This window comes from Panicum hallii, chromosome 9, assembly GCF_002211085.1.
Source record: "Panicum hallii strain FIL2 chromosome 9, PHallii_v3.1, whole genome shotgun sequence".
Taxonomy (NCBI): domain Eukaryota; kingdom Viridiplantae; phylum Streptophyta; class Magnoliopsida; order Poales; family Poaceae; genus Panicum; species Panicum hallii.
The window spans coordinates 53,209,255-53,281,343 of NC_038050.1; the positions used below are offsets into that span (position 1 = coordinate 53,209,255).

The 72,089-nt window shown below is 45.2% G+C and overlaps 1 protein-coding gene and 2 pseudogenes across 1 annotated transcript; 1 reads left to right on the forward strand and 2 right to left on the reverse strand.

Annotated features, from left to right (window-relative positions):
• Positions 1–14,385: 14,385 nt before the first annotated feature.
• On the reverse strand, positions 14,386–15,897 carry LOC112873133 (annotated as a pseudogene).
• A 4,537-nt stretch (positions 15,898–20,434) lies between these two features.
• On the reverse strand, positions 20,435–49,056 carry LOC112875647 (annotated as a pseudogene).
• A 1,763-nt stretch (positions 49,057–50,819) lies between these two features.
• LOC112874765 (serine carboxypeptidase-like 2) lies at positions 50,820–56,135 on the forward strand. The gene is made up of 6 exons (XM_025938279.1): positions 50,820–51,264; positions 51,398–51,543; positions 54,403–55,303; positions 55,418–55,531; positions 55,629–55,674; positions 55,767–56,135. Exons 1-6 carry the CDS (start codon positions 51,008–51,010, stop codon positions 55,851–55,853), a joined length of 1,551 nt encoding a protein of 516 aa, XP_025794064.1. The 5' UTR covers positions 50,820–51,007; the 3' UTR covers positions 55,854–56,135.
• Positions 56,136–72,089: the final 15,954 nt, after the last annotated feature.

A 72,089-nucleotide genomic window follows, 5' to 3' on the forward strand; every position in this document is an offset into this window, starting at 1 on the left:
CATTAAGCTAAAACTGTAAAAGCACAGTCAGTTATTCATCTTTTGGCCATCTGTTGATATCGGTAAAATATAATTATTCATGTTAGATAATAATATAAATAAGTATTCTATTATACTATATATTCTACAACCACAATTATTATTGGACTTGTTTGGAACTATCTTACGCAGCAGCGCATTCTATATGAGCGCGTCGAGAAGAGCTGCTTCTCGTGTTTGTTATTTGGAGCCCAACTTGCATCCTTATCTTTGTTCAGTGTGAAAAAATACATCTAGCGTGGCTTTTTACTGACGCCAATATTCACAGATATATTTATTATTTATTAATTTGATATGGTTTGGCTCGGGCACCTTAAGTTTGATTCCTGGCTCCGCCCCCTACTAACTATGGTAGGTGCTGGGTGAAAGCTTTGCCCGGCTTAATGCCGGTGCCGGCGGCGGTGATGTTTTAGGCATCATCTTCCTTCTTAAAGGCATCGTCCCAATACCTTCTATTTTAGGGGTTTGAGTGAAAACCTTTTTGATCTTCCAGTTTAGCAATGGAGGCGTCAGTTCGACGTTGTTCTCTTGGTGAAGGCATCGTTTCGGAGATCCCCTCGTACCACCATTCACGGCAATAGCACTTGGTGATGCTTGGGCTTTCAGGTGTCTTCTGTTCTCCATCACCCCTACACTTCATAATTGTAGCTGGGTAATGGTTGTTGGCTTCCATCGTGGCTCAGTGAATGTCCATCATTTGACGTCTCTACTCCGTCGGTGCTCTTCCTGTTGATGGTATCATCAAATCTTATGCCGGGTGGTGTTTCCACCTATATTGCCATTCCCCTCAAGACTTCCTCCCCTTGTACGGCGTTAGATGGCAGCAAGTGGAGCCTGGATATGTTGCGAAAGATGTTACAATCAGTTCTAAGGAAGATTATTGTGTCCTGTGAGTTTTGATTTGCATGCCTCCCGCCATCCTAAGCCTCCATTCCGCTGGCCTGACCCTCGGATGGAGGGTGACAACGGAACAGCATAGTTACAAGGAGTGATGTGGAGGTGCAATGGCCACAGCTTACCTGGCAAGCTTGTTGTTCAATAACGATCCTAATCAGACGATCCATGGTCGTTTCATCAGCTGGGACCATGGCTTATCTTTTGAAGTGTAATGTAGAGTGTTGTATCTTCCTTGTTACCGTTGTTTCCGGATTGTATCGCCTCCACTTTTTCCGGATTGTATCGCCTCCATTTTTTCCCTGCTGAAAATCTTGTAATGTTTTGGCCTGCTTAAGGCCCTTCAATGAATCTCAGATGGGATTCTCTCCCCCTGTGACCATAAAAAAAAAAGTCTCCTACACCTGTTGACGAGAGGACTCCGATCCGTAGATTCCGTCTCCCGTGGTGTCTATAGTGTCTAAGCACCACCTTGATTTGGTGATGCAGAAGGCGTCTTCGACCCATTTCTCCTAGATACAAGGAAGAGTCAATCATCATAGCGGCCTTCCCTACTACGCCGGCGAGCGGCGATGCGGTGATGGTTTTTGTCAGGCTGGGAAATACTGATCACCTCCAGATGATGGCTCAATGTTAAACAGCACTATCCATATCCAATATCATGAGCGACCATCGATGTTTAGCTACCCCCTTTTGTTTCTTTACGTTAATGTAACCTACCTCATTTCCAAGCCATCGATCTAGCATCCCTGTTGGCTTGTTGCCTCTGCGCACCGGGTAGTTATATCACACCTGATAAGTGTTCATCACTACGTGAAATAGGGTAAAATGTGATGGCCAAAGAACGTTCGCCCGTCACCGGATATGCATCACTAATAACTTGAAAATAAAAGTGAAGGGCAACACTCAAAACCCGTCACCTTTTCTGCATCACTTAGTGATCTGGGTATGTCCTTGCATAGCATGCGTTGCTAGCGCCCGGACGTCCAATCCATTGGACACAACATCAAGAATAATGTTTGCAATATAAAAAAAACGTGTACTGAAACATATCAAAACATCTGGATGCAAAGAGTAAAATTTTCACGCGCGCGCGACAACATAGCTCTATTTCATGAAATATCTATTCAATTTATGCAACATCAAACAAGACTGCTGCAACATCAAATCAAATTCATGCAGGCTACCTCCACCAAATCAACCTGCAGGGATGCCTCCATGACAACGTGAATCTCGACCTCAACATATCAACTATTGTAAGTTCCAAAAATTCTATCCCAACACCGTGGGAGCCTCGCCGCCCCCCGGATTTCCCGCCGCTAGCCCGGAGCTTGCTGCCGACCTGGAGCTCGACGCTGGCCTCGTGCGCCACTGCCCCGGAGCTCCCGCCGCCGCCCTCACGGGGCTCGCCGCCAGCCTCGTGTGCCGCCTGCGGGTTCGCCATATCGCGACCTTGGCGTCCCGAGGCGGTGCAGGGAGGAGGAGGACGAGCACAACCTGCGACCCGCAGCGAACCCTCATGGTCGCGGCGCCGCCCCACCTCTCCCTGAACGCGCACGCCCCGAGCTACAGCCTCCACAGCTGCCGGAGCCCGTCCGCCCCAGATCTGCCCACGCATGCTGGAGCTCATCGGGCACCATGTGGTGCTTGCCTTATGGAGGCTGGGGCTCCATCACCAGGGGTGGGGGTTGGGGGGATCGCCTGACCATCCACAGAGGTTGATTCTGAGGAAGAGTACTCGAGAAAGCAGGAGGAACCATGGAGACGAAGAATCAGGAGAATAGATAAGGCTAACGGGAAGGGATAAGAAGCTGCAGTTAAAAAATCAACAGGAGAGGGAGGTGTCGTGGGAGGCTGGAGATGGTCACGTGGCGCTCATGCGCGTCCCATATTTTCCATCGCATCGGACACCTGCAAGTAGCATTACCGTAGTAATTAACTAGAAAATAGGGCATGACATTGCCACGCCTCGTTGCTCGGCCCAGTGGCGTGTCTCCAGGTCGATGAGGTTCATTGTGCTTTAAGTAACGACTTTAGAGGATATATGCACATTATACAAAGTAACATAGATTGTCTAGTGATTGGCAAAATAAAGCGCATAAATGATTCATAAAAAGGTAACAAATGGCCTATGCTATGGATTGCCGGCAAGCATTATTTATCAGTCATGTTAAGAGTAATGCAAGAACAAACAAGACTATCGATTAGCACATTTTTTAAAGTCAGTTATACCTGTAATAATATAGCAGTGGATTGTATCGACAACGCATTCCAACAATTAAGTTACGACACCGTGTATTGTTAGCATAAATGAAAAATAATATTGATAGAAAAAATATATCGTAATGCGTAAAATGTGGTAAATATCCCTGTTCACTACCTAAACGATCAACCTACAGGAATGGTAAGAAAAGCATCACAATCACTGTAAGAAGGAACATGCAGTGCCTCTTTGGCATTTAATAATGAGACAATGCTTTGAGAGGCTTTCAGTTTAGAGAAGGAAAACATCAATCTTCCGAATTCGCTCAGTACAAAATATTACAAATTTAGAAAGAGGTTTTGAAAAATAAACTATTTTATCTTTCCAATTATGGATTTTCAGAATATTACAGAGGAAGGTCACTTCAACCCTCTCGGCACTGGATGTTCTGGTTCACTGAATCCATCAATTTCACACACATACACAAAAAAAAATTATATTTGTGTCCACCGGATCGTTACCCTGACATCAGATATTAGATCATGTTCTGCTTTAAGCAATTGTGCACTTGTGAAGCAGGTCATTGCTTTACCCGGATATGGAGGAAGTGAGGGAGTTAGCATCTCTCCTTTCAACTTTTGGCCTTGCTTCGGGGCTGGTGATGAATGTCAATGAGAGGGCTTGTTTTCCAATCAGATGTGAGGAGCTCGATGTGCCCTAGATAATGCAATATTTCAACTGTCCTATCAAGAGCTTTCCCTGCACGTATCTTGGATCGCCGCTGCATTTCAGGAAGTTGGGAAGGGTTGAGGTGCAACCGTTAGTTGAGAAGGTGGCGGCAAGATTGCCAACTTGGAAAGGCAGACTGCTGAACAAAGCTGGCAGGTTACGTTTGGTAAATGCAGTTCTAACTTCCATCCCGGTGCATTTCCGCTCTGTGTTTGCTTTGAAAAAATGGGCAATAAAAAAGATTGACAAGGTCCAGCGGAGTTTCTTGTGGAAAGGAGCTGCTGATGCGAATGGGGGCCACTGCCTGGTAAGATGGGCCAAAACAAGCCGCCCAAAAAAATTGGTGGGCTTGGCATTCTGGACCTAGAGTTGTTCAGTAGAGCGTTGCGTCTGAGGTGGCTTTGGATGGAATGAGCCGAACAGGATCAACCTTGGGTTGGTACAGAGGTGCCGTGTGATTCAGTTGATCATCAACTCTTCAGAGCGAGCACAGTGGTGACCATTGGTGATGGCAGAAAAGCTTCTTTTTGTAAGTCTTCCTGGCTGGAAAGTAGGGTGCCAATGGATATTGTGCCGGGCTGTATAAATTCGCTTGGAGAAAGAACAGGAAAGTAAGAGAACAGCTGCAGGACCAGTCCTGGACTAGGGGGTTGTGGCGCATGAGTACGGTTGAAGAGATGGCTGAGTTTGTGTTGCTTTAGGATCTGGAAGAACAGCGGCGACATGTAGCAAGGAACTGCAGCTCACCTTTGTCTAGATTGTGTTTTCGCGCAGGAGGTTTGCTTTCTAATGCAGGGTTGGTCAAATGGCTTAGGTTGTGTTCGTTTCTTAGGGTCTAAAATTTAGATCCGTTATATCAAAAAGAATCTTGTCATTTAGAAGTATTAAATAAAGTCTAATTATAAAACTAATTGCAGAACCCCAGGGCTAATTCGCGAGACGAATCTAATGAGGTATATTAGTCCATAATTAGCGGATGATTACTGTAGCATCACTGTGGCAAATTATGGATTAATTAGGCTCGTTAAATTTGTCTCGCGAATTAGCACCCATCTGTGCAAAAAGTTTTATAATTAGACTTTATTTAATACTTCTAAATGACAAGATTCTCTTTGATGTGACGGGTCTAAACTTTAGACCCTAGGAAACGAACACACCCTTAGTGACTAAGAAGCCTGTTAGAGGTGTCGACAGCAGCGACATGTAGCAGCCTTACTCATGTACATGGCGTGGAACATCTGGAAGAAACGAAATAGAAGAGTTTTTGAAGGCAAAACAATGACAGCTCCGTTGGTCTTCAACTGTATCCTGGAGGAGTTAGGCCTGCGGCAAGCAGCTTTGGGTGCGGCAAGCGCCACGTAGTTCCATGTTAGTTTTGTTTCTTATCAAGTTTGATTGTCTCTTGTTTTATGTAATTTCCTATTAGTGAACTGTAAAACTCTGCTTCCTCTTCTTAAATAATTTGGCAGTGCTCCTGCCGTTTTCTTCAAAAAAAAAAAGAAGCAGGTCATTGTGAAACTTTTGAATATCAGCAGAGGAGATAACTTTTGAGTATATGCTCACTGATTCCAACTTTAGGCAAGCACCCAAGTTTGGTTAACACGGAGCTCTGTTTCATGTCTACCTGAAATGCAATTCATGAAGACCAAAGCTTAGGGACACCTAAATGCATACAGGATAGGACAAGCAGAAATTCAGAACTGAATCCAAAAACAGCAAGATGGATTTTTCGGTAGCTATATGAAATTATGCCCCAAGCATATGCTCCTACAAGCATTGAACTAATTGCCCACGAAATGACTTACTCCGTATACAGTTATCTGAAGTTATGTCCCATGCATATCCTCGTGCTTGCATGCAGCAGGTTCCAACTTCTGTGTTGTGCTTGAGCGCGATCAGCCATAGAAACGGCTTCCATTAAAAATATACAAAATCTAAATAGCAGACTAGCGTGGTAACTCATATGAGATGAACCGGCCGGGCGGCCGAAAACCTTACGGTGGCGGTGAGCATGGCCATGCACAGTGCCACATCTCCATTGAGATCCATCTATAGCCACTCCAGCCTCTCTCCTTCCTGATCTGATCAGATGGATGAGCACCGCCATGTGGAGATCCATCTCCAGCCACAACTTCCTGGTTAGATTGATCATTGTCCTCCTATATATATGTGAATGGATGATGAAAGGACCGAGGGAGAAGATTGTGCAAGTATTTGTTGCGATGGATATGGCAACGTGAAGGGATAAAAGTCAGTTTGGATAACATGTGGGATGTGATTGGTAGATTGTTAGACTAATTTCTATTTTATAATAGTAGATATGGGTAATTGTGATATTAATATAAGGGGTTATTTTATTCTGATTTTTTATAATGGCATAGGAGGGTAATTTCTTAGAAATAGAGTCGATCCAATGGCTTGATGGCTAAATATTTTGCTTTCTTTAGAAAATTTCTAGGATTTGTTTTTTTTCTAGAGTGTCCATTTAGGATCCTAGGTAGCTTTACCTGGAGGTTTAAAAAAACCTCCAATTAGTAATAGTAAGATTTGCCCCCAATCATTGTCTTCTGCCTTCGCCCTAAGAGTAGCAGGTCAATGATCATGAGCTGAGCAAATATAATTCTTGCAACCAAAACTCCAAGTGGTACTTTCATTAAAACTCAACCAAGAGGACTATCTCAAAGTCAACTACACAAACATCAAGAGGAGTGAAACTCAAAACCATGATAGACATAATTGGTAGTTATACCGTATTCTAACGGAATGATGCACTGCCAGAAAACGGTGCATTCGCCGCTAGCATTAGTACCGGCTACATCTTGAGCTGGTACTAACACGTGCATTTAGTACCAGTCCGAAAAAATAGTGCCCCGGGAATACCGGTTAAGAACACCAACTGGTACTAAAATAGCTCCACCGGCAATAGCTAGATTCTTCCCTGGAGGCAATTTAGTAGCGGCTGGTGGTTCTAACCGGTACTTAAATTGCCTAGATGCACCTTAGTACCGGCTGGAGCCACCAGCTGATCCTAAATTGCCTCAGCTCGTACTGGCTGGAGGTTTCAGCCGGTACTAAATAGCCCGACACATTAAAACAGCCACCTCTTCTTTCTCCTCAAGCCCGAGCAGCTCATTTCTTCCTTCATCCTTCCTTGTTCATCCATGGCGCCATAGGGGAGGTGCTGCCCGATTTCTCCATTTTTCTTGGAGATTTCACCCATCCAAATGTTCCAAAGGTTAGCAACTCTATCGTCTCTTCATTCATTGTTGGTTTGCTAGTAGTTATGCTTTGTAGCTAGAGAAATTTACAAATTTTGGAATGAGGGAGAATAGAGAGATTTTGTATTTATACATGTATTAGAGTATATTTTTGATAGATTGCCACATCCTACATTTCAACCTTTATTTATGGCTAGTTTGCTATTTTTTCTGGGATTTTTAGAATGAGGGATAATGGGGAAGAATGGAAAGATTTTGTATTTATACATGTAGTGTAGATAAACTTTATTGGATAGATTGTAATTTCCTACTTCATTATGATAATATTTTGTTGCGTTTTTATGTGTGAAATTTTTTATGCCCTATAGTTAGAAATATTTATTTTTTTAAAGAATACATAGAATATGAGCATATTATAATAAATACATTTATTTAGAGTTTGGTCCTTCATAATAGTAATATCGTTTCATCGTATTAAGGAAGATGTGCATCTTTAATTTCATTATAGTTCCTTAAAAAAAATTGTGAAGCTCTGTCCCATTGACTTAAATTGCTCATCTAAAGTTGTCAGGGATAGATCCCCTGGGTACCGCAAGGAAGCTACCCATGAGAAAAAAGAAGTCTGATTTCTACTAGAATTCCACTGTAATCCTATTAGGACTCGTACCTTGTAATTCTACTAGGACTCCTACCTTGTAATCCTACTAGGAACCCCGTCCCCTGGGATATATAAAGGAGGGCACGGATACCTAGAGAGGCAGAGAACCAACAAAGAGCAGCCAACAGGCAACTCAACACCCAAGCGCTGGGCGCAATATACAACTCCTCAAAACAGGACGTAGGGTATTACGCTACTCTAGCAGCCCGAACCTGTCTAAGTTTGTGTCCTGTGTCCTTGCGTTCACCTTTAAGTTCCAGATCCAGCGATCCCTCACCAAATAATCACCTACCTTAGGGTATCCCTAGGTAGGCCGACGGTAAAAACACCGACAGCTGGCGCCACCGTGGGGCCGATCATCGCGATCATTGGGCGAATTTGAAGGACCTCTTCATCAACATCAATCCACTCAAGGTGGCGGATTGCTACTTCGTACATATGCATCGGCGGATCGATTCATCGAGTTCGAGATCGGATCCTTCAGTGTACGACTACATCGACCTCGACTACTCAGCTCGACTTCACCTCGCGCTGCAGCGTCGATGCACCACGGCCGCCAACCTCGACGACCCGGTTCAACTTCGGCTTGTGCCGCAATGTCCGCGCGCAGCAGCGACTAGTTCGACTACATCGACTTCGCGAGGAGGCTCGGCGGCCCGCCAGCGACTATTTCGACTTCGCGAGAAGGCTCGGCGGCCCACCGGCGATCACTTCGACTTCGCGAGGATGATCGGCGACCCGCCGACGACTACTTCGACTACTCGTCTCGACTAGAAACTAGTCGAGCGCAAGCCTCACAGCAACAACTACATCAACTACTCGTCTTGACTTGAAAACTAGTTGGAATCGACTCCGACTAGTCGAGCTTCATCAACAAACCGTTGCAGCTCCATCAACAAGCTCTACGGCTTCGTCGACATTCGTCCACGAATCAAGCTAAGTGACTTATAACTTTTCAACTTGTTCTTCACAAGATCGGCTACCTTTTTGGGTACGCCTCTCGACGGGCATGAAACCCTCGGGGGCTACACCATGATCGACTACCTATCTATGTACGTCTCTCGACGGGCATTGAAACCCTCTAGAGCTACACTTCGTCGACTACTTATCCGTGTACGACTCTCGATGGGCATTGAAATCCTCCAGAGCTACACTTTGTCGGCTACTTTTTGCGCAATGCGCATTCATTCTGTCGCAATGTCGACTACTTTTGCGCACTGCGCATCCTCTTTATCGCATGATGACTACTTTCTACTCATTGTCTCCTCTTAACGGTCGCTAATCTACTCGAGTAGCAAATGCCTTAATCCATAAAATCTCGAGTCTCCAGTCATGACCTAAGCGACCCGTCCTGTATGAGCGAAGGCTAGAGACCTAAGCGACTCGTACATGCTATGGGCGAAGGCTAAACTGGGACCGGGTGAACATAAAGGTGGACTATTCAGGAGATTTAAATGGCCTAAACAAGAGCTCGACACAGCAACTTTTACACCGAATAAATTTTGGTGTCTTCACATTATTACTGAGTACTACTCGGTATCTTCGCATTATGCTACATAATGTATGCATTATCTTTTTTCAGATCAAGCTTTGGCAACAACCCTCCAGGCAGCACGGCGTGCCATCACAGTTCCGCTAGTTCCCAGGCTCGGGGGCTGGGCGATGCACACTACTCGACATGGCTCCTTCGGCTCTTCTGGCTCGTAAGATCGGGGGCTGGACGCCGCAAAACTACTCGAAGACGACTCATATGAAGACTGAGAGTGCATAAGAAACCCTAAGTCACCGCGCGGTTAAATAAACCAATGGAGGCTCAATTTCACTGTGCAGAAGGCGAAGAGCTTTTCTCGGGATTTCAGAGTAACACCAATGCCACGATTCTTGGATCCTTTTTCCGAATCTAAGGGTTTTGGATTCAAGGCTCGGCGGCTGCAGGATACGTGTCATCGACTATTTATTTTTTGAATGTACTCGAAGGATAAGAAAAGAAGATTCAAGACTAATTTGACCCTCAACTTGATTCTTCGATTCAACCTAAGGCTCGAGAGCTACTCTATATGGAGTGCAATTTTCCATCGCACCCCGTACAAAAGAAGACTTGAAGCTATTCGGGGTACGAGCACCTTATAGTCTCGATGCAACCAAGGAAGTACTCGAAGAAGACCTTCAAGATGGAGTTTCAGAAGAAGCCGAAGACTACTTCAGAAGTACTCGAAATGCCTGCAGTACTCAGCTATGAAGAGCTCGGGGGCTTGTCAGGAATAGATCCCCTGGGTACCGCAAGGAAGCTACCCGTGAGGAAAAAGAAGTCTGATTCCTACTATGATTCCACTGTAATCCTATTAGGACCCATACCTTGTAATTCTATTAGGACTCCTATCTTGTAATCTTACTAGAAATCCCGTCCCCTGAGATATATAAAGGAGGGCAGAGATACCTAGATAGGCAGAGAACCAACAGAGAGCAGCTAACAGGTAACTTAACACTTAAGCGCAGGGCGTAATATAGAACACCCCAAAACAGGATATAGGGTATTACGCTACTCTAGCGGCCCGAACCTGTTTAAATTTATGTCCTGTGTCCTTACGTTTACCTTCAAGTTTCAGATCCGGCAATCTCTCATCAAATAATCACTTACCTTAGGGTATCTCTAGGTAGGCCGATGGTAAAAACACCGACAAAAGTGTTCCTTAATGAAAAATATGATTGCAGATGGATCAACGATGAATGACGACAAACGCATTTAGTACCGACCAGTACTAACCGGGATTTCGGGCCGATACTAATGCTAAGTTCCGTAGCAGTGATGATAGTGAAATAGAGACCAAAGACAATCATATCAAAGTAATCACTTATAATTATTATAAATAAATATTGCAAATCTACGCACCAACGCCTCTAGTCTTTGCCACTGGAGCGCGCCGTGTCGGGAAACAATATAGCCGTTGCTTCGGCCTGCAATTGATATGTGGACCACGCTTATTGGCGGAGTTATCCAGGAATATAAAAAAAAAATTAACAAGTATACAATCTCGGGTTCATGGCTCACTAGTAGTACTGACTCTCCACATCTTGATTCAAAATTCTTATCTAGCGCGCGAGCACTGCGAGCCGATTGCAGCGAACGCACACACGTGTTTAGTCACACAAAACGTTATCTGCTCGGCTCCTCGCGCCCTTCTTCCCCTTCAAGCTAGCCTCTCCTATCACTCACGTGGACCCTTTTATGTCCTCTCATTTATCATCTTTTTATTTTCTCATTTCGATTTTTTTTTCTGCGACATGAGCGAGGCGCCGAGGGTGCATTTTTTTTGTAAGTTGGGATGTCTCCATTGAGCTTCTGTATGCACACATATTTCAGATTTCTAATACCACAAGCTCTTTGTTCATATTCTCCTGTGTATGGAGTCAAAATGCTTTTAATATATGCTTTCCAACTCTATAATTATGGACTTATAGTTTATATATATACATGATATTAAAGTTAGATATGTAGATAGGTATCTAACCAATATGTATGAAGTTTCCGATTTACCCTCAGATAAAATTTAGTTAAAAGTTTCTAACATGTGCTTAAAAAATTTTGGATCTATGTAGCAAAAAGTTTGAAATGTGCTAGAACAAATTCCTGCAGCTCTGACCGCAAGTTTGGAACTACAAAGTTTTGGATCCGGGTGTATAAAGTTTATAATATGATAGTAGAAATTTACAATGTGTTAGTAGAAAGTTCATAAATTTGGAGTCAAAGTTAAGAGTTACAAAGTTTTTGGATCCTTGAAATGTTTGAAACATGTTAATAGAAACTTTTGAATTTATTAAACTGCAAATTTTGGAGTTAAGTTTGTACAATATTTTTAACTAGTGTCTTCAAAGTTCCTGAATTCAAAGTGCAAAGTTACCAAATTTTGAACGCAAAGTTTTTCACATAATGTTGAAATCTGGACATGTCAAAAGTTTTGAATATATCGTTTGAAACTTTTTCATATCCAATCTCAAAGATTTTAGATGTTTACTTAAAAGTTTGAAACGTATAAAGTTATTTATACGAAGTTTTCCATTCACTGGAAGAGAAAAATAGTTAAAAGTTTTAAATATATGCTTTGTAAAGTTTTGTATATAGGAGTACAAAGTTTGTAACGTGTTAGTACAAAATTTTTGGACGTAGGAGTGAAAAGTTTGGAATTGCAAAGTTTTGAATCTAGTTGTACAAAGTTTATAATGTGCTTGTAGAAAGTTCATAAATTTGGAGTCAAGGTGTGGATATACAAAGTGTTTGAATCTTTCATAGTATAATGTTTGAAACTTGTTAGTAGAGTTTATTGATTTTGGAGCGTAAAATTTGGAGCCAGTTTTTGAAGTGCTAAAATGGGCGGAGGACCATTTTAGTACCAGAAGGAGAGCCAGATAGGGAAACTAGTGAGTAAATAGAATCTAGAGAGCGGAACTACCGAGTAATTAATGCGGAGGGGAGAGAACAGCAGGTCTGCGTTGGGTGCCTACAGCGTGTTCGCCGCCAGCTGCTAGCTACACGTGCGCGCCGTTGCCAACTATCAACGCTCGCCAGCGGTCGTAGCGAACGCGCGCCGAGCAGCGGCCCCGATACTAACACATATGGGAGTACGGGACTCATGTCAGTTTATGACAATTTGGCCGATCTTATTCTGTCATGAAATCATCGTGCAACAGTAAGTGATGTTTTCTGTTTGGTCTCGGTCGTAAGTTCAGTGACGTTTTGTAATTTCGTCACTAAACTTACAGGGTTGCAATTTTTATGACATTTTTGGTCAAAAACACTATGAATTTATGAGGTATTTTTATTTATCGTAAAATTTTTATCATGTATCAGCAAATTTTGTAGTATAACATGAGACAACTCGCCGCCTTGCACGAGCTCATGACGAAGTAGAGCAAGACACGGATAGCACTGGGTGGATGAACACAAACCAGTTCTGAACTCACCAGCCATGTGCAATTATCTTCACCGTGGTTGTTTTCGTACGGGTGGCATCTACGTGCGCAACTACGGTGGTGTTCCGACTCCCACACTTGCACGAGTGTCTTCGTGAGGATGCGCGCAAGCATCGATGCTGGCAATGGCCTCCTGGGTCGCGATGTCTGGCAGGCCACACTAACCATACCACTGCAACACCACTCAAATGCTAGGTTGCTTCCCGTATCAGATAAAGTACCAGTCGGATAATCTAAACATTCATGCTAGCGCCTCTTATGGAGCAGACACAAATACTTCCCATAGCAGCCCATTTGGAACACCGTTGCAGATAGTTTCCGTAGTGGCCCATGCTAGACTGGGGGCTATTCCTAGAAGGCTCCACCGCCGTGGGCCGTCGTGGGCTGGCGCTGCTCCCCCGCCGCCTGCTAGCTCCGACGCTGTCTCGGTGCCTTCGCCGCCGCCCTCTGCCACTGTCGACGCTAACCCGGCTCATCATTATCGTTGGCCGAGCTCCCCCGCCTCCACTGTCACCCACCGGCTCTGGTGCTGCGTCCTTCTGTTGCCGCCGTCCCAAGCTCCTCCTCCAACTCCGGCCGACTTCCCCTGTAGCCAACCCTGCCGGCTACCATCCCCCACCGCCCCGGCAGGCGCCTAGCTGCCATCTCGACTGTTCCCACCGCCGATCCAGCAACTCCCCGCGATCCTCTATAGGTCCAGCGACACAGCAGCCCCGGCAACCCTAAACTCTAACTCCAGCAGCTTCAGAACCCTAACTCCAGCAGCCTCGGTGGCGTGGCGGGCGGCGCTGGCGGTGGGCTGTCGGTGAGCTTTCTGCGACCGGTTGGATCCCACCCACGCGCGTAATTTCTAACATTAGCGTGCTCGACCCTGCTGCATGGCCGCTCCGATCGGCGACGCCAGCGGGGTGGCATCACCAGCGCTACTGCGTGTTGGGCCCGTGGGGATGTTTCCTTTTTTTCCCCATGGACACAACGGCCCAGGATGCTAGCTAGCCGTGGTAATAGGATGGAGGTCCACGAGCAAATGTTTGAACCTCTTTTAAATAAAACCTTTTATGTTATTTTCTAATCTTTGCACTAATTAAGGGAAAAAGTCATTTTGTAACTTCTTTACTTTTATACAAAGATATTTGTTGAATCCTAATTCAATAATTTGTATGACATGTTCAACATTTTGTATTTGGCCTACAAGAAGTCAAAACACCTTTCATAAGCACCCAACATTTTTAAAATTCTTCTCAAACTCAACAAATATTAAACCTCATTCAGATTTTAAAATCCGGAATTTATGTACAGATTGTTGAAAAAAAATATTGGAGATATAAATTTGTATACTCAAATTGTTGAATTATCGTGCATAAATTGCTAAACGATTAGTGGCATCAATGATAAATATTGTACATGTAACATGTCAGCAGTGCTATGGGATTTTTTTTCCACTGCCATACGGGCGGCTGGCGTGACCTGTGCTTGCTCCGCGAGTATATACAGTGTATCCGGTATCCAATTTCTAATAAGGAAAAAGCTAACGAAAACAATGCATTGAGCACACTTGCCTCTGTGTATCGATTGTACAAAGTCAATTGTAACGTCAGCAGCATAATTAATGACAGCGAATGTTAACCATTATTGGAGTAGATCACAATTTGGCAGGGATGGATGAGGAGTGTGGATTAATTGGGGCGTAGGATGGCCGTGATGATTACAGCGAGAGCACGATCATCCACGAGGAGGCCCGTGTGCGACACATTGCGCACCTTCACCATACTGAACTGAGCCGCGGGGCGCCTCCACGCCGGGTCGACGGCCACGAGGCTCGCCAGGTTCACCAGCCCGTCGCCGTCCCCCATGACCATCCTCGGCGCCGCGTCGAAGCCGTCTCCCGGGTACGCCAGCATCTCCGGCGTGTCCACCCCCGGAACAGGGGCAGCACGCGGGACTCGTACGGCCCGACGGCCGCGCCCATCCCGATGTCCTCGAGGAACGCGGCCATGTCGTGTGCCGTGTAGGCCCTGCTCCTGGTGGTCACCAGCGGCCGCGCGGCGCCGAAGACGCCGGGACTCGGCAGCGGCCACAGGCTGCTCTGCAGGCTCCGGTACTCGTCCCTGAGCGCCAGCGGGTCGACGAACGGAAGGCCGAGGCTGTTGCCGAGACGAGCGTGAGCATGCCCAGGACGACGCCTCCCCACGGCGCGGCCACCGGCACGAAGCGCCTGCGCCACGCCAGGGGCCGCCGCAGCAGGAACTGGTGCGACAGCGTGCCGCCGTAGCTGTGGGCCACGATGGTGACCGGCCTGCCGCCGTTGCGCCGGCTCGCCCGATCCACCAGCCCCTTGAGGCGGGCGAAGAAGGCGTCGCCGGCCCTGGACGGATGGCCCGGCGGCGCCACCGCGTACCGGAAGTCGTAGGGCGCGCCGAACAGGGTCTCGCCATCGCGGTAGCCGGCCCGCTCCAGCCGCGACAGGAACCGGTCCATGTACGAGAAGTTTCGGCGTTCCGGGTCCGGGTAGCGGAAGGCCCGGACGGAGCCGAAGAAGGGGACGCAGGTCATCCGCTCGGCGAAGCAGAGCACGCCGGTGGGGTCCTCGAGGGCCGCGGAGTCGAGGAACAGGCGGAACCAGCCTCGCCCCCTGCGCGCGGCGCAGAGCGGTGACGACGGGCAGTAGAGCTCGGTGAGGCGCGCGTCGAGCTCGTTGCTGGCGTACCCGGGCACCACCCCTCGAGCTCAAGGATTTGGACAGGATAGCGGGCACAGCTGGGACAAGAAGCAAGGCCGCCCAGCACAGCCTGGCTGCTATGGCCATGGCAAACGCGCTCGATCGATTTTGCTTGGGGCTACTTCTTTTGCTTTTGCCAACGATAAATGCCTATATATCGATCGTATATAGGTACACCGTATTACCTTCAATGCATTTTATGTCTGGCTGATAACACTGCGTACATGTACATAGTACTACATCTCAACGGCTTCCATGTGGTGAGTTTATTTCTTATTAAAGGGACTTGGTTTAGCTAGACCGGGTCGAGGTCTTTTCAGAAACTCGATTTTTTGTCAAAGACACGTCTCATACACAACTGAAGCTGTGTCAAGTCTGTGCATTTTTTTCTTGACAAGGGAAGTCCATGTTTTGTGTCTCTTTATAAGAAGAAAAACAACTAACCAACCCAAATTTCAAATGACAGCATGCGGGAAACTCAATTTGGCAGTTCAGTTTGGCAGCAACTGAAGCCACCATTTCCCAGGCAGCATCCACGAGCACGGTGGTTACCCAACCTCTCGCGGCGGCGGCGGCGCGATTGCAGCACCTGCAATTATCACCAGTGGCAACCGCGCGCGGAAGCCGTCGCCGTCGATGCAGATCTCGACTCCACGCCGGGGGCAGTGGGACCAAGGATTGGGGCTCCTACGCGGGGCCAGAGGGTGGCGGCGGAGGGGGCTTCCGTCGAGGGTCTCGTTGTCGTTAGGCGGCGAGCGAGTGTGAGCAGCCGGTGGCCGCCAACGAAGAGCTCGCCCGGGGTCTCATCTCGCGTTGGACTGGGCTGCATCGCTGTTCGTGGGCCGACGACCGATGGCGCAACATCTCTTCCGTCGGAATTTTTTTAAAAAAGGGTTTTAAAAAATAAAATTCGAAAAAGGAGCGCCGATTGTCAAAAATTCAAAAAATGGGTATCTCCCGCCCATCAAGCGGGCGGGAGGTTCCAAAACCATTTCCAGGCCCCTCCCGAGGGCCTCTTCGTGAATAAGAAACGCGAATAATAAACTTTTCTTATTCGTGAAGAGGTCCTAACGCGACCCCGGGGGCGTCCCGCCCGCCCAACGGGCGGGAGGTCCCCCCACTATATAAGCCCCCCACCTGCCTCTAAATTTTCATTTTATTCAGCAAAAACCAGAAAAAAAAGAAAGGGAGGAGAGGAAGAGAGAAAAGGAAGCGGCGAAGCCCTGTTGACGCGTCGGTTTGGAGGTATATTCTCATTCTAGTCATATAATTACTTGAAAATAACTATAATCTAGGAAATATTTCTTAGGGTAGTAATGTTTTGAATAGTTTTTAGTATTTTCAATTGTTTTTAGTATAATTTATATTCTAAATAGTTTAGAATCTGGAAAATATAATCTGAGAATCGCTGAAACTTAGGGTCATTGTGTATTAATATGTAGTATAACTAGTTTATTAATGATTGATAGATATGTCTTCCGAGAAGGGTATTTTCAGTATATATTATGGAGAAGGAAATGTGATTTATGGGCCGAATGGGGTAGATTTAAGTGAATTCAACTGTGCGGTCAGAGGAATTACCAGACCGCATGAGAGGACATTTGAATCCCTATGCAATTGGTTAATGATGGGATTAAGGATTAATTAGGAGACACACACTGTGAGTGTTCAGTGCATCATAAATCGTACCACTCGCGCTTTGATCTGAGAGCTGATGCCACTTGCAAGCAACGAGGACTGGTTAACTTATCTGCAAAATGCAAGTCATTGGCAATGGCCACTGGTACTCCTTATCAGTGTGCACCAGAACCCTTTGATAAATATTAAAGCTGCTCCGAGGGATGAAAATGTTGATGAAGAAGTTGAGGAGCCAAACATTATGGAGGTGGCACCGCAGCACCTCAATGCGTGGCTGATGAGGGAAGAACATACCATTTATTGTTGAACAGCTGCAAGACGAAAAACGTGAATTGGATGAAGCAATGAAGGCCGATTCGTCTACTGATGACGAGGATGTGCCTGAAGAATGGGTAAGCAGCGACTTCAGTCATCTTGTCGTAGATGAGGAATCCAGCGTGGCTTGTGATTGTAGGGAGAACGAAGTTGTACAGGGTGCGAGTTACCACTCAATTGATAAGGTGAAGAAAGCTGTTAAGTGTTGGTCTTTCTCTCTTATGCGAGAGTTCAAAACAGTCGAGTGCAAATCTCGTAAGTACGATGTGGTATGTGTGAAGAAGGACTGTCCGTGGCGGGTGCATGCCTATAAGGGAAAATGGAAAGATTATTGGGAATGCTCAATTGTCACTCAGCACACTTGTCATTTGTCGGGCGTGCAGAAGTCCCATCGCAGCCTTACATCACAATACATCGCAAATGAGATGTACGGGATGATAGTAGAGAACCTGTTATTTGAACCAAAGTCTATTATCAGGCATATTCAAGAGAAGTATAAGTATAATATTTCGTACAGCAAGGCGTGGAGTGCAAAACAGAAAGTGTTGGAGATAAGGTTTGGGACGTTCGAGGCTGCATATGATAATATTTCTCGATTGCTGACCATCCTTTATCAGAGAAATCCTGAAAGCTATTATGACCTGAAAAGTCTAGACAGAGAAGAAGATCCGTCCTTCATATTGCAGCGGGTCTTTTTCAGCTTGGATCCATGCATTAACGCATTCCAACACTGCCGGCCTATCCTGTGCATCGATGGGACCTTTCTCACAGGAAAGTATAGATTGCAAATGCTGACAGCTATTGGAGTGGATGGAAACAATCAATTGCTTCCTGTTGCTTTTGTTTTTGTTGAGAGTGAGAACACAGACAGTTGGTACTGGTTCCTAGAACGTGTTAAGCTTGGAGTCGTTCGGGATTGGGAAGATGTCCGCCTAATTCATGACCGTCATGCCGGCATACTAAGGGCAATACTAGATTTGCAGGAGGGGTGTGTGGAGACCGGAGAGCCGGCCAAGTAGCGTGATGTTCGCAGTAGGTGGTGCATGAGACACATCGGTGCAAATTTTTTCAGGCAATTCAAGAACAAGCACCTTATGGATATGTTCAAGAGGCTATGCAAGGAAACAAATCAACAAAAATTTAATAAGCAGTGGCATAAACTTGATGAACTGACCGGGAAGAAAAGAAGCGAGGACGCAGCAAAACCAGAACTGCACAGGACGAAGCAGAGGCTTTGTGTCCTTTGCCAACAGATACTGCACGTATTCGTAGAATTTCTGGGTCAGCGATGAAAATCTTTTCTGAATGGATTGAGAATGAACCGAAGGAGAAGTGAGCGTTGCTTTATGATACCGATGGTGCAAGGTACGGCATAATGACCACCAACTTCGCCGAGGTTTACAATTGGGTGATGCGAGGTGTTCGTGAGCTTCCACTGGTTGCAATTGTTGAATTCATCGTCCGCGGGTGTACCGATTACTTTAGAGATCGGTTCACTAAAAATCAGGCATATATGCAAGATCCTGACAGATATTTTGGGAGAATGATGACAGATTATATGACCAAGAAGGCAGCTAGCGCCCAGCTACACCACGTACGGCAATGTGGTACACAGGAGATTAAGTTTGAGGTAGCTCCCAAAGACAGAGCACGACGTGGCATGAGACGTCAAACTCCTGTAAAGGAGTGCATCCTCAATTTTAATGGAACTTGTTGTTACTCATGCATAAGGTCAAAGTTGCTGCACGTAACTTGTTCTCATGTAATGGCTGCTTGTGCGGATATTGGACATCCTATCGATATATATGTTTCCCATTACTTCAGAAGGAGACAATTGCCAGCACCTGACAGTATAAGATCTATGGGTTCCGTATGGTTGGATCGTTTACTGAGGCAGCAAATCCTGTGATGTATATTCCAGACCCGAGAACAGCTCGGGTTAAGAGAGGGCGCCATCAGACACGGCGTATTCGTAATGACATGGATGAGTTAGAGCTCCGTACGAGGATACAACGCTGCAGTGCATGTAACCAGAGTGGACACATGTATAAACGTTGTCCGAACAATGATGCTGGGTCTAGTTCTGCTGAAGCTGGCCCTACAGGTGATGCTACAGATGGAAGACTTTCGGTTGCATCAAGGAGTGGGAGACGTCGCCGATCGAGTGCTACTACGACATCAGGCATCGTTTAGTTGTAATTTTATTTGAACATTGTTTGCTCATGTGTAATATTTACCGCGTTGTTCGTAATATTTGGATTCTACTTTGCAAAACGTAATATTTGGATTCTACTTTGCAAATCTTGTATTTGAAAAAAGTATGAATTTTAAATAGTTTTTAAAACATAAATTCTATTAAATAGTTTGTAAAACATAAATTCGATCAAAACCATCAAAAAATAAGTTGTAAAATATAAATTCCATCAAAACCATCAAAAACCATAACCATCAAAAACAAAAAATAAACAACCTCCCGCCCGTTGGGCGGGTGGGATGCCTCAGGGTCCTCTTCGCGAATAAGAAAAGTTTCTTATTCGCGAAGAGAACCTCGGGAGGGGCCTGGAAAAAGTTTTGGCACCTCCCGCCTGTTGGATGGGCGGGAGGTCCCCGGCCCCACGCCTCCCGCCCGATCAACGGGCGGGAGGTACCCATTTTCCGAAATCTTCCGAGTTGGCACCTCTTTTTTAAATTTAATTTTTTTAGGCCTTTTTTTTTAAAAAAACTCTCTTCCGTCGCTCCGTTCGAGTCAAACCAACATCCCATTCGACGGAGGGGAGATCCAGCCAGCCCATCAGGTGCAGCATCATCATCAGGTTCAGCTGAGCCTGAGATGTCATGCCATAAGCCACACCGTGTAGTCTAGTCTCGCAGCAGCTGAGGATACATAACGTTGAGCCACACCGTAGTCGTGGTCATAGCAGTGCACAATGCCAATAGAGCTATAGAGCTATGGATAGGAAATGCTAGCTTGCTGCAAACGTTCAGTCAGCGCCTGCCGCCAGCATGTCAAGTGGCACCCCCTGCACATCTGATGCACGCTGCTTCGCCGATGGTAAGCTCATCAGCAACATCTAGTCTAGTCTCCCATCGCAGGGCAAGGTCTAAACTATACAAAAACCTGGGTTGCCAGTCAACCATCTAATATCTGGTACCATAAAACGTGATGAGCGTTTGTGAATGGCACCAGAACAGGGTGCCGCTACTTCTGCTATAGGTACTGCACCTCTCAATCACCAAGGAGAAAGGTTACCATCGTCACCAGATTTCCTAAATACTGCACCTTGCAGAAGATACGAAGCCTTGTTCCGGACCTGCATCGAACAACATGCCTGAGCCTAAGCAAAGGAAAAGAAGGGCGCGTAAAAGCTTGCAGCAAGCAAGTTTATGTACCTTTGGTGCATACAATCTCCAGTTTCTGAATTCAATCTGCGTGGAACAGTTACGCAGATAATTACGCCAATGCAAGTGTCAACAACCATGATCTTGTCTCTGAACGCATCACTTGAGAAGAGTAAGTTGTCCATCAAAACTAAATGCACATAAAGCCTGAAAAAGTGGCATTCTTTCTCCTTCACTTTGATGGATGTGACTAGCTTCAATATCTTTTCAACATTTCCCACCTACAGACACGAAGGGCAGAAAGTCACTGCACAAAACCAAAAGGACACAAGGCAGCACATATCTTTTCAGCATTCTCAGGCTCTACCTTAAGGCCAAAGTTAATCTTCAGCAGCTGAAGTGCCAGCTGACTCCTTAGGAATTTGCCGCGCACATTGGTCCCAGTAATGGTTGTAATGCAGTCAACTATCCTTAAACAATTAAGGTCCATAGTAACCCTGCCATGTTATGAAATTCACTTTAAATAGGCATAAAATAAATTGTAAAGAGTGAACCATGGGACAATTTTCAGGAAACATCTGTACCAAAACATCACTACTAAATACTGTGTATGCAACTTTATCACGCCCTCAATGTAATATGGAAGCTTATATCCTACTTGTAGGCATATTGAGCTAACAAAATTCATCAGCACTATAAGTTGGGGATAACTCCTAGTCAGTCTTTCATGCCTACTTTAATTACTCTGCACTTCCTGGGTTGCAGATAAATATACTTTATGACAGACAATCAAGCATGTACGAAAATATTATCTCTGGGCGATTGATTCAGCCACCATCACACAGCTACTTTCCCACTCACTAGTATTGAAGTATAATACAAGTGAATTCAGGCAGTCTCCCAATATCAGCAGCAGGCCTTCAAGCCCACGGTCCAAAAGGAGGGAAATGACAATAACAAGGAGTTCTTCTGACTCAGAAGGCGAGAATATGGAACACACTTTTCTGTACAATAAACAAATGGAACAATAAAGTAGAATTAACCAGGTAAGCAAATTCCACCCTTTGTCAAAACAATATTTATCATATTTCTCAAGAATCAAATTAACACAAATGGAGGTGACTGTTGACGAGAAAAAAAAAAGCATTATCACATATTATGGAACAATAGTACAATACAGCCACGTCACACAAATTTGGAATAAAGAAGAATGGAACTTGAAATGTCCACTAGATTGGTAAATCTGGGAGAATCATAGCATGTTAGCATGAAACAATAGTGAATTCCAAGCAAATATTAATATAGCATAATAATGTCAGAAAGAAACATAGACATAGCAACACAAGTATCACACTGGACATTCTATCGCGGATGGAACTTGGCAACACAAAGCACCAAAGAGAGTAGTATCCTTTGAAATTTTGAATTTCAACAAAGAAATAACTAAGACAATCATCTTATGCTAATTTTACATTAATGTCCGCCAGTTTAGGTTTTATAAGTGAACAGCGAGCAGGAATACTTAATAACAATTTCCACCATGTTAAATACTGTACCTGATTTTGCAGCAAGCAGATACAACTCTTAACCATGCAATGATGTAATGAATGACGATAAGTTTAATTTGAATATGAAAGCTACTGGACAGTACTTAACGATTCTTCTAAATGGTGAGCCGGGAGAATTAATCCAACATCAACGAGGGCTGCGGCAGGGGGATCCTCTATCCCCTATGTTGTTCATTCTTGCTATGGATGTTCTGAATAGTTTATTTGTGAAAGCACAAGAAGAAGGGTTGCTGCAGCCGCTATCCACCCGGGTTGCGGGTCAGCGGCTATCACTTTATGCTGATGATGTTGCGTTATTCATTAAACCGGTTGAAGATGAGCTGCTACTAACGAGAGACATCCTTACCATATTTGGGGAAGCCTCTGGGTTGGAAACAAATTTGCAGAAGAGTAATATTGTGCCTATTCGGTGTGAACAAGTCCCTGCAACTGTGATCAATGAGACACTTCCTTGTGCAGTTTCAGAATTTCCATGCACTTATTTGGGACTTCCCTTGTCCAATAAGAAGCTACGAAAGTCTGATCTTATGCCATGGATTGAGAAGATTGCGGATAAACTTCCCGTTTGGAAGGCAGGACTCATGAACAAAGCTGGTCGGGCGACTTTGGTAAGGTTTGTCTTGGCTGCCATCCCGGTGTACTTGCTCATTGCTATGAACGTTCCCAAATGGCTCATCAAAGCAGTGGAAAAAATTCTGAGGGGCTTCCTTTGGCAAGGAAAAGAGAAGGCAAATGGAGGATGTTGTTTGGTGGCGTGGTCTAAAGTCACGCACCCCCATGATCTTGGGGGTTTGGCCATACCAAACTTGGAAGTCATGTCTTGGGCCTTACAGATGCGGTGTCAATGGTTTAAGAAGACACGGATGGATAGGCCGTGGACTGATTTAGAGCTTCCTTCTCATCCTAACGCGCTGGCTTTGTTTGCGGTTGCGGTTACCACGGAAGTAGGCAACGGGAACAATACTCTCTTTTGGACTGATCGGTGGATGCTTGGCTGCTCTATTGAAACTTTGGCGCCGACGGTGTTTGCTGTCATTGCTCTGAGAATTCGAAGGATTAGGACTGTGGCCGATGCTCTTGCCGATGAGCAATGGCTGCAAGACATTAGAAATGGAGGCGGGTTATCTTGGCACGGGATCAGAGATTTTTTGAGACTTTGGGACTGTATTATGAGCATCACTCTCCATGGTGACCAAGAAGATCGACACATCTGGCAGCTCGATGGTTCAGGTTCAGTAACCTTTGAACCATGGCGCCGGTTGTGGAAATCATGGGCGCCGGGCAAGTGTAAATTGTTTCTCTGGTTGGCAATTCAGAATTGCTGTTGGACAGCGGATCGTTTGGCCAAGAGGGGTCTTGAGCACTCGGACAAATGCCCGCTTTGTGACCAAGAAGAAGAAACTGCCCAGCACTTGTTGACTACCTGTGTAGTCGCGAGGCAAGTATGGTTCTATTTGTTCCAAGCATTGGATCTCGTTTCAGCGGCTCCTAGGTCGAATGAAAGAAATTTTGCTAACTGGTGGCGAAAAGCAATGAAGAAAGTTCAGAAGGAGAAAAAGAAAGGAGTAAATTCCTTAATCATTTTGGGAGCCTGGGTCATATGGAAGCATAGAAATGATTGTGTTTTTAATGGCGCCTCTCCTTCGGTATCCTCCATTATGAGAGACATCAAGGCAGAGCATGACTTGTGGTGCTTGGCAGGTGCCAAGAGGCTGGAGAAACTGGAGGTCGGCAGAGGACTTTCTCCTTAGAGTAGCCTCGGTTATGGGTGTTTTTGGTCAAGTTTGTTCCAGTTTTGTTTTTTTCCTGATTAGCTCTTTTCTTTTCTGAGTTGTAAACTGAGTCTCATACTTGGTCCCTATATGAGACAAGATTAATGTAAGGGGACTACCATTTCTCTCTCTAATGCAAAGAAGCGCAGCTCTCCTGCGTTTTCGAAAAAAAAAGTACTTAACGAATGACCTGAATATTTTCAGAATTTTCACCACCTGAAGGTGGCAATTCCAAAATGGAGCGAACTGCATGTAAGCGATAACCGAGGAAAGGAAGAAAAACTTGTATGGAAAAACATAATAGAACTTGTATGGAAAAAACTAAAGACAATCATAAAATGTGTTCTCCCAATGGTAGAGCAAAAGGAGAACACATTTTATGATTGTATTACCTCATCTAGGGAAAGAATACTATCCCAAAAGTCGGTTGCAAAAACTTGTAACTTCATATTGGATGAATACAACACTGACAGGTAGTGGCATAAGGATGCAGTATAGTAAAGGAATAAATCACTGATCTGAACATAGTTGACAAACAAATTCTTACACTTTGTTAGTGTCCATGATGCTATTGAGTCTTCAACAGAACCACATATCTGAACCGACTTTAGAAGCCATCCATCCATCAGCATGCCTTCAAGAAACCCCTCTCATACAAAAATATTATGAGGAAGATGCTGAAATTAATTGCAAGTAACAAAGCCAAAATCTGGAACAGGAGATGGATAGAGACAAAAGACAGCCGTAAAGTTGAACTAACAGATACATTAAGGAATACTACGATAGAACCATAGTGGCGCAGATAGAGAAAAAAAGTTCAGCCAATTCAAACACTGTGAATGTACAATAGACTTTAGTTAAAAATCAGAACAGTACACACTGGGACAAAAACAAACCTTGTTGTATCTCTAGATCAAAACCTAGATGCTCACTCACACAGAATGATTGCAAAAGTTGACAAGCTTCCACGCCCATATCGCTAAGGTTTGAGGGGGCTTTCTGCAAGGATAATTTAGTGGTCCAAAATAAAGAAGGAAACTATCTGGAGGTCTGAGAGCAAACAAACAGAATAGTGGTATGGTCATTGGACCTGGCAGCCAAAAATTTGTTGAACCCATGGAGGTACATCATCTGTAGCATCCAACCCTTTGGCATGCAGATTGGAGAAGAAGAAACATCAACTTCAAATTTAAAGAGGAATTGGTAGTACTCCAACTTGATGTGGTCAGACGATTATCTTTTCCCCACAGTCCTCAAATAACTTGCAAAACGTAATCTCGTTCTCCCTAACATCCGTGTTTTCGTCATCTGAACCATATCCTCTGGGGCGATGATTAGATTTGGTAGCCTTAGCTTTGAGCTTGTCCTTACCAGTTTCAAAGTAATCAAGTAGGAGATCGTCCTGTTGGAATTGATCTCTCTCTGGGCCATTGGATCCCAACGGGCCCGATGACCCACCTCACTCCGCGCCCTGATCGGGGGCGTCCCAGGCGTACCCTAGCTGGTGGGCCCCCGTCGCGCCGCGCTATAAAAAGGAGGTGGGGGCCAGCGGCACGAGACACGAAGTTCACCGGCCGCCGCCACCCCACCCACAGTCAACCCTAACCGATCTAGTCGTGCGCGGTAAGCGGCGGGAAGCTCCACTCCGGCAACCTTCAAGGCTCTCTGCTTCGACCCCGACACCGTGGACGCGACCTCGACCTCGACCACCGCGAGTGCGTACGTCTATGGCCGGACCACCCCGAGCTCCCCGCGCCACACCACCATGGCGGGCACGTCGGCATCCGCTTCTACCCAAGGGCACGAAGGTATTGCTGTGCTCCTCTCCTCTCTCTATTTGCCTCTGCTTTACCCGATTAAGTCATCGCAAAGAGATTTTCCTAGTCTAATCAATGCAGTAGTAGATCCTATAGTCTATCATTGGTATCAGTTGTCCTAGCTATTTGCGTTGATTAGCATTGGAAAATGAAGTAGAAAAGAACCCCAGAAAAGATCCCAGAGAAAACCCAGTGCAAAACCCGCGAAACCCTAACCCTAACCCTAGATCTCACACAGAAAGGGGCGACCATCCAAGGATCACTTACCTGGTCCACCTTGCGCCGCCCACCGTCGGCGTGCGCGGGACGCCGGTACGCCGACCAGATCCCGCGAGCACTTGGACCTCGCGCGGACAGAGGCCGTGCGTGCCACTGCCGTGCCACTGCGCGTGCCAGATCAGGGCACCACGGAGAAGCCGCTCGACGGCGACGCGCCCACCTTGCGGTGGACGCGCGCGCCGGCGAGGGGGCTCGCCGTGGTGCCGCTCCGCCGGTCGCCTTGCTCTCGCTCGGGTGAGTGGAGAAGAAGGAGGCGTCGGGGAGAGAGAGCGAATGATCTAGGGTTTCGGGGGAGGGGCTGCGCCGTGTGTTTTTGATCCACCGAAATCCACGCGCGTCCGTTGATCTCGATCCAACGGCAGCCATCGTCCCACGCGTGTGTGGGCTTCTTTAGGCCCAGGCGGGGAAGGGAAAGCGCGGCCCGGGCCCAGGTTTTCTCGCCCGGACGCGCGAGCGCCTGCGCGGCCGTGCGCGAGGGAAGGCGGGCCGGGCCTTAGCAGGCCGCGCGCGCGCACGGGCTGCTGTTGCCGCTGGGCCGCCGCACGGGGAATGGGCCGGCTGGGCTGGTTGCAAAAGAAAGAGCTGTGCATCATTTTTCAATTTCCAGAATCACTTTTCCAATAGAATTTGATTGAATTTGATACATTTCAAATTCAAACTTGAATGAACTTTGATGCAATGTTTATAAAAGATAAATTTCGACATATTTTTGATAGAATTACAGTTTTTCCGCTGCAAAGATTACATAGTTTCATGTGCTTTAATGGTTACTCGTCTTGAAATTTAAATTTGAACCAACGGAATAATTTAAATTTTTCAAGGCAAATAGATATTTTTCTGAGTCGTAATATTGTTATCTTTTTGACCAACGTTAACAAGTGACAATATTGCATCTTTTACTGAATTACCTTTTATAGATATTTTTCATGTATTATTTCTATTTATGCCCAACGGTATTCTAGATTTCATACAAACAGAGTTTATGCCTCAATTTTAATAGATAATTTTTATGTATTGATTCTAATTCTGCCCAACGGTGTTTTAGTTTTGATACACAAGGATATTGCATATTTTAATTTATGACCAACGTCGTATTTATACATATGCAACAATTTATTTGACTCTAATTTAATGTTTTCACCACTCATGAATGTTTTCAGGAGGAGTATCAATGATGTTTTCCATCAACGATATTCCAATATTAAAGGGAGATAACTACAATGAATGGTACAGAAAGCTGGATCTCTATTTCATCATGGGTGAATTGGATTGGGTCCTAGCTACACCAACTCCTACAGAGCCTGTGCTCCCTGAGAGAGAGGACACAGACACAGATGCTTCTTGGAAGCAAACAGAGCTTGCTTATAAGAAAGCAAGAGCAGATTATGAGAGGCTGTATGCAAAATGGTTTCCTGCCAACAAGAAGTGTTTGGCAGTGGTAAAGAACACGATTGAGCCTGCAATTATGGGCTCAATCCCAGATTGTGCCACCGTCATAGAATATCTTGAAAAATTAAAGAACCAATACACTGGTTCTTCAAAGACTTATGCAACCCAGTTGATCAAACAACTGGTTTCAGAAAGATACACTGGCGGTGGCATTAGAGAACACATTCATCGCATGGTCAATCAGAACAACAACCTTAAGTCATTGGACCTTGCCTTCAAGGAGGATCACATTGTCCATCTGGTTTTTGCTTCGTTGCCAAAAGAGTTTGACACGTTTGTTGTCAATTACAACACCCAACCGCAGACTTGGGACATTGAAAAGACCATTGCAATGTGTGTTTAGGAGGAGGAAAGAATAAGATCCACCACTGGCGGATCTTTAAATTATGTAAACAACAAGAAAAATACCAATTTCAAGGGTAATTTTTCTTCCTCCTCTAAAGGCAAAAACTCTCAACAACACAGACCGCAGCAGGGACAGGCTCTAGTAGATAAAGATCAGTGTTTCTACTGCAAAGAGAGGGGTCACTACAAGAAGAACTATCACAAATACTTAAAGATGATCATGGAAAAGAGAGGTGAGAATGTTATTTCATTTGTAAATGAATCCTTGTATATAGAATATTCAAAATCTACTTGGTGGATTGATTCAGGAGCAACTGTTCATGTTGCAAATTCTTTACAGGGATTCCATTCGACGAGAACCACTCAAAGAAGCGAAAAGCAAGTTAGAGTGGCAAATGGAGATCAGGCAGACGTTGAAGCAGTAGGAGACGTTCATTTGGAACTCGACACTGGCTTCATTATTGTACTTAGAGATGTTTTATTTGTTCCTTCTTTACACAGAAACTTAATTAGTGTGTCTCGCCTGGACACAGATGGTTATTCTTGTCTATTTGGAGATGGGAAATGCTTGATCGAATGTAATGATACAGTAATTTCCACTGCATTCAGAAAGAATGATCTTTATTTGATATCGTTACGCGAAAGTGTTAATTCCGTATGCGATAACAGTGCGAATGTATCCTCGTCTACACTCGCAAATAGAAAACGTAAGAGAACTCAAGATACGTCGTCGAAATTATGGCACTGTCGTTTAGGCCATATTTCGAGGGGGAGAATAGAAAGATTAATTAAAAATGACATTCTTCCTCCATTAGAGTTCTCTGACTTAGAGCAATGCATTGAATGCATAAAAGGAAAATTCGTAAAGAAAATAAAGAAAAATGCTAAGAGGAGCACAGGTGTATTAGAAATAATTCACATAGATATCTGTGGTCCGTTTAATGTAAAGAGTGTGGATGGTTATGATTCATTCATAACATTCACAGACGATTATTCCCGTTATGGATACATTTATCCAATTAAAGAAAGATCGGAGGCTTTGGATAAATTTAAAATATTCAAAGCCGAAGTAGAGAATCAACACGATTTAAAGATTAAAATCGTAAGATCCGATCGTGGAGGGGAATACTACGGTCGACATACCCAATATGGTCAAGTTTCAGGACCTTTTGCGAAGTTCCTGATGGAACAAGGCATAGTAGCCCAGTACTCGATGCCGGGCGAGCCTCAGCAGAACGGAGTGGCTGAAAGACGCAATCGCACCCTAATGGACATGGTGCGAAGCATGGTCAGTTACTCTACGTTGCCAGTGAGTTTATGGATGGAGGCACTAAAAACCGCCATTCACATTCTCAACAGAGTTCCAAGTAAATCGGTGCCGAAAACGCCGTACGAAATGTGGACAGGAAGAGTGCCCTCACTGAATCACCTGCGGGTGTGGGGGAGTCCTGCTGAGGCAAAAGTATTTAACCCGACCATTGCAAAACTAGATTCCAGAACGGTATCTTGTCATTTTATTGGCTATCCAGAAAGGTCAAAGGGTTTTCGTTTCTACTGCCCAGACAGATCCACGAAATTTGTAGAAACAAGACATGCAGTTTTCCTTGAGGATCAAATGATCCGGGGGAGCGGCACAGCAAGGAAAATTGATCTTGAGGAGAAGCGGGTGTATATACCCAATCCTGTGATTCAGGAATCCTTTTTCCCGCTGCCCGCTGTGTCTGCACCGCCAGTGCAAGTCACTCCGATGCCGACACCTGTGATGGCTCCTTCTGTGGTGACGATGAATGAGGAAGAGGAACCCATTCATCAGGCTCCTGACGAGCCAATTGCCGCACAAGAAGAGGAGCACCAGCAGCCCCAAATAGATGAGGCACCGCAGGCTCAGGCTCACGGGAGACCTCAAAGAATAAGGAAGCACGCTATTTCTAACGACTATGAAGTCTATAATAGCGAAGAAATTCAAATGGAAGATGATCCCACTTCATTTGAAGAAGCCATGAGAAGTGAACATTCGTCGAAATGGCTTGACGCTATGGAAGACGAAATAAAATCGATGAGTAACAACAAAGTGTGGGACCTAGAGGAGATTCCTAAAGGAGCCAAAACAGTAGGCTGCAAATGGGTCTACAAAACCAAATATGACTCTCAAGAGAATATAGATAAATTTAAAGCACGACTCGTGGCTAAAGGATACACACAAAGAGAAGGAATTGATTACAACGAGACATTTTCCCCAGTCTCTTGTAAAGATTCTTTCAGAATCATAATGGCTCTTGTAGCTCATTACGATCTAGAATTACATCAGATGGATGTGAAGACAGCATTCCTGAACGGGGATCTAGATGAAACCGTCTACATGGCACAGCCGAAAGGTTTTGTCGTGGAAGGTAAAGAAAAATTGGGATGCCGTATGAGGAAATCGATTTATGGGCTAAAGCAAGCTTCAAGACAGTGGTACTTGAAGTTTGATAAGACAATAAAAGAATTCGGGTTTAAAGAAAATGTCAAGGACAATTGCGTTTACGCAAAATTCAAAAATGGAAAGTACGTCTTCCTAATTTTGTATGTGGACGACATTCTACTGGCAAGTAGTGATGTAAGTCTGCTGCTAGAAACGAAAAAGTTTTTATCCTCGCATTTCGAGATGAAAGACCTCGGTGAAGCAAGATTCGTCCTAGGAATCGAGATTCACCGAGACAGATTGAAAGGGGTATTAGGACTGTCGCAAAAGACATATATAGAAAAGGTACTAAAGAAATTCAACATGCACAAATGCAGTGCCTCACCTGCACCTATAGTTAAGGGCGACAGATATGGGGAATTTCAATGCCCCAAAACTCAATATGAGGTCGACCAAATGAAAATGGTACCATATGCTTCAGCTGTGGGAAGCCTCCAGTACGCACAAGTGTGCACACGCCCTGACATAGCTTACGTTACCGGGTTGCTTGGCAGATTCCAGAGTAATCCAGGACCAGAACATTGGAAATTGGTAAAGAAAGTTCAGCGCTATTTGCAAGGAACAAAAGGCCTCATGTTAACGTACAGGAAAACAGAATCTCTGCGTATCGTAGGATACTCAGATTCCGATTACGCAGGAGATGACAGAAAATTCACGTCAGGATATGTGTTCACCCTGGCCGGGGGAGCAATATCGTGGAAAAGTTGCAAACAAACCGTCACTGCATCGTCCACAATGTATGCCGAGTTTGTTGCGTGTTATGAGGCTACGGGGCAGGTGAACTGGCTAAAGAAGTTCGTACCCGGTCTGAGAATGGTTGATAATATATCTAAACCATTACAGTTGTACTGCGATAACGAGCCCGCAGTAATGTATTCTCACAACAACAAGACAAGTGGTGCTGCCAAACACATAGATATAAAGTATTATGTTGTGAAAGATAAAGTCCGAGATCAGATCATAAATCTTGAGCATATAAGCACAGTGAAAATGCTTGCGGATCCGCTAACGAAAGGCTTACCACCCAACGTGTTCAAGGAATACGTAGCCGGCATGGGGCTAAGGGATAGCCTGTGATCTTCGGACTACAATGGCCCAAAAGGATAAAGAATCCGTTTCTGAATGGAAGCGTGAATTATAGCTGCTAAATCCATCGACAGCTGATCGTGACGATGAGGCATGCTCTATATACAAATCTATGACGAAACGCGAAAAGGTAAAAGTAAAAGAATAGTACAGGGTGAGATCAAGGGGGAGACTGTTGGAATTGATCTCTCTCTGGGCCATCGGATCCCAACGGGCCTGATGACCCACCTCACTCCGCGCCCTGATCGGGGGCGTCCCAGCCGTACCCTAGCTGGTGGGCCCCCGTCGCGCCGCGCTATAAAAAAGAGGTGGGGGCCAGCGGCACGAGACACGAAGTTCACCGGCCGCCGCCACCCCACCCACAGTCAACCCTAACCGATCTAGTCGTGCGCGGTAAGCGGCGGGAAGCTCCACTCCGGCAACCTTCAAGGCTCTCTGCTTCGACCCCGACACCGTGGACGCGACCTCGACCTCGACCACCGCGAGTGCGTACGTATATGGCCGGACCACCCCGAGCTCCCCGCGCCACACCACCATGGCGGGCACGTCGGCATCCGCTTCTGCCCAAGGGCACGAAGGTATTGCCGTGCTCCTATCCTCTCTCTATTTGCCTCTGCTTTACCCGATTAAGTCATCGCAAAGAGATTTTCCTAGTCTAATCAATGCAGTAGTAGATCCTATAGTCTATCACGTCCAAGCCGATAACCTTCTTCCTGAAAGTAAAGAGACATATATAGGCTTGGTAAATCACTGAAAAGGTATAGTACCTAAGTACCTAGGGTACTTGATCGCCGCTGCTTGACCTTAAGTGCCAACTTTTGTATTGCCCAGCAGTCCACAAGGGATCTAAATTTCTGAAGGCCGATTCAATACGACCTTTTGATTAGAAAATTCCTGCTACATATTACTACTACCTGGATTGTATAATAAGGACATAGTTCGAAACTCACATTCCATTAAAACCCTAAATCACAGCAGCGGATTGCCCTGACCCCAGCTACATCGAGCATCCACAAGGCCCCTTAAATGAACTTGTCCTCTGATCTGGAGGGGAGGAAAAGAAGCAGAGGCGGCAGATCTGTACCTCTTCGTTGGGAATCTTTTGCTTCCTTCATGGTTTTTCTGGTGACTATGTTGGTGGTGATCGGAGTTTGGCGGTGCATGTGGGGCGTCTTGGACATGAAGGTGTTTTATGCGGATGGTTCAGCATTGACGATACTTTCTTTGATGTTTTCTTCTGCGTCGGTGCTCGATTCCGCCGTGAGCTTATCTGCGCCGGATGTGTCCAAGGTGTCTGCGGTATCGCTGGGCTTGCAACCACCGATCTGGCTGCTGGAGGTCGGGGGATTGTTTTGTCCCTCCGAAGTGGTTCAGATGGCCTTGTTGTCGTCTGTGACTGCTTTGTGAGGTTTGTTCTCCACCTGCTCGTATGTTCGAGCTGGTGTTCTTCAGTTCTCCTTGCGGGATTGCTACTTGTCAACTGGGTGGTGCCGATGAGGGTTCCGGCGACTAAGCCTGGTGAATGGAAGGACCGTCCGGAACGTTCAACGGATAAATGGCATGCTTCTAGTGTGCTACTGATGGGCTTTGAAGATCTTTTCGTCGATTCGGGTTCCGGCCGTGAGTTTCATCCTGGGTTCTTCTTCATTGCGGGAGATGGAGAAGGCTCGGCCTGCGGCAGCTACGGTCGGCGGCGGCGAGGATCGCTGGGTGCTCCTGCTTTGGACTTTTATGTAATTCTTTCTTTTATCAGGGGTGCCCTGTTTAAGGAGATGGATGTAAAAATACTATGATAATAAAATCCAACCCTTCTTCTACAAAAAGTTGTCGGTCCTCTGGTTCTTTTTTTCTGCCCAGCGTCAATGCTGGAAGGCTCAACCATGAGCACGATGCTTTGCTTCTTTTTTGGTTTCTTTTTATCTTTCTATTCTAATTCTTGTAATACCATCTTCAAGACTTCAACATTTTTTTGAGTTGATTCAACATTCTGAAAAGACTAATTCTACACTTTGGATAAACTAATTCAACATTTTTAGAATAAATGTTGAAATAGAATACTACATCTGTTGAAATGATCTATTCAAAATGTTGAGATAGTATATTGAAATGTTAAATTTTTAAAATAAAAAATAAAATAACATATTGGATCTTGTTTTGTTACATTAATTCCGAAAAATATTCAGGTTCAAACGGATTCTAAATCGGATTTATGGTTTAAGAGAAAAGGTCATTTGAGGTTAGGAACTAGATTACCTTTCCACCCACATCCCGCCATTCATGCTGCAACACGTGTCTACTTCATCTGCCAGCCTGCTCGGCTCCCGTCCGTTCCGCGCACGCTGCTGCTACCCACCTTGTTTTATCCTATCCGTTTATTTTAATCTGCAAGGAGGTTAAACAGTGGAAGACATGTAACAAAATATCTTTAAGAAGATGTGTAGGTTTCCGGGCGGCGGGTGTTGGCTGGGCTGGGTTTGGGGGGTTGCCGGACTGGGGGTAGGGCTGGAATGGGCTAAATACTGCTGGCGCCTCGGGCCATGTCGGGTATCTCGGAACATTCGGGGACCAAGGAAATGAATCCTGCCTAAAAAAAAAAGGAAATGAATCCGAATTCCTGAAATCAGTTTGGATTTTCGGGCATCGGCAATATGGGCTATTGGGCTTGCGCCATTAGGCTATTTCCAGTATATGATTTTATTGCATGATTTTATAGAGTTCCATATCTTATTCGAGAATGAAACAAGATCCCTAATGCAAAGTTTCATTTTACGATTTCATAGACTAGCTATATTATGTAATCCTGATGCATGTGATCGGACGCAATTGCATAAAATGAAACTCTATAGCCTCCAACGCAAGTTTCAACAAATTTCATAGTCTTGGAAACGGTGTATACATAGTTTCATCCTGATGAAACTCTTTCCCTCTCTTTCTTCATAATTATCTTGCCATATATCACAAATACTAACGTATCACTTATTTAGTGCACATAAAACCACTATAAAACTTGCACTGGGATTAGCCTTACGCCACTGTGCCACACTCCACTCGTATTCCTTTCTACACGTGTATGCTTTCATGTCCAACGGCCCAACACCTCGACCCCTGCGGGGCCCACAATAATTACAACGATGTTTATTTTTCTATTTTTCTTCCTTTAAGTTTTTATTTTCCTTTTCCCTCTGATCAGTTTAGTTCTATTTGAGTTTTTTCATTGATTTTTTTTAAAATTGGTTCAACATTTTATAAGAATTATTTCAATATTTTCCCTTTTGCTTCTAGTCACCATAATTAATCGACAATAATTTTTAAATGGCTAAACTCAATATTTTCAAGAACGCCCCATCCATAAGGCAACAAGATATATGGACAATAGCCACCTCACATCACCCGTCCACATAGGGTAGGCATGAGCTAAGCATTTATTATCGGGTCAACTAACCTTATTGTCGGGTTAGCTGACCTCAATGGAATCAGCTAATTCGTTAGGTTAGTTTATTGTTCATCCCTAAGATAAGTAATCTTTGATCCCGGTGTTTATTAGAGTTGACATGGGTATTATTTTAGGCTGGCTTTGCCCATGGCTAGGTGACCACCAGACGAGGCCAACCGCAACACTGGCACTAGATCTGCTGAACAAGTACTAATTCTTTAGTAACATCCTCGCCAAACAACAACAAACTATCATCGTCGCCTAGGTCTACTAAGGATGGCACTCCCATTGCCTCATGTCCGGATGATGAAGATGCCAAAGGATGATGATGGCCTGGTGGAACAATGGATGACGCTGCTAGCAATGGCAGCAAGAGTCAAGAATAATAATAACAACAACAGTAGCAGCAACAACAATAAGAAGAAGAAGTGAAGCTGGAGGTGAATGCTGATGACCTCAACTGGAGTTCCATCTATGAGGGCGTCCACGATGGCTGAGGGAGGCATCTACAAGTCGGCTGCTTGAACATTTAGAAGAAAAGACTTAAGTTGATGTCCATTTTATTTCTAACTACTTGAACAATTAGAAGGGTTACCAACATGCATGCTACTGACCCAAGAAAGTATGGTTATAGTGATATCATTTTCCTCTCCTAAAGTTTCTTATTTTGATGATATATAGTCGTTCCGAAGTTTAAGTTACATGTGACGTATGTGATCAATCCTTTTAGATGGTTTAAAGATGTACATGTTGAAATAGGTGGTACTGCACCGAGTATGTCTAAGAAACATGTATAAAATTAGCTATAAATTGGCACATAAGTGCATTTGAAAACCTAGCCTTCAAACATGTATGGTTTTAGCATGTGGTAAGTGTAACACCCAAATAGGAAAAAAAAGAAAGAAAAGGTTCAACTGGCCCACTTCTCTCTCCCCCCCCCTCTCTCCAGCCCAACCCACCTCTCTCTTTTTTTCTTCTCCCCTTCTCTCCTGCACTCGGCCTAAAGCCGCCTGGCCCAACTCACCCACACCGGCCCGATCCAGCCTCTCCCTTCTCTCTCTCTCACCGGCCACTGATAGGTGGGCCCCACCTATCAGCTGCGTCTTCCACCTCCAGTCATCCGTCTTCCCCACCGCGTCGCACGCCCGCCGGCCACCCATCTCCTGCACGCGCTCACCTCCCTCCCCTCTGCGCCCACCGCCATCTTCAATGCTCTTTATGGCCACCATCACACCCTCGCCTTCCCTCTTCCCGCCGCCACAAACAGCAGCCGCCATCAAGGCCTTCATGGCCGGCCGCCATCGAGCGTCACTGCCCCTTCCCCTGCCGGCCTCTCCTCTCCCTCCCTCGCCCTATAAAAGGCATCGAGCCTCGCTGTGCTCCCTACTCTACTCTCTCCTCCCTACCGTGCCGTGCTCTTCCTCTCCACGCTCTAGCTCGCACCGTTGCCTTTGTCTGCTCGGGCTCACCGTGGACCTGCCACTCTGTCGTGCCCTTGTCAATCGCAACCGCCACTGGAGCTTCCCTGTATGGTGATGAAATTCCCGGGCCCTTTCCCCCTCTCCGCCCCTTGCCTTCATGCGCCGGCAATTGCTCACCGGAGCTCTCGTTCCGCCCCTCACCGTCCACTTGACCTCACCATCAAGTTCCCCATCGCCTTAGCTCCCTCCTCAGCCAAATCCCGTGCGAAACCGAGCCTTCCTAGCCCGAAATCGCCAATGCCGGCAAGCTCCGCCACCGCAAAGAGCCACCCGATAGGGATCCGACGGTCTAGATTGGATCTAGACCGGAGTCAATCCCAGGTAAACAAAGCCCATACCGATCAACCTTGTCAGTTTTGCAAAAAGGCCCCTCAATTTCCCTAAAATCAACCCACCATCAGCTGCAGTAAAAAAAGTATTTACAAAACAATCTTTTTTCTTCTGTTTTGACCCCTATTCTTTCTAGTTTTTGAACCCGCCATCCATCCCTCTCTTTTTGCAACTCTAACCCCTGTGTTTTAGGTTTAATTAGGTTCTAGCCCTTGGTTTCTTTCAGTCTAGCCCTTGGAAGTTTAAATCTCTCACAAATAGTCCCTAAAACCATGTTTTAGTCATATCTTTAGCGTTTCTCGCCCGTTTTCATCGATTCCTGCCTCATGCAATCCTTGCATCATGCTCTATAGCTTTATCACCTTATCTTGCTCTGTTTGCACTGTTTGTTGTGCTATTTCTTATTTGTTGTATGTTTTGCTTGTGTGATCGTGTAAATGATGCATCGTTTGAGGAAGTTCAAGAGCAGCAGTTCAGGGAAGAGACACAACAATTTGACAAGGAAGGCAAGTGGCCTTCTCCCCCTGCATATTCTATTTTGTCCCAATAATAACATGATAAATTCACTTTACTTTATTGTTGTATTGCATAAACATGATAGGATACCTATTAAGGATTTACCTAGTCTTTTCAACCAAGCCTTGAACACAGGGTTTAATCTTTTGTTGGGTAGAAATGCTTAGTCGCTTAACTTTGGGAACGGTGATGTCATAAACTTTTGAGAAATGTTAATCATGACTTTATTTGTTGTTATACTTGGATAAATGCAAGATCATTTCTGTTTAAATGGAACATGGAGAACCAACAAGAAAATAGTACAACCATAATTGTCACATGGCTCTAACCTTAGCCGATTAATTAGACATGTGGTTAACTAATGGTCTTACCGAAAGGGTAAGGAGGGGGTCAGTGTTGGGGTATGGCCCGATCCTCTTGGGGTAGTAGCCTTTGCTAAAGTATTGACCATTAGGGAGGATTATGAACCACACCGCTACTGAAACTCTAGCGGACTATCTAGTTTTCTGCTTGTCTTTGTAAAGGCTTCATAGTGGATCCCTGTCACTCACCTTGGAAGTGTTTAAGAGGCTAGCTACATCGGGCATCAAGAGAGACACCACTTATTGATAAAGTGTGCAACCTCTACAGAGTGAAGACTGATATATCAGCCATGCTCACGGTTATGAGCGGTTTGGACTCTCACATAATAATCTAACTTAAAGAATAATTTAATTTATGGTTCCTTGGGTTTTTGTTATGTTGTTGTTTCCTTTATGCTTAATTGGGTTGGTATAAACTTATACTTAGTTAATAGATGCTTGCTAATAAAATATTATCAACTAAAAGTGCTAACAGCTATGAGCCTATTAGCCTCTCTTGATGGCCTCGCAGCTTTCCCCCACTTGTTGAGTGCCAACCATAAGAGTACTCACCCTTACCTAAACTGCTCTTCAGAAGAGAACGTGGAAGTGGATCACTTTAGCAATTTTGAGAAGTTCTAGGCTTGCGTTCACTAGTCAAGTGCCTGTGGAAGAAGCCGTTGTTGCAGAGCTCGTATAGGTTTTATCATTGGAACGACTAAAGACCTTCGTGTCAATCTATCGGAGTGTAATAAAGTTATTTAGTCTTTTGCTTACGTTTTGAACATTGTCTTTGATGTATTCACTTTTATGTCAACATATGTGTGAGAACAGATCCCGGCACATATATGCAATGCATTCGGTTTTGCATTCAAAATCGGGTGTGACAGTATTCAATAGGTTAACTTTTAGAGAAAAAATATTGTTGCAGGGTGTCTAGAAGCACTTGAGGAGCATAGGTATGTTGTGCCTGACTACTACTCATATTCCCAAATAAAAGTGCTTCATAAGGGTGAATAGGATGTTGATGAGATTATATATAATCATGTTGTTTCTATATGGTATGTCATTTATAGTTTTTATAATTTTTTGTAACCTCTTGTAGGATGCTATTGTTAATATCTTTGCGGCAATTATTTTTGAAGCTATGTTAGATCAAGCACAGGACCAGTTGAGCTATTATTATATTGTTACAATAGATTACTAGAAAGATTTGACCAAGTTTGGTTCCCAGCTACACTTTAACTTAGGCAAGTTTGAGTATTTGGTTGGCAATTAAACTTAGATAAAATTCTTTGTGGCAAGATTCGATACCCTTACTCATGGTAAAGTGTAGCTCCTAGTCACAACTTGTCAATAAATTTAGTTCACTATTAGAATCTGAAACTGCCTTGGTGGCCGAAAACAGCCAAGAAATATACCAAAACGGCCAAGGAAATGATCCTAGCAGCCAACTGCCAAGCAAAATGCATTAAGAATAGAGAGCTAAGAAAATTCTTTCTTAGCAGCCAGCCACCAATAATCATTTTCTAGCAGTTTGGACGGCCAAGAAACTTAATACGATAAGAAAATATTCCAACTATCAAGTTATATTAATAGCTTTCCTTGATAGCGGGCAACTGCCAGGTGTTACCTTGGCGGCCCTCAATGGTTAAGGTAAATTGTTTTCTTGGCGATCCTATCCTTGGCTAACAACCACCAAGAAAACTTATATTGCCAAAAAAATCAACAAATTTTAAAATGTAGGCACATATAGTTAACCATGCATTTACCAACTCATCTGAGCACAATGATATCAAAAGCAAGATCTCATTTTCGTATGGAATAATTGACTAGATCCTTATGAGTTCATGTACCCTACAAGCTACTAGTAAACCAATGCATCTAAATGCAAAAGTCACTATCACTTACCAAAATAATCTATAGACTTAGATTTACACTCATGTCACTAGAAATCACAGCGATCAACTTCTTCCTTGTCCAAGTCGAAATTGTACCTATTTCTTCAAGAGCCAATTCCCTCAGTGCCACAAAAACTCTAGCGTATTCCTTCACTGCCGTACAATTTTAGAAATTCCTCACTGCCATAGAAATTTTAGTTTATACCTTCAGTGCCATCCGTCCCCTTTTGCATCCATGGCTGTTAACTAAGGTGTGGAAACACGGATTTACACCCTAGTCCCACGTGTCAGTGCCTCTCTTCCTCTCCTCTCTCTCCCTCCCTTTCGTGCCTCTCTTCTTCTTCTTCTTCATCTGGCCATGAGCAGCCCACCCGGACAGTATAGCCATCGGCCAAATTCGGCTTCACCCCTCCATGATTCCCAATCCACTACATCAACAAGTCCCACACCTTCGTAGCTCCCTTCTTGGCCTCTCCAACACGGGCTTCATCGCCGGCCGGCTCGGGGATCGCATTTTCCCGAGCCACCATTGCCGCCGCCGCCCAAGATCCGCAGGGAGCGTGGGCGCTAGCCCTCTCGCGCATTGGACAGCTCAACGTAGGGCAGGCACGTGGCCATTCCACAGCGCGTCAGGCAGAGGCACCGCAACCACTCAGCGCCACGCTAAGCAGGCTCGCCATAGCTCGCGCGTGGGGCCACACAGCAGCTCGAGTGTATGGGGAAGTTTTCAATTTCTTTTTTGATTTGGCTGGTGCTGGATGACATTAGGATTGGTGGCCTGTGGCTGATTGGTGTTGCATGAATCCTGGGGCATAGCGAGAATGTGGCCTTCTGGTGTTAATTTGCGATTTTTTGGTTTTGAGGTTTGTGTAGATTTCTGTTTGAAGGTGAGATTTAGTTTTATGCCTTGATTTGGTTTGGGGGTTAGTTCTGTTGCTCCAATTGACATATTCTGACAAGTTTTCCACTTCCATATTCAAATTTCTAGTTCATGCAGTTCATTTTGTCAGGCGGGCTGCTCGCAGCCAGGGGAAGAAGAAGAAGAGAGGGGCGTACGGGAGGGAGGGAGAGAGGAGAGGAAGAGACGCACTGACATGTGGGGCCAGAGGCAAATCCGTCTTTCCGTACCTAAGTTAACAGCACATGGATGGAGAAGGGGACGCAATGGCACTGAAGGTATAAATCAAAATTTCTATGTCACTGATGGGGAATTCCTAAAATTATATGGTAGTAAAGGAATAGGCTAGAGTTTTTGTAGCACTGAGGGAATTGGCTCTTTCTTCAAAGTATGACTACCAATGGATCAGTAGGTGAATGAATAGCATTTGGGTTTTTACTACTATACAATAACTCATCCTAAATGTCTCATCACCACCGGATCGTAATCGGCCCGGTGGTGATATGTTTGAAGGGCATCACCGCCCGAGATACCCATCGCCCTAATTTTTCTCTCCATCTTCTCTCTCCCCCCGTCGCACCTTCTCTCATTTTCCTCTCCCATCCCCCACCCCCGCCGGACCTTCTCTCCTGCCTCCCCTCCCTCTCCCACGCCGCCGCCTCCCCTCCCTTCTCTCCCCCGCCACCCCCTCCCCTCCCTCTTCCCCCGCCACATCCTCCCCTTCCCGACCACCGCTCCTCCTCTCACTTCTTCTCCCGCTGCTCCCTTCCTTCCGCCTCCACCTCCCCTCACTCTTCCCCGCCACCACCACCTCCAGCGCTCCTCTCCCTCCCACACCGCCACCTCCGCCACTCCTCCCCTCCCCCTCTCCTATGCCAGGACCGGCACGGGGGAGGGGCTACGGCTGGCGCGCGCGGTGAGCCAGCGCGGGGGAGATGCCGTGGCCGGCGAGTGGGGTAGCGGCGGCCGGCGCAAGGGAGCAACGCGGGGCGGCGGCAGCCAATTTTTTGTTTGTTTTTTTCAATAGGCAGCACTACCGGTTCTTGACCCGGTGGTGATGGGCCGACCCTAATCTTACGGGGGACCGAACCGGCGTGGAAGTTGGTTTCAACCCGGCGGTGATGGGGTAGCTATACTAGTGCTTGCCTTCTTTTTGTTTCCCTCGGTATGCGAAAACATGCATAAAGTGAATAAACGGAGACAGCTTGGAATGGGGCAGTAACAAACTAAGGGTGACATGGCTTAGCTCTCTTAGATCCATTGACATATTTTGGGTTTGATTTGTTAGAAAGTTAACATACTTTGTCTTAGAATCTGGTAGTCTAATGCATGAACAACTAAGAACTGTAATTAATCAGAACTTAATAGAACTCAATCATCACTTTCATGTGGATCAGTAAATCCCCTTACGGGCGCTGATGACCTCGTGCTTGCGCGATGTAGGCATGGCGTAGATGGAGACGGTGAAGAACACCATCACGGAATGAATGGTGGCCGACGGTGGCCTTCAAGTCCATGCCTGTGCTGAGAGGGTTAGCTTAGGAGATCATCTTTTGATCCTCTCTCTTAGCTCTCCAAGGCCTCTTCTTATAGCATGGGCCGTCCTTGGGGCCCGACCGTTAGTTGGTCTATTGCCCCAAATCAGGGCAACGTGGGTGGTTGTTAGCCCCTTAGGACTCGATCCTTTGGACCAAGCCACGATCAATTCCAACATATCCCCCCTTGATCGTAAGACTTATCATTAGTTCCACTCATGGTAGAAAAACACACGAGGTAACGCATCACAACAGTCAATAAACACCATTGCAATTTCATTGCCCATAGTACCCTCTCAAGTTGGAAGCTTATAAGTTTTAACAAAACACATGCATAAGTATTTATAATTTGGCATCTTATCAGAACATACTTATTTTCTATGGTACCAGCTAAAATACATATGGTCGTGCTTTAAATTTCCAACCATAACTCTTATCTTTAGAAGTGATTTCTGTCATATTTTCGCTTAATAGGGTAGGCATCATCTCTATCTTAATGAGATGTTCTAATCTCCCCCCTCAAAATGTGAATTTATCATTAAGGTTATCCACATTTTGATCAACTCTCATTAATCCACTTCTAAAGGGCAGTCTAAGAGTTAACATGATCAATGTTCCCAATAATGCAATATAGAGAGAAAAGAAATGATGTTCCTGCATATAATAGGACCAGACTTCATTAGCGAAATTGAGGATGAAGTTATAACTTAATGCTGATGAAAATGTTATATCAGCTTCAATATTATCCTCTTGTCCGTGGGTAACTCCAAGACTTATCTTAGACCATTTTCATTATTCCCAAGAAAATATCGACAACATGCTCATAAGGCTGCCAACTTTACTCAAAACACACATTCTAGTAGGGTTCACTTTCTCAACTGTGCCTCATGATTGAAACGAACTCAAAGCTTTTATAGGTTTCCTATGTCCCAACTAATTATTGTCAGAGAACTTTATGGGAATTGCTCCCCCAGATCCGAAGAAATTTACATCCCCCAGATCCTGACATATTCTCGAGGGACATAGATTATGCTAAGCATATGGTAAATAATTCATTAGATTCTTATCTATATACTAATTACCAAAAATTTTCTAATAAGAACTCATACTCATGTGCACAATAAATTATATCCTTAAGAAACAATAATGTACTAAAATTTAGGTACTATTACTCAATATTTTCTCATAATGCTTATGTACCACTATCTTAGCTTTATCAACCTTCACTTATTCATTCCTTATCAATATTGTGTTGCCTCATTTGTCATGAGCACAGGCTTAGGCCCCTTTGTTCATTTTCTTCTAGAGTCACGTTTTGTATGTGAACCCAAGACAATTCACTGTTTTGACTCTATTGGAAACAATTAATTTGTGAGGAGGCAACAATCTTAAACTTAGGATATCATGCGGGATGAATCTTACTTGTAAAGTTTTTTACTTTCCTAGCGGTACTTCTTATATACCCTTTAGCTATAAGTGGAATAAAATCTTATCAATAGTGGAAGAAATTTTCCACTCTCCCTTTCCAAAAGTGGTATGCCACAATTCGATGATCTCTCATGATGCTTATATTCCACTTTATCTTATAATTATGTTGGCAATAAAAATAATTCAACTTATACTTAGCCAACTCATTTATTTGAACACACATTTCTCTTCTTTAAAGTAGATCATTATCCACTTTTACTCCAGGAGCAACAACTTAGGGAGTGAAATCAAAAGTCCTAATCAATGCCAGATGTTCTTAAACAATTTATCCCAGCATCATCACATAAGCTATACTTCTTTAATCAGGTAACTCCATTGGTCATCCAATAGATGAGAAAATCATTGGATTATCTTCAATATTCTAAATTTGTGAAGCCTTATCTAATGAGAGTCGAATTTGTGTGTATGAATAATAATCTCATTAATATTGCTTATAGGGTACTGAAATTAGCTGAAAACTTATGGCTAAATAGGGACATTACATAAACAATGTTGATATTCATAATAAACGCGAATATCGATCTACCATGATAGAAAATCACATTAGTTAGATTTTCATCATGTTGACGCTAAAACTTAATAATTCCACTTTGCATCACCAGTGTGTCAGGGATAGATCCCCTGGGTACAGCAAGGAAGCTACCCGTGAGGAAAAAGAAGTCTGATTCCTACTAGGATTCTACTGTAATCCTATTAGGACTCATACCTTATAATCCTACTTGGACTCCTACCTTGTAATCCTACTAGGAACCCCGTCCTCTGGGATATATAAAGGAGGGTAGGGATACCTAGAGAGGCAGAGAACCAACAGAGAGCAGCCAACAGGCAACTCAACACCCAAGCGCTGGGCGCAATATACAACTCCCCAAAATAGGACGTAGGGTATTACGCTACTCTAGCGGCCCAAATCTGTCTAAATTTGTGTCTTGTGTCCTTGCGTTCACCTTCAAGTTCCAGATCCAGCGATCCCTCACCAAATAATCACCTACCTTAGGGTATCCCTAGGTAGGCCGACGGTAAAAACACCGACAGCTGGCGCCCACCGTGGGGCCGATCATCGCGATCATTGGGCGAATTTGAAGGACCTCTTCATCAACATCAATCCACTCAAGGTGGCGGATTGCTACTTCGTACATATGCATCGGCGGATCGATTCATCGAGTTTGAGATCGGATCCTTCAGTGTACGACTACATCGACCTCAACTACTCGGCTCGACTTCACCTCGCGCTGCAGCGTCGGTGCACCGCGGCCGCCGACCTCGACGACCCGGTTCAACTTCGGCTTGTGCCGCAATGTCCGCGCGCAGCAGCGATGAGTTCGACTACTTCGACTTCGTGAGAAGGCTCAGCGGCCCGCCGGCGATCACTTCAACTTCGCGAGGACGATCAGCGGCCCGCCAATGCCTACTTCGACTACTCGTCTCGACTAGAAACTAGTCGAGGGCGAGCCTCACAGCAATGACTACATCAACTACTTATCTCGACTTGAAAACTAGTCGGAATCGACTCCGACTAGTCGAGCTTCATCAACAAACCGTTGCAGCTCCATCACCGAGCTCCACGGCTTCATCGACATTCGTCCAGGAATCAAGCTAAGTGACTTATACCTTTTCCGACTTGTTCTTCACAAGATCGGCTATCTTTTTGGGTACACCTCTTGACGGGCATGAAACCCTCGGGGGCTACACCATGATCGACTACCTATCTGTGTATGTCTCTCGACGGGCATTGAAACCCTCTAGAGCTACACTTCGCCGACTACTTATCCGTGTACTTCTCTTGACAGGCATTGAAACCCTCTAGAGCTACACTTCTTCGACTACTTATCCATGTACATCTCTCGATGGGCATGAAACCCTCCAGAGCTACACTTCGCTGACTACTTATACGTGTACGACTCTCGATGGGCATTGAAACCCTCCAAAGCTACACTTCGTCGACTACCTTTTGCGCACTGCGCATCCTCTTTGTCGCATGATGACTACTTTCTGCTCGTTGTCTCCTCTTAACGGTCGCTAAACTACTCGAGTAGTAAATGTCTTAATCTGTGAAACCTTGAGTCTCCAGTCATGACCTAAGCGACCCATCCTGTATGAGCGAAGGCTAAGAGACCTAAGCGACTTGTACATGCTATGGGCAAAGGCTAAACTAGGACCGGGTGAACGTAAAGGGTGGGCTACTCGGGAGATTTAAATAGCCTAAAAAAGAGCTCGACACAGTAATTTTAACTGGTGTCTTCATATTATTACTGAGTACTACTTGGTATCTTCGCATTATACTACATAATCTATGCATTGTCTTTTTTCAGATCAAGCTTCGGCAACAACCCTCCAGGCAGCACGGCATGCCATCACAGTTCCGCTAGTTCCCAGGCTCGGGGGCTGGGCGATGCACACTACTCGACATGGCTCCTTCGGCTCTCCTGGCTCGTAAGCTCGGGGGCTAGACGCTGCAAAACTACTCGAAGACGACTCATATGAAGACTGAGAGTGCAGAAGAAACCCTAAGTCACCGCGCGGTTAAATAAACCAGCGGGAGGCTCAATTTCACTGTGCAGAAGGCGAAGAGTTTTTCTTGGAATTTCAGAGTAACACCAATGCCACGATTCTTGGATCCTTTTTCCGAACCTAAGGGTTTTGGATTCAAGGCTCAGGGGCTGCAGGATACATGTCATCGACTACTTATTTTTTGAATGTACTCGAAGGATAAGAAAAGAAGATTCAAGACTAATTTGACCCTCAGCTTGATTCTTCGATTCAACCTAAGGCTCGGGAGCTACTCCATATGGAGTGCGATTTTCCATCGCACCCCATACAAAAGAAGACTTGAAGCTATTCAGGACATGAGTACCTCATAGCCTCGAAGCAACCAAGAAAGTACTCGAAAAAGACCTTCAAGGCGGAGTTTCAGAAGAAGCCAAAGACTACTTCAGAAGTACTCAAAATGCCTGCAGTACTCGACTATTAAGAGCTCGGGGGCTTGTTAGGGATAGATCCCCTGGGTACCGCAAGGAAGCTACCCGTGAGGAAAAAGAAGTCTGATTCCTAATAGGATTCCACTGTAATTCTATTAGGACTGATACCTTGTAATCCTACTAGAATTCCTACCTTGTAGTCCTACTAGAAACCCCATCCCCTGGGATATATAAAGTAGGGTAGGGATACCTAGAGAGGCAGAGAACCAACAGAGAGCAGACAACAGGCAACTCAACACCCAAGCGTAGGGCGCAATATACAACTCCCCAAAACAGGACGTAGGGTATTACGCTACTCTAGCGGCCCGAACCTATCTAAATTTGTATCTTGTGTCCTTGCGTTCAGTCTCAAGTTTCAGATCCGGGGATCTCTCACCAAATAATCACCTACCTTAGGGTATCCCTAGGTAGGCCGACGGTAAAAATACCGACACGATGGGCAGAAAACGAAGAAGAAATAATAAATAATAATGGTCTAACTCTTGAACTACCTATGAAAAGGACTAGTTCACTAATAGAGGTGACAAATAAGTACAAACAACTTTCCTTAGTATGTAACCATGAGTCATCATAAGTTCTTAGGAATTACGTTAGATCACTAATTGGAACTTCTCCTTGGTTCCATCTCAATTAGAGACATTTCAAAACACACCTTACCATTACTTATAAAGGTGCTACTAGAAAATCCCAAGAATGACATAATTATATTTCTAACCAAAATTTCTCATTGAGCCCATTTTGGTTAGGACAGACATAATCATGACAGAGTCTTAATGCGGAAGCGTAAAATTAGAATATATAAAACTCACTTAATATAGCCTCTTTCTTAACCTTAACTTATACTGAGAGAAGCACCTTAATATCAAAAGGATTTTGCACCACCGTTGGGTAGGAGCTAAATAAAACAATTAAATAAATATCTCATGAATAAATTTTGCATCACCATTGCGCAGAAGCAAAATAACTTAAAATAACACAGCAGAAAATTTAATTTTGCATCACCGTGGACGCAAGCAAAATAACTTATATTAAACTAAGCATCTCAAGGGCAAATAATTAATAACAACGTTGGTCAGAAATTAAGTAAATGCTCAAAATAAAACTAAACAATTCCGAATAAATTTCATGTTGGTTCCATTTATTCAGAATAATATCTCATGAATTTATTCAGTGTAGAGGCTCTCAAAATAAATTTTCTAAGTGCTCTGTAATTAAATATGAGAAAATACATTGAATAATTCAACACAGAAATGAACAAATTGAATTAAAAGAAGATAAAACAGGGTATTAAAACTAAATTGGGCTGGAGGCTCGAAAACCTCCGACCGGGCTGGCCAATCGGCCCAACCTCGCTCCCACTTCCCTTCATCCCGCCTGGGCCTTGAGCCCGAAAACCGACGGGTGGGCTGCAAAAATAGCCCAACCATTCTTCCCACCCGGCGCCCCCCACTAGAGCTGATCACACAGCCATCGGATTTGATCCGACGACTCGGTGTGCATTTCGGCTCGAATAAAAGGGAGAAGGAGGGTCGAAACCCTGACCCTAGCCTCATTCTTCCTCTTTCCCTCTTGCTCAGCCGCCGGCTTTTCTCTTCACCCTCCGGCGCCACTTCTATGGTGGCCGGCGCCGGGAGAATGACCGGCTAGAGCGCCGTTGCTAGGCCTTAGCCCCGCCGCCGCACGTGCGCTTGTAGTAGCGCCGTTTCACCGTGGCCATGGGAGCCACCGCATGCGCCATCGGCTCCGGCACTTTGATGACGACGGTGGAGTCGGCGGCGCATGCGCGACTCGTGTGCCCGCACGCTGCCCTCCTGCTCTGATGCCGTGCCTTGCCGCCGGCCTTGTGGTGCCTCTGCTGCGCGCGGCCATGTAGGCTGCGGTGGCGCCACCGGTTCCGGTGCCTTCATGGCAGCCATGGAGCCGGCGTGCCGCCGCAGTTAGCACGGTCGCGCCGCTGCCTTTTCTTATGCACCGTTGTGACTCTCCGTCAGTATGTTATGCGGAAAATCGGAATCACCAGCGTCTCATGTGCATGCAGGAGCCTTAGCGCTGCCGCGGGGCCTTGTGCCACTGCGCGGCCTTTGCACCCCGCACCTGTGCGGCTCATGCTCTTCCTTTTTTTGTTTTCTTATGCCGGGAATTTTGGATCTATGAGTTTTCGGGTGGGTTCTACTCAGATCTGATGGATCTCTACTCATTCCTCTTTCTATCTCTTGGATCTAATTACTGTTCATGTGAGATCACTTAGAAATAATAGATCTGAACTAATACATGAATAAACTGAACTCACTGCACAGATCTAATGCACACTGATGAGTAAGAATTAACTTAGTTGCCTTAGGGTTCAAGATTAGACTAACCTGACTCTTGATGCGAAATGTTAGAAAGTTAACATCACTTAGTCTTAGGATCTGGTAGTCTAATGCATGAACAACTAAGAACTGTAATTAATAGAACTTAATAAAACTCAATCATCACTTACATGTGGATCAGTAGTCCCTTTAGGGGTGCTGATGACCTCGTGCCTCCGTGATGCAGGCATGGCGTAGATGTAGACGGTGAAGAAAAACCATCATGGAATGGATGGTGGCCGGCGGTGGCCTTCAAGTCCGTAGCTGTGCTGAGAGGGTTAGCGTAAGAGATCATCTTTTCATGCTTTCTCTTAGTTCTTTAGGATCTCTTCTTATAGCATAGGCCGTTCTTAGGGCCAGGCCGTTAGTTGGTCTGTCGCACCAAATCAGAGCGACGTGGGTTGCTGTCAGCCCCTTACAACTCAGTCCTTTGGACCAAGCCACGATCAATTCCATCATGATTACGCACAAACCCAATAGCTTCATAGCTGCCGAAAACCAAAGCGAGCCCGCCCAGCGAAGACGCCACTCAGGCTAGACAGGTTTGAGCCCTCTGGCAGGCCAGGAGATCAGAGCGAGCCGTCAATCGTCATGCATGACTCTTCTCGCAGCGCGAGAGTTTTCGCCGTGTGGAGCACGGATTCAACCGGTACCTGCTGCTGCATGTGTAGCGCCGGTTCTAGCAAGTAAAGGTGGCTTGCTTGGTTGTTAGCCACACGTATCCTGTCCATCCATCCCGTTTCCTCCCATCTGGTTGTCTTCTTGCTAGAGAAACATGTGCTGGGATCCGTTATATTGTGATTACATTTTATCTGAAGTAAGTACTAGCTACTACCTCTAATAACAAAACTTCTAACATCATCATCTCGCGCGCCGTTTATTTTCTTCCGGATCGACAGCAACATCAAGAAATGAAAGACCAACGAGAAGGAAGGAAACGATAGATTCTTCCTTGTTGGAGAAAGAAAGAAGGAAGGAAATAAATGAAAGCAAGGGCTGCCTAGTACCTAGAGCGAGCTAGAGCTTGGATACGTCCCAGTGGTGGTGCGACGCACGCTAGACGAAATGCCCGCACAGCATGTAGCTCTCGTCGACGTCGACCCTCAGCATCCGTCGTCGTTTTCTATGCACGCACCGATCGATCGATCGATCGATTTATCCGATGACTGTATAGCAAACAACAGCCAGCTTAGCTTACGCAATCAGTGACCGCATGATACACGTAGGCATCAGTCTGAGACTTTTTGATCTTTGCATTTTTACAGGTCCAACGACAGATATGATCGATGTTGTTACATGTATACAGATGCAACGTTATCATCTCATTATCAACGTTATCTATGAACATGGTGATGATGTCGATCTATAACCCTATACACATGCATGTACTATACACTCGCTCGATCGTGTCGTCCAACCAATGAGCCTATCTATTCAACCTTGCTCTGGTTGTTATTTCGTTCTAGCTAGGCAGACAGACGAGGGTATGCATCAGTAGCTGTCACGATTGAGAAAATTAAAGCCCCAGAAGGTCAATTCCGTGTACAGACGCCCAATTCAGTTCTAGAAGAACTTATTGGCTGGACGCTGGACAGGAATCCCATTTCAACTTTGCTGTTATCTGCAGTGCTTTGAAGATTGTACAGGTGAACAAAGATGCATGGTCCCAAAAATTCCTACCTCCCTTCTTCCCCAAAAGAATGCAATTGGCAATTTTAAACGTGACCAATTTTAAAACTGAGCAGCAAATTTGTGTCCTCTGCTTTTTTAATTTTCGCACAAGTTTATAGGTATAGACTACATCGATCTCGAATCCTCCGATCACGTTTTAACATTGAAGTTATGCTATTGAGTTGATTGACCCTTGAAGCAATTTTTTTTGTTTCCTAAGCTACCGAATTTTTGCTATATATTAAATTATATCCCAAAATACTTCTTCACAGATATATAGTGTCTTTCTATAACAATAAAGTTGAAGGTCCCACTGCACGCAGGGCGCAAGTACTACACTCTACTCGATAGAGCTAGCTAGAACCTACCGGCGCGGCCGGCCCAGCGACAAACACAATTCAACCTCCAACTTGGCCATCAGGTGTGTACGTGTGGCCGGAGAGCGAGCTCCATAACTCCGGTAAAATGGTAAATCTAGCTAGTAGCCGGGTGCGCCGCTGTTATATAGCAAGCGAGAGTGACGGACAAAGGAGCGAGGAGATAAACAAAAGAAACTAAACCCTACGAGCGAGGCAGGGCCGCAGGGGATGGGCCGAACGAGGGACGGCATGGGCGGCGGTGCAGCGGTCGCCATGGCTGCGTCCTCTACTGCCTTGTCATCTCCTCCTGCGTCGGTCGGCGGCCGTCGTCGCCGCTCGCCGCCGCCGCTTCTTCCCTGGGTCGCGGTGCTGATGCTCATCGTCGCAACAAGCAGCAGCCTCTTCTGGTGTGTGGCGGCGGGCCGGAATGTGATCACGCACATCAAGGGGTTCGAAGGCCCACTGCCCTTCCACCTCGAGACAGGGTGGGTAACGAGCTTCGAGCTTGTAGAATTGTAGTAGAAAGTAGTGCGTGCCACCATGACTCTGATCGATATCATCCATCGATTGACGATGACGACGATCGATGGTGTCTCTTACAATTTGGGGTATATGTAGGTACGTTGAGGTGGACGAGGAGCACGGCGCGCGGCTCTTCTACTACTTCATCGCGTCGGAGAGGAACCCGGCGGAGGACCCGCTCATCCTCTGGATCACCGGCGGCCCCGGATGCTCAGCGCTATCCGGCCTCCTCTTCGAGATCGGTCAGTAACCCGCCGGCCTAGAGAATTCCGGTTTTGTGCTATCCACGGTCGGATACGCGGCTGCATGGCTTCGCGGCCTAGCTCGCTCGTCACTCAATTCCTTCTCCTTCGCCTAGAGATCTTGCTTAGATGATGCCATGCTCGTCACACATCTCCATGCTCACGGGCTCATGGCCGCCGGCCGGCACAGAGACGCGTGTGCCAGCTAGCTGAAGTAAAATTGTTTTGTTAGCCGGCCGGCCGACCGGCGGCCGGCGGCCGGCACACATACATGATCCCGCCACCGTGCGTGCATCCACCGTTGTAATTGTCGCCTCTGTTTATTAACAGTAATTAAACACTCTATATTGCTATATCGTGTTGCACCTAGCTAGCTTATTAGCACGTTACTGGAAATTAGAGGCCATGCACTCTGACTAGTAACCTTGTATGCATGCGCACGAGTCATACGGTGTGACCGTGACCGAGCGGCAGAGTTGAGAGTCTAGCTACTCTCTTGTAGCGGCCGCCTAAACGAGAGGATGGGGCGTGAGCAGGCGTACAACGAACAGCCGCTAGCGTGCATGACCGGAAAGTTGTGCCAAAACGCATGACGCCCATGATGGCGCCAACGGCTAGCTGTTGTCCTGCCCAAGCTAGCATACATAGCACATCAGCCAAAACCATTGCACCAAGGACTACGGTTTCCTCCTCTTTGACAGCAACAGCGCGGCGCCTAGCACGCTGCCTTTTCCTTGCCCTCAATCGTGCTTTCTTGTCTCCTCATGAGGCAGTTGTGGGTACTGTTTCTCCTTCCATTTCAAATTATAGATTGTTTTATATTTTCTAGAAATAAATAGCTTTTGCTATACACCTAAATATACACTGTGTAAAGTCAAAATAAAAAATGGAGTACTATGCTGGTTGCTCATCGATACCCGAGGTTGACTATAAATAGAGTGTGTTTCTTTACTTAGTTAATGCTCCCTAGTGTGTGTTTTAATTCCTCTGGTCTATGCATGGTGCGTGTACATCCTTCTTGTGCACGTAAAAGAAAGATCAAATCATTAATTATAATACTGAAATTATCAAAGAATAATTATGGAGCCTTGTTAAGTGTACGTACATAACTTCCCATTTTGAGTTTAGCACCGCCCCGAAACACCCAGGTAGTATATTGGAAGAGATCTAAATTGAGCTGAGGAATGTTTCGAAGAGAGTGATTAATTTTTTAGAATTTCTGATATTTATTAACAAAACTCCGAGGAAACTTTTCCTTACAACTAAGCCCACTCTAGGAGTACTTTTAGATATTTTTACAATGGCGTATAGTTGATTTAGATATAGATTTAAATGTTACTTTACATTATTTTAATGATATGATGTTGAAGGTGAGTAATTTATAGGTGAATTTAGAGAGATATTTTATATTTTTCCATAATTGCATATCTGAGTAATTTAGATGAAGATTAGCATGCATGTTACTTTTGTTTATTTTTATGACAATGGTAAAATTGGGCAATTCTTGGTTACTTTTAAACTATTTTTATAATAACAAGGTAGGTATTTTTTTTTGTAACGCTTTAAATTTCTTAGGTACCTAGAAACACTTTTATTCTTATGTTACTTATTCACTGTTTGGAAAGTTGGAATTGAATTCTATTCTAATAATCATAATTTATCCACAAATCTATTAAACTAATATAATTATATATGAAATATATTTATATACTGTTGTTGGCCAATGGCAGAACTGAGGGGCGCCGGCAGGGGCCACGGCCCCCCTTAACAATTAAAAACCCAATACATAGTATATGATTTATTAATAAAAGTAGATCAAATTTTTGTAAAAAATTAATGCAAAACTAAAAGAAAGATATATTTTTCTTTAGCGGAATAGCTGATTTTCTGTCAAACTTTTAATCAAGGGCTTCGTCCCTAAACTTCCAAAATAACCGTTTCAATTATCAACTTTTTATGAAGTTTGATTTAGTCCTTCGTTCTACGTATTTTCCTAAGTTGGCATGCCATATCAGCATTTGAGTGTTCCTATTTTTTAGAAGCAACACATATTGGTGCACACATACTACTTAAAGATGACAACAAAACTTTAACTTGTGTCTATATGATTTTTTTCAAAAAACCTTTGTACGTGTATAATAAATATGTTCGGGATCAACTCCCTTCCTTAAAAATTGTATATCATTTTAGTTTCGTCAAGGTAAAATTTTATAATAATCAAATTTATAGAAATATTAAATTTTTATAAATCATAGTTGACTAGATATGATGAGGCATGCCATGTGATGAGGCATGCCAACATGGCATGCCACTTAGGATGAAGGAATTGAGCCGAATGGAGAAGTTTAAAAACTGAAATGATCGTTTTGGAAGCTTAGGGACGAAGTTGAGCTTCGGCTGAAAATTTGAGGATGAAATTGATTATTTCATATGTTTGTTTGGCCCCTTTAATTTTCTCTCCAGTTACTTGGCCATACGAGGGAGATACTTATATTATGTGGTATATTTTTACTATAGAGAAGTGAGTCAAAGAGTTTGCTATAAGTTATATAATAGAAATATAGTTCGGTGGTGTATAGAATTAATTTTCATCTCCCATAAATTTAGGATAGACTTATATCTAAACTTTAGAAAATGGTAGGATGTCAAATTTTAAGCCAAATAACCTAGTTTATTAAGTAGATTTTAATTCCTTCAAAATAGGAGTATCCAAACAGCCCCTAGTAGTATTTATACATCGAATAATATACCATACAAGTGCCATTTTTTATAAACTTTTTATTTTGGATGGATGATGCCTATTATTAGTAGTTCATTAATTAAAACTAGCTCGTATGTATGCATTGCCTTGGTGCGCAGGCCCTCTCAAGTTCGATGTGGCGGGGTACACTGAAGGGTTCCCGCGCCTGGTCTACTTCGAAGATTCATGGACCAAGGTGAGCAACGTCATCTTCCTGGACGCGCCGGTGGGCACGGGCTTCTCCTACTCGCGGGAGGAGGCCGGCCTCAACGTCAGCCTCACGGGGTCCGGCCGCCAGCACCACACCTTCCTCCGCAAGTGGCTGGCCGAGCACCCGGAGTTCGCCTCCAACCCGCTCTACATCGGCGGCGACTCCTACTCCGGCTACACCGTGCCCGTCACCGCGATGGACATCGCCACCCACCACGACGAGGACCCCAAGCTGAACCTGGTGGGCTACCTCGTCGGCAACGCTGGAACCGACGACCGGTACGACACGGGGGGCAAGGTGCCGTTCATGCACGGCATGGGGCTCATCTCCGACGAGCTCTACGAGGCCGCCAGGACCGGGTGCGGCGGCGACTTCTACCGGACGCCGGACCCCGCGAACGCACGCTGCGCCAGCGCGATGATGGCCATCAGCATGGTGACCTTCGCCGTGAACCCCGTGCACATCCTGGAGCCCTTCTGCGGCGCAGCGGTGCGCGCCCCCAGCATCTTCCAGGGCTACGGCGGCGCCGGCGGGCGGCGGTCGATGCTGGTGCGGGACGACGTCGGCCACCCGGGCTTCTTCGCTGAGAGGAGGCTGAACCTCCCCGTGGAGTGCAGGGACAACGGGTACCGGCTGTCCTACATCTGGGCCGACGACCCGGAGGTGAGGGAGACGCTGGGCATCCACGAGGGGTCCATCGGGGCCTGGAGCCGCTGCACGATGCTGACGCACTTCAGGCACGACCTCACCACCGTCATCCCCTACCATGTCAACCTCACCAAGGCAGGATACAGGGCGCTCGTCTACAAGTAAGCAACAATCACTGATCCTTAACAAGGTTTAGCATGTATTGCTAAATTGTTATCACAGGCCAGATCAGTGATGAGTACGTGATCGGACGATGAATTGGTGTGTGCGTGCAGCGGCGACCATGACATGGACATGACCTTCGTGGGCACCCAGGAGTGGATCAGATCGATCGGCTACCCCATCGTCAGCGACTGGAGGCCGTGGTTCGCCAACCGACAGGTCGCAGGGTGGGTTACTTGCTCACTCTGTTCTACTTCGTGCACACTCTGATTATCTGAACTCGCCTCAAATTGGTCATCCTTATTCTATGCCTTCTGTTGGTAGGTTCACAAAGACTTACGCCCACAACCTCACTTTCGCCACTGTTAAGGTATGGATGAATGCACTCTATATGATGATGTGTATGAATTCGGGGTATACAACTACTGATGGATGCGTCTCTTCTCCAAAAACACACAACAGGGAGGAGGGCACACAGCTCCGGAGTACAGGCCCAAGGAGTGCCAGGCCATGTTGGATCGATGGACCTCAGCAGCAGGACAGCTCTGATGAACTTGGGGCCGGGGTCCTGGAAATCAACACAGTATATAGTGTAGCAGACGTCCTTCCATCTTGTTGTCAAAGATCGATGTAATAAGATTAAAACAGGCTTAAATTCATTGGGAGAGGCGCAGCCATAGGATCGGATCGGGGCAGCTTATATTTAACTCGAGAGAGGGCGAGCTTATTAGCTAACTATACTACTTGGAACCTTCTTAACCAAGATACTATTCTCCAAATACTTGGCACACTTTACGTGTCTCAATGTATGCATTTTTTTTTTGTCCTCAACTTATATGTAATGGTGCATGCATGGCTGGTCCTTACCTACTTTTCAGACTGATGCAGCTAAAAATATGATGGCTAAGTTTAAGAATTTAAGAAGAGTCTTAAAAGCATGGAAAAAGCACATCTCCAGTCTATCTGCCAATATTGAAAAGGTCAATCTCATCTTATCTCTGATGGAACTCTTGGAAAAACATAGGGATCTTTCCCTGGAAGAATGGAATTTCAAAAACCTGCTAAGTGAAAAGCTGGTTTCACTGCTTCATCAGCAGAAAATCTATTGGAAGCAACAGGGTACCATTAAATGGGTTAAGTTTGGAGATGCAGGAACAAAATACTTTCATGCTAATGCAACAATAAGATATAGAAAAAAGTTGATCACCTGCTTAAAATCCAATGATGGCACAGATGTTTACAATCATGAGGCAAAGGCAGAAATTCTATGGCTTGCTTACAAAGACAGACTACGGTCCTCCAACCCTGTGCATTTACCAGATAATCTACCAGATCTAATCAGTTTAGCAGAGAATCTGGATCTCTTGGATACCCCTTTCACTCATGAAGAAATAGACTCTGTAGTGAAAAGCTTACATGCTGACAAGGCACCAGGGCCAGATAGCTTCAACAATGAATTCATTAAGAAATGTTGGCACATTATAGCACCAGACTTCAATACTCTTTGTGAAGGATTTCAAAAGGGAGAAATTTGTCCTCAAAGCGTCAATGAGTCCTATATTACTCTGTTACCTAAAGTAGACTCTCCTTCTGGCATAGGGGATTACAGACCCATTTCTCTTCTAAACTGCTCCATGAAACTAATTACCAAGCTCTTGGCAAACAGACTGCAGATACTGATCATGAAACTGGTACACAAAAACCAGTATGGCTTCATCAAAACTAGGACAATACATGATTGTCTAGCTTAGTCTTTTGAGTACCGTCACTTATGTCATCAATCCAGGAAGGAAATCATCATCTTAAAACTGGATTTTGAGAAAGCTTTTGACAGAATGGAGCATACAACTATGTTGGAACTTATGAAAGTAAGAGGTTTTAGTGACACCTGGTTAAATTGGATGTAAAACATTTTTGCTTCAGGAACTTCCATTGCAGAAGAGGGGTCAGCCAAGGGGACCCTCTTTCCCCTCTGCCTTTTGTCTTGGTAGCTGATTTACTTCAATCCCTGGTCAACAAAGCTGTAGAACAAGGGCAGCTCAATCTGCCAATCCCGTGCGCTTCAGACAATCACTTCCCAATTATCCAATATGCATATGACACTTTGATAATTATGGAAGGTTGCTTGAGACAACTTCAGCACTTGAAAGACATCCTACATATTTTTACAGACGCTATAGGTTTGAAGGTTAATTACAACAAGTCCCTAATGGTACCTCTGAACATACCTGAGCACTCTCTAGTTTCTCTAGCAACCAGTTTTAACTGTGCCAAGGGAAGCCTACCTTTCACCTATCTTGGTCTGCCCTTGGGAACAACCAAGCCCAGAATAGAGGACTTTCTGCCTCTGGTGTCCAAGTGTGAGAGACGTTTACATGCCACTTCATTGTTCTTATCACAAGCAGGAAGTTTGCTGATGACCAATGCAGTCTTCACGTCTATACCAATGTTTCAAATGGGGACCTTTCTTCTACCCAAAACAGTGCTTGAGCAGATTGACAAGTATAGGAAGCATTGCCTTTGGCGGGGTTCAAATGTAAATGACAAAAGACCACCAAAGGCAGCAGGGCACATGGTTTGCCTACCCAAAGAAGAAGGTGGTTTAGGAGTCATCAATTTGAAAACACATAATGAGGCCCTCTTGCTGAAAAATTTGCACAAGTTTTTCAACAAATCAGACATTCCATGGGTACATCTGATATGGGAGAAACACTACAGAAATGGCAAACTCCAAGTCACATAAAAAAAGGCTCCTTTTGGTGGAGGGGCAATCTTAAACTCCTGGATGCTTTTAAAGGAATGGCAATGGTCAATATTCAGAATGGCTCTAGCTGCCTGTTTTGGTTTGATCTCTGGGGGATAGGTGCAACATCAGCAATACCTGGAGCTCTTCTCCTTTGTGAAAAACAAACTCCTGTCCTTCCAAACAGTCCACCAAACAGAGCCATTGCACAGTCTCTTTCATTTACCTATCTCTGAGGAAGCTTTTGCACAATTGGAGCAACTACAACAACTGTTAAATAATCAAGTCATTTCAGACAACCTGGATTGGTGGCAATATATTTGGGGTAATAATCAGTTCTCCTCCAAAAAAGCCTACTTGCATCTCACTGGCCATGCTCAAGTTCCTCAGGTCTTCGAATGGCTTTGGAAATCAAGCTGTCAGAATAAACACAAAGTTTTTTCTAGCTATTACTCAAAGATCGCCTCAGCACTAGAAACATACTCAGACGAAAAACAATGATACTTGATTCCTATGAGTGTGAACTTTGCACCTCAGGGGAGGAGGAAACCTTGGAACTTCTTTTCTTAACATGTCCTTTTGCCACTGCTTGCTGGAACCTCATAAAATTACATGTCCCTCTCCAAGTATCAGTATTCGATGCAATTGACAGCTTTAAGGGGCAGCTGCACACCCCTATCTCGTTGGATATTATCATTTTGCTTTGTTGGGCTATCTGTACTTCCAGGAATGATGTCATCTTCCAAAATAATCATGTATCCATCTCTTCGACCAGAGCAATCTTCAAGAAAGAACTCACACTGCTTGTGCATCGTGTGAAGCCAAAACATAAAGAGTGTTTAGCCGAATGGATAAGCAACTTTGGATAATCTTTTTGCTTAGCTTAATCTTCTTTCTTTCTTTCTTTGTATCTTGAGTGGGGTTGTAAAGACTCTCTTTTTCTTTGCTTTTTAATATATTTATAATCAGTAGGGGATGCTCATCCCCTCCTGTTGCCTCAAAAAAAAATATAATGATGCATCCGATTTGGGCTCTTAGTTAAAAATTGACAGACATAGCACTAAAAATGCTCAAAATTAAAATCTGTTACCTACTGTTGACTACACACTATAACATGTAACAATAGGCATGTTTGTTTGAGCTACAGATTCTGACAAGCAGCAGATTGTGGAGTGGAAATCTGAATTGCTAAAATGTGAAGGTCCAAAAGCTGTTCGATAACCTACACTTTGAATTGTTACATCTACCTCTCTTTCTCTCACATAAAACGTGACAAATACTATTTTCTTTCTGTCACATCTCTCTTTCTTACAGTCTCCGCCCAATTTAAACGTAAAACAAATTCCCTACAATCTCGTCCTACCTTTCTCTCTATTTCATCTTCCACTAGAACATCCAAATAATGACTGTCATAATAGAAATAAATGTAGATTTCAACAGAGTTTTAAATGTGCATCCTCCAATTGATAAGCTTAGCTACAACAACATAGACCAATTGCAACTGACAAAAGAGAAGCCAAGTCCTGTAATCAACATTCTAAAAAATTGAAGCTCAAACTCAACACGTTAATTTGCTCATAAAACAGTAGAATACATTAAACACTCTAGAATCCCTAATCATTGATGTCTCTAGTAAAATGCTCTAATTTTAGTTACACTTTATAATGTTTTGTCATCACATACATCAGTGCAAATGAAAACACTTTGCCAATTCCTGTAATCAACATTCTAAAAATTGTAGCTCAAAATCAACACGTTAATTTGCTCATAAAATAGTAGAATACATTAAACATTCTAGAGTTCCTAATCACTGATGTCTCTAGTAAAATGCTCTAATTTTAGTTACATTTTATAATGTTTTGTCATCACATACATCAATGCAAATGAAAAACACTTTGCCAATTCCTATTTGTGCATGTCAATCTAGAATTTTATACCACCAAGTTGCTTTAGGTTTGAACGTTTTGCACGCCGTATCATGTAACAACATTCAACACAATGCTAACAGACATGTTGACAAGATGCCAACAGAAATACCATAATCTTCATATAACTAAAAAGATCCAAATATCAGTCTTAATATCAGTTAAGATTCCGAAAACAAATACATTAATTTTTTGATAATACATATAATGGCTAATCGTGACAAGGAGCAAGTGCTGCATGAATGTGTAATATTCATAACATAACCACAAGAGATGGTCAATGCCCCTCAGTCTCTCACCCATAGTTAGCAACATTAATGGCATTAAATGCAAAACAACATTGTCAGCAAATTTAACAATAATGGAAGGATTTATGTTGTTAAACATAAATAGAGCATCTATAGTCTCATTATACGCATGTATAGAGCAGATAATAACCAAGGCTGAGCATCTATAGTCTCGGCCCAATTTAGAGCCTGTTTCTTCTTCCATCCTTTAGGGCCTGTTTGGAAGCCTGGTATTTGGTCCAAAATCCTTGCAAATTACAGGATCGAATGTTTTTCCGACGCAGGCTTGAATTTATTGCTTGGATGACCAGCGAGCCCACTAATTTTACCGTTGGTTTGGGCAAAAATTGGCGAAAAAAAACAATCGTGTGATCAGGCCCTAAAAAATACGACAAATATCGGACACAAACTCTGTTCCCTATCAGATCAGATGATCCCATCAGCGACGATGGTGGGGCGATCGGAGGATCCCCTCGAAGACGGATGAGTGACTTCGACCACGACCACATCGGCGACAGTGGCGGCGGCGGTGGCCGCGATCCCCTCAGCGACCGATGGGGAGCGGAACGGAACGGAACGGAACGGGAGTGAATTTGATGGTGAGCACATCGGCGGTTACACTTCCAAATCTGCATCTCAATGATTTAAGGTAACTTATTATAATCACTTTTATAGTTTACAAAAGTATTTCTACATATTGGGATGGGGGATTTATTATCTATATCCATATTTGAGGAAAAATGAATTCAGAGAAATCAATGCATGAATAATTGCTATTGTTCAAGTCTGCATTGTCAGACCTAAGTCCACGGGACTGCACACATGGCCTACATCTTATAGGATAAGGGATGGGGTATGACCCACGCTCTACACCAGTTGTACCTACTCATAGCGTAGTAGAACTACTCATACAATAGTAAAACTAGTCGGAGATAATAGAAACTACCTGAAAACCACTCGGGTAGGACTCTAGGGCTCATATGTGACTGGGACTTCCATGTTACCCTATCCTCCCAGACTATATAAGGGCGAACAGGGACCCTCTTCAAACAGGAGCATGAGGGACAACTCGTGCCTCATGCAACAGATCACTCAGGAGATCACCCGATCACCACCTAAGGCAATACAAACCACACATGACGTAGGGTATTACGCTCTCGGTGGCCCAAACTTGTCTAAACCTTATGTGCCTTGCACCTTCAAGTGACATCCTACCTACAAACTCACCACCTCGGGGGTATCCCTCGGTGGGCGTGGCGGTAAAACACCGACAGCTGGCCCACCAGGTAGGAGTGTTCATCGAGCATCCACCAGAGAACTCAATGGCATCTTTCAATTTCACCAGCGCTGTGCTCAATGAGGGCACGACGTTCACCTTCGCCGACGATTGTGGTGGCTTCAACAGCCACCTCGCTGAAACCAAGAAGCCGACGACATCTGCTCCAGCATCCTGTCATGACATTGACGACCACGCCGATGATCTCGGGGGAATTTGACTTCCGATCTAATCAGAAACTGTGAGGGCGAGTCTAGAACCAACCTGGCTCCTACTCATGATCGACTCGAATTTAGCTCATGCCACAATGATGATGCATCATCGCCAACGACCTTGATGACACGGCTCGACTTCACATAGCGCCGCAGCACCGACGCGCTGCTGCCACCAGCTATGACTACTTCGACAAATCTGCATCGCCAACGATTACTTCAACTACTCGTCTCGACTAGAAACTAGTCAAGGACGAGCCTTAAACTACTTGGTGACTAGCTCTGCATGGTCAACAACTATTCGGGATCAGTCGGCTCCATCAACAAACTGTCGCGGCTCCATGGACGACTACTGCGGTTTCGTCGATAATCATCCACGAGTGGGCTTATTTCAACTACTCCGACTACTTGTTTTGGAAAGAAAACTAGTCGGGAGTGGGCTTCACACCGTCAACAACTAGTCAGAATCGACTCCGACTAGTCAGTTTTATCAACAAACCGTCGCGGCTCCATCGACAATCGTCCACGAATCAAGCTAAGTTACTTATACCTTTTCCAACTTGTTGTTCACAGGGTCGGATACTTTTTGCGCAATGCGCATTCTCTTCACAGGCCATGTCATGCCCATTCTCGATTGCCTGCATGGTCCGCCCTGCAACACGGACGGTCGGGTTACACCCTATAAGTGCGCTCCACAAGCATTCTCTTTTTTCGCGCAGCGCCGACTGCTCTAGTTTTCTCTCAACGGTTGCTACAATACCTGGGTAGCATATGCTTTAATTCGGGAAACCTCGACTCTTCTGTATGCCTATGCTCCTACGCGTGCATGCGGCCACGCTTTCTATGCCATGGTTTACAGCAATCATGGTTCAGGTGCCTAACGTAATAGGCTACCTACCCGGGGATATTATGTGATCCAACAAGAGTACAACGTGAAAAATTTTACATGCATTTTACAATGCTGGAATTTGCTCCCGACACGATATCATGTATATCAGTTACAACATACTTTTATGTTTACCTTGCAGGGGTCCTGACCTGAACCATGCTGCTGGGCGAGTCAGATTCAACTCCGACTAGTTGGCTTCATCAACAATCGCCCATGACTACTTTGACTACTCATTTCGCCTACAAGACTAGTCGGAGACAACTATACTTGGTGACACGTTGGTGACTACTTCGACTACTCCTTTCACCTACAAGACTAGTCAGAGACGACTATGCTTGACGACACGCTGGTGACTACTTTGACTACTCATCTCACCTACAAAACTAATCGTAATCGACTCCGACTAGTTGGCTTCATCGACAGTTCAAGATTCAGCAGCAATTAGCCGATGCATAGGCTAGGGGGCTGGTGCTACCGACTACTAGGTATATACTATGTGACTCATCTAGCTCCCAGGCTCGGGGGCTAGATACGACATGGCTCTCAGCAATGAAGGTTTGATTTGAGCGGTAATTTAGGGTGCTTTTTGATGAAGTTATTTGTTTAATAATTTTTTAGGAAATTCATCCTAAAAAAGCAGTTTTCGAATTTCTGAACCAATTTGTCCATCTTAATCATCAAATTTTTACTGTCATATATTGCATGCCACTATTCTTTGGATCCTTTGTTCAAAATCTTGAGGATTTGGATTCAAGGCTCGGAGGCTGCAGGGACACGTGTCATCAGTGACTTATTTTTCAAATCTTTTGGAAGATAAGGAAAGAAGACTCAAGACTAAATTGACCCTCAGCCTGATTCTATGAGTCAACCTGAGGCTCAGGGGCTACTCCATATGAAGTGTGAGTTCAATCGCACCCTATATAAAAGAAGACTTGACAACTACTTGGGGCATGAGCACCTCACAGTCTCGATGCAGCTAAAGAAGTACTCGGAAGACACTTTCAAGATGGAGTTCGGGAGAACTCGAAGACACCTTCAGAAGTACTCGGAAGCCTGCAGTACTCGACTTCGAAGAGCTCGGGGCTTGTCAGACCCGGGCCCACGGAACTGCGCACATGGCCTACATCTTACAGGACAAGGGGTGGGGCATGACCCACGCCCTACACCAGTTGTAACTACTCGCAGTGTAGTAGAACTACTCATACAGTAGTAAAACTAGTCGGAGATAGTAGGAAACTACCCGAAAATCACTCGGGTAGGACTCTAGGGCTCGTATCCGACTAGGACTTCCATGTAACCCTGTCCCCCAGACTATATAAGGGCGGACAGGGACCCTCCTCAAGCAGGAGCATGAAGGACTATGTAATGTGAATGTATGAATTGGTTGTACATGAAGAATTTTGATATCTTTTACATTCCCATTTGGTCGTCAGTCATCACGGCTCACAACTTAATTTTAGACAACCAAAATGATCATTTTAAAAAGGGTGCTCAACTTAGCTTTGCCTGATGGATAGCCATGGATGAGCCCACTACTGCCGTTCCATCTCCATCGAACCAACCTTATCTCTTCACTGGTGTGGCGACAGTAGGACGAGCAGCGGCAGCTGGTGGCACCACGGCACGCGAGCCGTAGTAGCCAATCGGCGCCTAGCGGCGGGCTGCTCCAGCACCACGATGCGCGGCCTCGCGGGGCTGGCCTGAGGCGGCCGCAGGCTGTTTTGCATCTGCTGCTTGCCTGCTGTGCCGGCTTCAGGGTTTTTGCATCTGTTGCTTCAAGCTTTGCATGCGTGCTGCTGCTTCTTGTTAGCTCGCTTGCTGCACTGCCTTCTTAGCCGCACGTGGACACCAGATGAGGTGGTGGCCATTGGTGGCGGACGGCGCGCTTCCGCCCCCACCGCAGGGGACCACGAGACAAACAGAGCCGACCGAGAGCGCCGTGAGGAACCGGCGGATTGCTGCTGGCCATTGGGCCATTGGGCCATGGGCCATGTTAGACCTTCTGCAGAACTGAACAACGGGTAGCATTTAGGGGGAACATTGTATGAGGAGCAACGGGGTGTCATTTAGGGGAAACATTGTATGAGGAGCAACGGGGTGAGAATTAGGGGAAACATTGTATGAGGAGCAACGGGATGGCTATTAGGAGAAACATTTATCAGGAGCAATGGGGTGGCAATTAGGGAGAACATTTTATTAGGATTAGGGTTTAGGAGGAACAGTTTATGAGGAGTAACGGTGTGGCATTTAGGGGGAACATTTTATGAGGAGCAACGGGGGTGGCCTTTAGAGAGACCATTTTCTGAGGAGCAACGGGGTGGGTGGAAATTAGGGGGAACATTTCTTCAGTCCGCCTCTTCATCCGTGGAGAACACTCATCTCGATCTGAAAAAAAAAGTGTACGAACACATCAGTTTTCTAATCCTTAACGGAAATGAGGAAACGCATACGGCGTTTAATATCTAAGACCATAGTCGATGAAACATTCATCCAACAAGCACCCCAATGAAAACCCCACCCCGCTCGAAAGGAACAATTACAATGGCGGGGGAGTTTGTTTCCGATTTTGCTTAAAACCTATTACTGCTCCTACAGAAAGGTGCGGTTTACTTCCTATCCAATCCCAAAAAACCCTCAAAAATCCAAAAATGTTCCAACTTAACGGCCTCCTATCTTAGTGTCTTAGTATCCAAAATTCTAACCAAATGCCCCCAAAATGGCCAGAAACTTGAAAAATCCATGGCCAACAAAACAAATGGTTTTCCACCTCGGAGTCCACGTCGCGCTTGCACTGTGTCCCGACGGCGGCAGCGGCACCTCATCCTCTTCCTCCTCGCCCCCAGTCGTGTCTCCCCCCACCTCGCGAATGACCGCGCGGGTGGCATCGGGAACTGCATGGTGTAGGGTTCTTCTGAATCCAAACGACGCAAACGAGGAGGAGGGCTGTGTGAGGTGGGGGTTGATTTTGGGGAAATAGACGTGGGGGTGGGTTTATAGCTGTTGTCGGTCAAAACCCACCAGCGAGCAGCGACAGGCAACAAGAGGAGCTAGGAGGCTTCCGAGATGGCTGGTGGGTCCCGGTCCCTCGGTCAACGGCCCAGAAGTCCGGCACACGCCCTGGCTTGGTGAAGTGCTAGGCGTGCCACCTGACCTATACCTGATCAGGAAGGTGTAGAAGTCGTTATCAGCTATTTCCCTGCATGCACAGCCATATAAAACGTTAGTCCGAGCCACGATCGGCTCTTAAAATGACTCCCAAGATCGGCTAGAAAAGCCGATGGTGCCTTCGCACTGAGTCGGACCTATCCTTATACTAGGTCGGACCTTCGGGTAACCCTTAAAATCGAATGAAAGAAGCCGATTACACTCATTTAACAGATCGGATCTACTAATATTCGAATGTTCGTACAAATCCGATGGAAAAGATAAAAGCCTGCTCTGTAATCACCAAGTTAATCCAATCTACGACAGTAAAAGTCTTCACCGTGCAACCGGAACATCCTAATCGTGGTTAAGCCTAACAAACATGAAAGATAACAAGACGCTAATCTAAAAAGAGGCCAAAAACCAACTAATAAGCCGATTCCCGGAACAATCCCTTCTTAGACTAACAAAAAGCACCAAACATGCAGCCGGAACATTCAACCCATTTGAAGGGCCTAATCATATGGATATCAAACCGAATTCTTGTAGATACAAGAAATTACCATAACAGATTAGATCTACTAGGCGAGAACAGAGCAGGGTGCTGCCCTTGCACCCGAGATCACGCACAAGGATAGCTAAACGATTACGAACAGCAAGCGTAGCATAGATGTACTATCAAGAACTGATGCAGCATCATAATCGTTTAGGATAACTAGTGTTGCTCGCCATCAACAACGCTTCAGCACGAGAAACACAAAGATAAGCAGATAAACATGACGCTGCCCTGACCATGCGGAGCATGACCGGGGCAGCATGTCGATTACCTGGAGAAACCCTTGGAGAAGGGGTGGCGATGCGCCGAGAGTTTGTTGTGAATATTGGATGATTCCTTTTATTGAATTCTTATGATATATATTTATAGTCCGGAGACTTGGTCTTTTTAACTAACCCTAGCTAATTACGATACAATCTCTTACTATATTTAAACTATCCTTATTAGATACACGGCCATCCCGGCCCTTAACACGCTCGCACAGAAGCCGATTCGCAAACCATCACGATGATCTTGTTCAGCCCATGTTGCTCTCGGCCCATCCTCTAGCCCAGTCAAATTATGGCGATAACACATGCCCCCCTGGTTTTGGCAATAATAATTCCAAGACCATCGCCTCTTCGGCTTCTAAGGCTTATACACACACATGCCACACCCGAGGCCATCGGACGTGACCCCTCGACCTCCAGGACCTGTACGCGCGCGCTGCCTCCCAATGCCATCGGACACGACTCTTTGACTTCTCCCTCGGAAATCGTCATAGCATCGCTTCGCCTTCCATCTCCGCCGTTATAAACTGGTATCGGCGGATTTACTTCTATTCATCTCCTTCCTCCGTGCATTAACCGCACCAACATATTCTGCATCTTCCGGTGATGGCTTCCTTTTCCTCTGCCTCCTCCGATTTCTCTTCTTCTTCTACTTCTTCCATAATCTCCTTTACCTCTCCTGACTCCGAAACCTCCAGGGAGGCGACGCCGGAGTTTGATTTGGTAGCTTCAAACGTGGGCCCTCGCTCCTCTGCATTGGGACGTAGAGGAGTGGGACTTCAACATTTGGTCAGAGGACGATGAGTCCCTGACCGACGATGAGGACCTCCAGATTCTCCTTAATGGGGATCTGGATGAAGGCGATGATGATTCCTGGGATGACGACTTCTTCTTTTCTTCAAAAGAAGACACCCAGAACACTTCAACCAATGACGACTCGGCGTCAGGCGAGTACCTGCGCGGCGGATCGTCGACTTCAGAAGACGACGAGGACGCCAGCGACAATGCCGGTCACAGCAGTGATGACGGCGGCAACAGCAGCAGCAACGGCGGTGGCAGTGATGGCAGCAGTGACGGTGACACCAGCGCGTCTCTCCCATACAAGCGTCGCAAGTCCTTAGGGACTTACTGGTGGTAGTTCGTAGGGTCATCAGCCATTATGTATAGAGCCGGTAGATCGGCTTCTTCTTTTGTAATGGTTTCTTGTAGATGAACTCATTTATTTCAGTAATCCAATGTCTGGAAATCCAATCTTCTAAAGTCCGATGGCATCGCATCGGTCTTTCTCCTTGAATTATCTAATCCAACCCCAAGCTTTTCCTTTATTCCGGATCAGAGATCTTCGAGAACTCGAGTACCCTTCAAATGATTTCGCCAATAACAAGAGTACTCTGTCAAGATCCATCCCTGCTTTTCCTTTTCCATCTGGCTGTGTGCCAAGGCAACTTGTCTGACCCTTCCTCGAAATCAGCATTTTAATGAACCAGATGTGCTTCTGTTGTTACTGCTTCCCCCCGAACCCAAATCAAGTCGAGAAATATGATTATCAAGAAAACCCGCAAAGAAGTCGAACCGTTTCTTTCCAGATCAAGAGACCCCTGTAGTTTGCCTGATTTGAGTCGCGCTGTAGAATCTATTCTGCCGACCTTGATAAGATGCCTGTAATCGACTTCCTTGCTTCTTATCGAAGTCCGGGACTTTGTATGTTTGGATTATTGCTTCTAAAGTCCATGGGTTGGCATCGCCTAATCAATCTTTAGCAGATCTGACTTGTTCATCTTGTTCTACCTTACAGCCTGATGTACTACACTGGCTCTTAAAGTACCCGATCATATCGACCTGCAGCCCGATGTATCACAAAGTACCCGATTCATGTCGACTTGTAGCCCGATGTATCACATCGGCTTTCCTCATAAATACCCTGATCGTGTTGGCCCATAGCTTGATGCATTACATCGGATTCATCACTCGTCTTCCCACATGCTCGGGAAATATTTCTTGAGGTGTTGACCATTGATGGCTACCGGAAATTTGACTCCATCCAATTCTTCAAGCATGTACGCATTTCCTGGTAGAACTTGATCAACTCTATAAGGCCCATGCCAATTTGGAGACCATTTACCATATGTCGCATCCTTAGTCCCCAATGGTAGCACCGCTTCCCATACTAAATCTCCAACTTGGAATTCCTTTGGTTTAACCTTCTTATTGTACGCGCGAGCTACCTTGGCCTTATTTTCCTTGATTTTTTCCAGCAACCATAGCCTGAGTTCCATAATATCTTCCACATTGTCGCTCATCAGAGCGGCATATTCTTTAGCAGTCAAATCATTCTGAAACTCTATCCGTCTCGAACCGGCCGTAATTTCCCATGGCAATACGGCTTCCTGCCCATACACCAAGTGATATGGTGAAGCTCTTGTTGCCCCGTGGCATGAAACACGATAAGCCCATAATGCTTCTGATAAAACGCTGTGAGTATTCATCGATCTTCCTTTTGATCAGCTTGATCAAGCTCTGATTGGACGCTTCAGTTTGTCCGTTTGCTTGAGCGTAGTACAGAGATGACCTAATCAATTTAATTCCCATGTCGGCAGCAAACTTTTTGAATTCGTCAGATATAAACACGGACCCTCCATCTGTTGTAATGGTCTGAGAAATCCCGAACCTATGAATAACGTGTTATTTGAAGAAACTGATGACATCCCTTGATGTTACTGACTTCATAGGAACAGCCTCTACCCACTTGGTGAAATAATCTGTGACAGCCAAAATAAACTGATGGCCTTTACTCGATGGAGGATTAATCTTACCGATCATATCCATGCCCCAGCCTCTGAACGGCCAAGGTTTGATGATAGGATTCATTGCTGACACTGGTACTATTTGTATTTTCCCAAACCTTTGACAGGCTGGACATCCTTTATAATACTTGAAGCAATCTTCCAGCATAGCAGGCCAATAATATCCCGAGCGTCTAATCAACCAACTTCATCTTGTGGGCTGATTGATGAGTACCACACGTACCTTCATGGACTTCATGTAAGAGCCGATTGGATTCAATCGGCCCCAAGCACTTAAGCAGTAGCCCTTCCAGAGTCCTGTAGAACAAGTCGTCCCCTATCAACATGTACCTCATGGCTTTGTAATGTATCTTCTTAGGTGCCCCCCGAGCCGGATCCTTCAAGTAATTGAAGATATCAGCTCTCCAATCCCCCTGATCCAGCAGGTTTATTGGGAAATCAGCTCCATCCACCGTATCCTTGTAACCTGAAGCCATCTGGGCAAGGTCATTGGCCTCCGAATTTTGTACTCTTGGTATCCAAAAGAAATTTATATATCTGAACTGGGCCATTAGCTCCTGGCATTGTCTCCACAAGGGAAACAACAACTCACTCTCGCATCGGTACGCTTCCATGAGCTGAGAGATGACCAGTTTCGAATCCCTAAAAACTTCTACTGCTTCTGCTCCAGCCTCGAGAAGTAATTCCATACCTTTGTGCACCGCTTCATACTCGGCTAGATTGGTGCAAGGTGTTGGCAATCTGATTGAAAAGGAATATGTTGCCCCCCGAGGCGAAACGAGCAGGATACCTATGCCAGAACCATCTCCACAGACCGACCCATCAAAATACATTGCCCATGCGTGGATGGAAAGCGCTGCTATGTCTGAGTTGGTCCTTTCTACAATGAGGTCGGCCAGCGCCTGCCCTTTGACTGCCTTCGCAGGTTGGTACCGGATATCAAACTCTGACAAAGCAAACATCCACTTACCGAGTCGGCCTTTCAACACCGGGGCCAACAACATATGCTTGATAACATCTGATTTGTAAATGACAATCGTTTCAGCGGAAAGCAGGATGTGGCGGAGTTTCGTACAGGTGAAAAATAGACAAAGGCATAATTTCTCAATTTCGGGATACCTGGTCTCTGCATCCAACATCCTTCTGCTGTGGTAAAAAAGAACTCTTTCTTTGCCATCATACACTTGTACGATGACCGAAGCAATGGAAGTGTCACATACTGATAGATAAACATGGAATGGCTTACCCTGGTGGGGTGAGACTAACACGGGCGGTTTGGACAAATACTCTTTGATATCTTCAAACGCCTGTTGCTGCTCTGCCCCCCAGCGGAACTCGTCATTGGTTTTAGTTTTTACCAACTCCATGAATGGCTCGATTCTTCCTGACAGATTGGAAATAAATCTCCTGACAAAATTGATCTTGCCAATGAGTTGTTGGAGTTCTTTCTTTGTAGTAGGTGGCACCATCGTTCTTACAGCTTCTTGACTTTTTAGGCCGATCTCAATTCCTCGTTCATGAACCAGAAACCCCAGGAATTGACCGGCCGATACACCAAAAGCGCACTTCTTTGGATTCATTCTGAGCCTGAACTCCCTGGTTCGTTCCAAAACTTTCCGTAGATCTCCCAAATGCCCCTCAGCCGACGCAGATTTCACCACCACGTCATCAATGTAGATTTCCACCAGCTTGCTAATCAGGTCGTGAAACATATAATTCATGGCCCGTTGGTATGTAGCACCAGCATTTTTCAGCCCAAAAGTCATGACCACATACTCGAATAATCCCACTGCACTTGGTACTCTGAATGCGGTCTTATGGATATCCTCTGGAGCCATAAAAATTTGGTTGTAACCAGCGTTGCCATCCATGAAACTTAACATCTTATGACCAGCAGCTGCATTAATCAATGTCTCCGCAACTGGCATCGGATACTCATCCTTTGGTGTAGCTCTGTTGAGATCTCTGAAGTCCACGTAGACTCGCCACCAGCCATCCTTCTTCTGTACAGGCACAACACTGGAGATCCATTCAGCATACCTGCACATCCTGATGAAGCCTGCTTCTAACATCTTTTTGACTTCTTTCTTGACTTCTTCTAGGACTTCGGCCTTCATTTGCCGCGCTCGTTGCTGGAATGGCCGAAATCCTGGCTTAAGAGGGAGCCAATGCTCAACAATACTTCTATCCAACCCGGGCATCTCTGTGTAATCCCAAGCAAAACAGTCCGCATATTCTTTCAGCAACACTATCATCGACTCTCGCAACTCTGGATTCAACTTCTTCCTGATAAATGTTGGTCGTGGCTTATCCCCAGGACCAATGTCGACTTCTTCCAACTCGTCAGCAGATGTAAATCCGTATCCTAGTTTTCCTTCATCCATTAAGTTGACACTGCAAATAAACGACGAATATGATGTAAAAAGATTCGGCCGATCGCAGGGAACGGCCGACTTGTTCTTTTTCATTAATTTGCACCACTTTACAATCAACATATGGCCGGCTGCTCGAGCGGGCCTCTTTGTGACCATTATAATGATGTAACGTGGTTGACAAAAACAATTCACTTCTTATTTTTTGGGGCCGATCGCAGGGATCGGCCTCTCCTGTTATCTTGGTACAATCTAACTTTGGCACCCCATCTACTCCGTAAGGCAATGGATAAGACCAGCCTCACCCC

What these genes read in the sequence shown, in the direction of transcription:
- LOC112874765 (XM_025938279.1), top strand. Translation starts at nt 51,008, where the DNA reads ATGGGCCGAACGAGGGACGGCATGGGCGGCGGTGCAGCGGTCGCCATG. An exon ending in TACAGGGCGCTCGTCTACAA is followed by an intron (nt 55,304 to 55,417) that starts GTAAGCAACAAT and finishes GTGTGCGTGCAG; the next exon opens with CGGCGACCATGACATGGACA. An exon ending in TCACTTTCGCCACTGTTAAG is followed by an intron (nt 55,675 to 55,766) that starts GTATGGATGAAT and finishes AACACACAACAG; the next exon opens with GGAGGAGGGCACACAGCTCC.